We start from the raw sequence: 72,089 nt of genomic DNA on the forward strand, positions 1-72,089 counted from the left end.
TTTGAAAGCCATGGGAGTCAACAAAATGAGTATGAAAAAACTCAAGGGGGGGGCATAAGAATAACCAGAATTCAACTGGTTTCTTTGAGAAAAGGGGGTCTGCAGGGACCTCTTCTAGGCTCTTAGGAGCCCCTAATAAATATCTGGTTTAGTGGGTTGGGCCTGTGTTTGTTGTCCTCCTTGTTGATGGATTTTTTTGTGTGGAAGAGGAGCGGCAAGCAAGGCTACTCGTGTCCATGTGAAGGATTTAATTAAGCAGTTTAACCCTTCTTGTTTTGCTTTACTGGAGACTAAGATCAGTGGAGTGAAAGCAGATGAGGTGATTAATAATTTTAGAAGTTGGAAGTGTGTTAGATCAGAGGCTACTGGCCATGCTGGTGGGATCTGGCTTTTCTGGAAGCCTAATCGTATTTATTTTGATATCGTAAAGATGGATAAGCAATTTATTCATGTTAAAGTCATTCATCATGGTAATAACTCTTTCTTTGTTACTATTGTGTATGTTGATCCTATTCTTGCCAATCAGAAGCCTCTTTGGGAGGTTCTTTTTAGTATTAGTACTTGTATGGTGGAGGCTTGGTTGGTTACTGGAGATTCCAATGATATTGCTTTTATGAGCGATCAAAGAGGAGGTGGTAATCATTATATTAATCGGTGTCTTAATCATAAACAGAATATGGATTTATGTGGGTTATCAGATCTTGGTGCCGCTGGCCATAAGTTTACATGGAAACGTAATAGTACATTTGTTCGGTTGGATAAAGTTTATGCTAATATTTCGGCTCAGAGTAGATTTCCTGAAGCGACTGTGTTAAATCTCCCTTTCCGTCATTCTGACCATTGTTCTATCCTTGTCAGACTAGTGAGATCTCCTCATCCTAAAAGGGTTAGACCGTTTAGGTATCTGGTGGCTTGGGAGTCCCACCCTGAGTTTAAAAATTTTGTTCATGACAACTGGAAACCTCAGTCTAATGTGTTACAAACAGCATCTAGCTTTAGAAATAACATGGTGGGCTGGAATAAAAACATTTTTTTGTCATATTATCAGAAGGAAGCATAAAATTCTGGGTAGGATTGAAGGTATTCAACGGACCTTGGAGATCAGGTATGACCATAGTTTGAATTGTATTCTCAGAACTCTTCAGAATGAATTGGAAGCTGTTTTGAGGCAAGAAGAGTTGCTTTGGTTTCAAAAATCTAGGAAAGCTTGGATTAAGGATGGAGATCGTAATACTAGATATTTCCATCTTTCTACTGTTATTAGAGGGTAGAAGAATAGGATTGATGCTATCAAAGATCCCAATGGTGTTTGGCTCTCAGTTTCGATAAAGAGTTGTTCCAAGAGGATCTCGTAGACTTAGATAGAGCTCTATCTAGGGCTACTTTTCTTACGATTTCTGAGGATAAGATTCTTGAAGCCTTTCACCCGATTGAGCATAAAGAGATTACTCAGGCTTTCTTTAGCATTGGGGCTACTAAAGCTCCTGGTGTTGATAGGTTCCCGGCAGGTTTCTATCAGAAACATTGGGAGACTATGAAGGATGGGATTTTCAGTTTTGTTGAGCGGATTTTTAGGGGTTCTGAGGATATTAGGCTGGTGAATAAAACTCTTCTTGTTCTGATTCCTAAGGTGGAAAAGCGTTCCTATTTTTTACAAATGAGGCCTATTAGTCTTTGCAATGTGCTTTATAAGGTAGTTACCAAAATTGTGGCTAATAGACTTCGGTGTATTCTCCCGGATATTATTAGCCAGAATCAAGGTAGTTTTGTACTTGGGAGACAGATGATGGACAATATTGTTATTGCTCAGGAGATGGTTCATTCTATGAAAGTGAAAAAAGGCACATGTGGTATCGTGGCTCTTAAACTTGATCTGGAGAAAGCCTATGACCGACTTAACTGGAGTTTTCTTACTGATAGTCTGAAGAGAGCTGGGATTCCGGATAATTGGAGGAGGCTTATTGAGGTTTGTATTACGTCTCCAGTGTTTCAAGTTCTGATCAATGGAGATATGTCTGAGGAGTTTACTCCTTCTAGGGGTATCCGCCAAGGGGATCCTATGAGCCATTTCTTATTTGTTATTGCTATGGAGGGGTTGACTCACATTATTCAAGAGGCTGTGGGTACTGGGAGCTTCCATCCTGTTTGAATTAATAAATTTTATCCCCCGGTTACTCATTTGTTCTTTGCGGATGATGTTATGATCTTTGTCGAAGGAAGTGAGGAGCAAATTAGTGTGATTATGGATATCCTTGATGACTTTTGCTCTGCTTCAGGCCAAAAGCTTAATATCCAAAAATCTCGTATGTTGTGTTCTAAGAATATGGATCAAAGGGTCTGTAAAAGGCTGAGTGAGTTATCAGGTATTCCTCTAACTAATTCTTTGGGTAACTATTTGGGGATTCCTCTCCATAGTGATAGAATTTCTAAAGCTTCTTTTAAAGATATTTTGGATAAAACTAATAGTAAGTGTGCTAATTGGAAAGCTAAATCCCTTTCGCTTGCGGGCTGTCTTACCTTGATTCAATCGGTGAATTGTGCGACTTCTAATCATATTATGCAAGCTTGTCGGTTGCCTGAGCCTGTTCTTAAAGATCTTGATAAAATCAATCGACGTTTCCTATGGGGGGACTCAGGATATGGGAAAAAAATTCATCTTGCTCCTTGGAAAGAGGTTTGCCAACCTAAAAATAAAGGAGGCCTGGGGATTAGACAAGCTAGAGACAATAATAAAGTGTTGTTAATGAAGCTCCTTTGGAGGATGTGGCAATCCCTGTCCGCTCTTTGGGTTCGGTTACTTTGCGGGAAATATAGGAAGGATAGGATTTTTGGGGGTCCTAAAGAGAGAATTCATAATTGCTCCTTTTTATGGAAAGGGGTTAATGCTGTGTTTTTTGAGTTTTGTGCGGGGATTGGTTGGTCGGTGGGCAATGGTAGATCAATTAGTTTTTGGAACGATGCCTGGATTGGGGAGTGTCCTTTAATATATATTTGTTCTTATCCTCCGCCTCTTGAGATTCAAAATTGGAGTATTGCTGACGTTGTGGATTCGGAGGGGGATTGGGATTGGTCCAAGTTTGATTCTTTCCTCAGTCTAGAAACCCTCCTGAAAATCCGGGGGGTTAAAGTTAGAAGTAAAGAGGAAGATGAGGATATTCACTGTTGGAAGTTTACTAACAACGACGCTTATTCTTGTAAATCTGCTTTTGAGGCCTTTAATCAGAGTTTGGATGATCCTCCTTCAAATCTTTGGAAGATTATTTGGGACTTGAAAGTTCCTTACCGGATTAGGAGCTTCATGTGGCTTGGTGTGAAGAGTAGGCTGCTTACAAATGTTGACAGGAAAAGACGTCATTTGGTGGATTCTGATGCTTGTAGTAGATGTAGAGCTCATACGGAAACTATTTGCCATGTTCTTAGAGATTGCGCAAGGAGTAAGGAGGTGTGGAGGAGAGTTCTTCCTGTCCAATTTCTCTATGCCTTCTTTACCTATTCAGAACATGATTGGTTTAGTGAGGGGGTTAGAGGGAATATGTTGGCTGAGCTGGAGCATGGTACTATCCTTTTTGCTGTCGTCTGCCACCAGATTTGGCATTGGAGGAATGTGGATATTTTTGGAGAAGGCGCTGTTGTTAATCCTAATATGCTTGCTTTCTTTACTAAAAAAGTTAATTCAATCATTGAAAGCTTCAAGGTTGACAATTTAGCTAGTTCCATCCAGAGGACTGTTGTTCATCTCATTGGCTGGAGTAGACCAGGAGAGGGGATGGTTAAGTTGAATACTGATGGTTCGTGTCTTGAGAATGGCAGAATCGCTGCTGGAGGTGTTTTAAGAGATGCTGGTGGTGCTTGGTTGTCTGGCTTCGCTCAGAATCTGGGTTTGGGCTCTTCTTTTACTGTGGAGCTCTGGGGTATTCTTTCTAGGCTTAGGCTCGCTATAAATCCGGGTCTTAAAAGAGTGCATATGGAGTCAGACAACCTGGAGGCTGTCAAGATGATTTCTGACAAAAAGGTTATGGGTTTAGGTAGCCAGAATTTAATTAAAGAGATTAGAAGGGTTTGCTCCTCCTTCGATTCCATCAACTTATGCCATGTGTTCAGGGAGTAGAATCGGGTGGCTGACCGGCTTGCTGCTGAAGGCCATGAGAGGATGCTGGGCATCTCAACTTTCTCTTCTCCTCCAGACTTCCTGTTTTCTTTGCTCTCGGATGATAATGTGGACCAGGCTAATTCTGGGCTAGTTTGAGTTGTTGTTTTGCTTGTCTTTTCTTTCTTCCTACCAAAAAAAATAAAATAAAAGTGAAGGTTGGTGAACAGTACCAATTAAAAAAAAATTGGAATTTCTTCCAAATTTACCCTTAAGAATTAGTTCCATTTTTATCCTTCCTAATGTTTTTTTTTACAAAGTTGCCTATCTAACTAGCAGCTAAACGGTGCCGTTCTAAATTGTTTCTATATATGTAGTAAGTTTTCAGTTTACTAAGGAATAAAATTAAAATTTAACAATTGAAAAAAAAGAGTTAAAAGAATTGAAAACCCAACAAAAAAACTGTCACTGCCTACCATTCAAAAAGTCGTGTTGATATTTGAAAACCCAACCAAAAAATCGAATTTATTTTTATTATTTATTATTTATTTATAATTTATCAAGTTTTCGGTTCGAGAATCGTTAGCACCTTTTAGATGAATCCGCTTCCCATTAAAGTTTTCTACGTACGCTAGATCTTGAAATCAAAATCTAATTTAAGTAACTTAAAACTATTAACCATTCAAACCAAACTTTTTATTATTATTATAATACGCTTAAAGTTTTTGTACTGTAGTTTGTATGTTTCAAATTATTTTCTTTTTAAAATTTAGCTTATTATTTAATAAATTTATTTTGAAGGTTATTGTTTTTGATAATTGGGATAATGGTCAAATTTACTCGTAACGTTTCAAACGAAGTGTAAATTTAGTTATAACATATGAAATGTTATAAATTTAACCACAACGTTTCTAAAAAGATCAATTTTAGCTATGCGCTATCGAAATTTTGAAAAAATTGAATTAACTATTATAATTTTTTAATTTGCTTTGTTTAAATTTGGGTATGTTTGATTAATTTTACCTACTATTTGGATGAATTTTAATTTTTTAATTTTTATTAAATTATAATAATATGGGTTTCACATTTAAATATTAAATTACAATTATATGAATTAAATTTATATGTAATGCAAATTATACTAGAAAAATTAAAAATATTTGAGCAAAATAATATAAATAATACGTGAAAATTAATATAAATTATATGTGAAAATTAATATAAATAATAATAAAATATTATTTGTTAAAAAGAATATGTGTTTTTTGGAGTTATAAATAAAATAGATGGTTATATTAATTTTATATTTGAAAATTACTATATATATATATCTTGATAAAAGTATATTAATTAGCACTTTGAGTTCATAGAGATGATCATGGAATAATTCTAATTCATAACATGCTTTTATTCAACAATTTCCCAAGGAACTAACTACCCGAGACCAAATAATCGTTTCATTTTTTTAACGCCTTCTTCTTTTTTATTTCACTTAGTCCAAGTTAAACTAATAAAAGATACATTAATTTTCTCCCGAAGCGAAGCAATGGATCTTTTCTAGTATTTAATAAAGCACATTGATTAAACACAATTTCAGCAATTAATCACTTGTTTGGCAAATAATGTCTATGATGTTGGAAGGAGAAGAGTGTTCAATTTGTTGCGAGAATTACAAACCTCCATTTCTTCATCAACTTGTTTAGAGCTAATTTAGACGTTTCAACTCCACCCCTATTGACTCTAGATTCTTCGTTTCAACTCCACCCCTATTGACTCTAGATTCTTCGACGACATTGCCCCCATCCACCCTCCATTTCTTCATCAACTTGTTTAGAGCTAATTTAGACGTTTCAACTCCACCCCTATTGACTCTAGATTCTTCGTTTCAACTCCACCCCTATTGACTCTAGATTCTTCGACGACATTGCCCCCATCCACCGTCTGTGTCCACTGATGAGTTTGGATCTTGATCGACAAATTCGACGTCTCATGTCGCACTTGTAACAAAGGACAAATTATAGTGGATTTAAGAGAATTAACAATAATCCGACCAAGTAAAGTTGTGATTAGTGGTTAATATCAGAGCATAAAAGGGTTCTGAACATCCATATATAGAGGGTGAATTGAGCATGAAAAACATGGAGAAATTAGAAAACTCGGACAGAACCGGCCAGTTCAACCGGCGATTCGAGTAGTGTTGGTTTGCTGCATTTGCAACAAGCCATACTAAACTAGGATCAAATCGGAAACCGACAGTCCAACCAATAACCGATATGACTCCGGTTTAATTAAAAAAATTAAACTGAAGCAACAAATCACTGCTTGTCTTGGTCTTTATTATTACTAAAACAGACAAATTTTTTAGTTGCCTTAGAAACTTCATTTATAGCATCACCTTGGTTCCTTTGTATCATGCTTTCCCCGATGTGGGACAAGTTTTTATTTGGGACTTCAGTCAAGACCAAATTGCATACTCCTCTCTTAGTCATTTCTTAATAATATTATTATTATACTTATAATACAAAATCCTATATTATTATACTTATACACTTATATTTTATACTATATTATTATTATTATTATTATTATTATTATTATACACTTGGGGTAAATAATTTATTAGTCTTATCGTTTTTACTTAAAACATTGTTTAGTCTCTTATTTTGAGAAATACATTATAAGGTTCCTATCTATTTTCAATATTAATCATTTGTTCCTTTTATCTATTTTCTTATAGATTTTTAACAACTATATTTGGCATAAATAGGCAAGAATAAAATAACAGAATAAAATGATCATTTTGTATTATACTATGTTGACCTGAAACCTAAAATATGTTCGGTTAAAAATCTAATAAAACAGATAAAATAACCAAATAGTTAATACTAATAAAAAGATAAAGACCTTATAATACGTTTTTCAAAATAGTAAATAGTGTATTACGTAAAAAGATGGAGATTACTAAATAATTTCAAATTATATATATATATATTACGTCATCCCATCCGATCAAATGATCCATGATCCAACTACCAATCCGATTTGATATCTAGTCTAATTCTGATAACTTTGCCGAAGACAAACAGTTTCCTTTGTGCCCCTCGTATCGAAACATAACATGATAACTTATTTTCAAGGGCTAATTACAAATGTAGTCCAACTAAAAGGATTCATTTACATATCTAACCCACTTTGGACAAGAATACCCTTATTTCAATTCATCTTCTTCCTCAGACTCTCAACATCTTCTTCACCATCCCAAACCGACGAAAAGACGGTGATTTATAGAGAGAAAAGATTATGTTTCATTCAACCTTTGAAGAATTAGTGTCTGTGTGGAAGAGGATTAGGATGAAAAGCTCAAAAAATGAGAAAGCAAAAAAGAAAAAAACAATTGAACTGCTGTGATGTCGCATTTGTGACGAATTTGTCACAAATGCGACAAGAGTTGGCGTATTCGCGACAACAATTGTCGCATTTGTGACGAAATACGACAACTGTTGTTGTTGTCACATTTGTAACGAAATGCGACAAATTTTGTCACAAATGCGATAACAATGGAGGAAAATGGTGGAAAATAGAGAAAATTGAATCAATACCATTACAAATGAAGAAAGAGTCAAGACCAGCGAGAAAAGCAGACGTATAAGCTAAAAACATACAATTTTTACGGAAAATTAAATATAATACTTCAATAATCTTAAAAATCATTAACGATTGGTATCAAAAATGGAAAAAGATGAACCAAAGAAGAAGTTGAAACGAAGAAGAAGAAGAAGAAGAAGAAGAAGAAGAAGAAGAAGAAGAAGAAGAAGAAGAAGAAGAAGAAGAAGAAACAGATCGATGGATCGAACATAACTATAGATAATTTTGTCAAAAGTGGATGAAAGTGTCTAATTTAGTGAGATGGAAGTAAAGTGAGTTAGATATGTAAATGACCCTTTTAGTTGAGCTAGATTTATAATTAACCCTATTTTCAAACTCCCCATTATAATCAGACTCAACATAACATAACGCTGATAACAGTCTCTTCCTTTCCTGTAAACCCCCCACCGCCCCTCTTCCCCTTTGTCCCTGCATCCGACCCCTTTTTCATTTCCTTTTCCTTGGCAAATATCCGTTTTTGCATAAATCTAACAACAAAGTTTCAAGGTTACTTCTATATAGTTGAGGAGGAAGAAGGAAGCTTGTCTTCCTTCTTCCTCCTCCCCTGTGTTTTATTTTTTCTATAGTGTTAGTTTGTTTTCCTTTCTTGTTATTTTGAAGTCTTTATCCCTTCTTGAACTTCTTTTTCCGTCAGATCTACTCTTGTGAGCTATATTTCTTTCTTTTATTCTTTTTTCGGTCTTAGCAAGAGCGGAAAAGGTTTATCTTGTCCGTAGATCTATAGATCCGAACGTCCGGAAGAGTCTAGAGGATGGAGTATGGATTACAACGATTTTTCAACGGGATTCGACTTATGAGAAGGATATGACTTCTATGTTTGTTGTATTTGTATTTTTTCTGGTTTTTAGTGCTCTTTGTAGTCTTTTATTGCTCTTTGTAGTTTATGTATTGCTCGTTGTAGTCTTCTCTTCCCTTTATGGGTCTTTGCCTGTATGAGATGGAGGTTTTATTCCTCTTTTTTTTCGTGCTGTATTTGTATTATTAAGCTAATGAAATGATATATGACATTTTATTAAAAAAAAAAAAAACACTGATAACCTATTTTGAGACTCCAAAATTCAGTAAATTTAAATAAATTTGCACTCAACTTTTCTTTTATAAAACCAATACATCATTCACTATGACAATTACACATTTAATTGCTTGAAACTAAAAAAAGGAAAAAAAAAAAACTGATAATAATTCCTTCTGCACCACCACCGACCAAATTTCTCCGGGCGGAGCTTCAAATCGAAACGCTGTTAGGAATTCCCCGGCCAGTAAGTCCAACATCGCTGCTCGGAGCTAACAACGTATACGGCATTAAAACAGGACCAACACGGTTCTTCAATTTCTCATCCTTATTCATCTCCACAATCTTCTCCTCAATTTCCCCCAATTTCTTCCCAAACTCCTCAAACGCCTCCACCGCTTTCCCCTCCGTCGTCCACTCCGGCGTATCCCGCTGCCCTAAATACACCTCATCCGACGCATGTCTCGACAAGATCTCAATCAGCGAAATCCCGAGAACAGTCTGCAATTGAGCAGTCACCGTCTTGAAAAAAGCCTTTTCCGGATTCAATTTCAGTTCCTCATACTCAGAGCTCCCTATTTCCGGCAACAATCTCCGGCTTAAACTAGGGCGATTCGGGAGGTAGCCGCCGTATGGATATTGGCCGAAATTGATTGCGGCGTGAAGTGCAGATGCTACCCAGATTATTATAGTGCAAGATTGAATTAGGTCTTCTTTTGTGTTCATTTGAGGCCACCAGGGTTCGTCTTTCTTGTCGCCGTGGCCGACTTCTCGGAGTTCTTTCCACCATGATTGGAGTTCGGGATCGTTGGCGACGAGTTCGTCTGTGTCGTAGTAGATGGAGCAGTAGTTTTTTACCCATTCTTTGATTGCTGACCAGATTTGTAGACCGTCGACGGCGTAGGGGTAATCTTTTATTAGGAGACGGATGCCGTCCGGGGAATCTGGATCTTCAACTGCTATTCCTCTGAATGCAACAACAAATTCATTGAAATGAAATCTTGCATTTTGATTTTGAAAGTTTTCAGAAACTAAAATTATTATGTTTCTGGATTGGGCTTAATATAATTGGGCCCCTCAATTTGGCCCAAATCAACTATTCACTTTTATTATTTTCTATATATTATGATTTTACACTATAATTTAAAAATTCTACGATCCCAATTCATAAATTATAAACGCTAAAAATATTAATTTGACTAGTTTGACATGATTCAAATCATATGACATAATTGTAGATAATTTTTTAAAAGTGAGACTTTGTTTGGTAAAGTCTAAAAAGTGTTTAATTTTTTGTTTTCCAAATGGAGACTAGCGCAAAGACCTCAAAATGAGCGTTGACGATCTCAAAATTAAAAAATTCAAAGTTTTGAATGATATTCTAAGCAATTTTCAAACTTTTAAAATGGGGGTCATTTAGGTTTTGTTTGGTGAAGAGAACGAAAATGGATGTTTACAGATAAAAAAACTCCGAAAAAAATAATTTAATTCTTCGAGTTTTTCATTTTAAGGTCATTAGCCATCATTTTTATAGTTTCAAAGCTAAACGATCTTCGTTTTTAGCAAAACGAAAACCTCAGTCTCTGTTTGGACAAAAACTTTGTTACAGTTTAATAAAAAGTCAAAGCATGTGTTTTTTTTAGACTTTTTTTTTTAGAATATCGATCATTTTAAAAATTCTTCAGTAGTCTCTAATTTATTTAAAGTGATATGATTAAAATTGAATTTCTCCAAATTTCATCAAAATAAAAGTTTTTGAACAAGAGTTTTAGCTTTAAGTTTTTAGGTAAATTACACCCGATTTTGCCGTTACTAACATGATGATCGATTTTGAATCAAAATCAGACATAAAAATTTCTAAAGGTTGACATATAGTACCCTAAAAGTGCAAATACCCATTAAACGAGTAAATACCAATTGACCACGTGAATTGTCATTAAATAATACTCATTTTGTTCACAGATCATCATGCTAGTAACGTGAAAAGTGAGTGGTCATGAATGTTTATGATAGTAATGTGAAAAAGTTAGATTAGTTACCTCATTTTGAGATCTTCAGGGAGTGCTTGGTGAGTGAAATTCCAGTTTTTGTAAGCCATAGAAGTCATTTCCATGGCATATTTACCAGGAAACACTGTAAACTCGAGCAAGCCACCGGCATTGATAAGTATCTGTCTAGCAACTGCATTGATGTTCATGGTGTCACGGAAATGAGGATGAAGAAGTTTGTGGATTGGATGAATCACACTTAGATTTCTATTTGTTCCAATTATGAATGGTTCTATTGCTGCATGTGTATGCAACCTGTCACCAAAAACAACAACAACCATTGATTAGAAACAAATAAAACAAGGTTCTGAGATACCTAATTTAGGCGGATTGAGTTTCTGATCTTTTATTTCAACACAAGGGACACATTTTTAGCTGAATGCAACGGGCCTCTTTGAAGTTGTCCTAAAAAATCGACCGCCCCCATGAATTTTAGGAATACCTCGCTTGTTCTCTAAACTTGCTTAAAATGTAATCAGTAGGAAACATTATTAGCTGAATGCATCGGAGCCCCCTTTTGAAGTTGTGCTAAAAAACCGATTGACGCAATGAATTTTAAGAATGTCTTGTTAGCCCTCTAAACTTGTTTAAAGTGACATGTTATGTTGCACAGAATTAGAAATTGAAATTGAAAATGAAAAGGTCAACGTTATCTCTGAAAAAACATAGCTAGAAAATGGAAGTGGAAACAGAAACAGAAAACACAAAGAGCATAAATACTATTGAAGAGAAGTTTTTGTGCAACATAAGTGACGTGATTAACTCCTTGTTGCTATGTGCCAGTATAAGATAAGATTTGGGCAAGTTAAAGCACGCAAAACTTTAAGAAACTGCAAGGAAGAAATAGATCGTTTTAAGCAAGTTCAGAGCACCAACATGCCACTTTAAGTAATTTCAAACGGTTAATTTGTCAGTTTAAGTAAGTTTAGAAGGTTGATGAAATATCTCAAGAATTGAAGTAGTCAATCGTTTTTGGGCCAAATTCAGGGCCACCTCATGTATTTAGGTTATATTTTTCTCACATTATGGTTCTGCTTCCAAATCAATTAGTTGTAAATATCTAATTCACTTAAAAGAGCGATACACACATTTCATCTGCGTTTGAAAATGTATTTTTTTTTTACGATTCAAAATAACGTTTGTATAGTTTTTTTAAAAAAAATTGTAAATTTTGAACGATGCAAAATGGATGATGCTCCACTAACTGAAGTTTATGTTCAAATCTGAGTTTTGTAGTCATCACGGGTTTAATGTGACCAAATATAAATAAAATCAAGCCCTTAGTATATTAATATGAAAGATCAGAATCTCAATCCACCAAAATCAGAATGATGAGATAGCTACAGTTAAATGCACCATGAACTTTCATGGTTATCTCAAAATGATCACTTAATTTCAATTTGTGTTAATAAAATCATTCATCTCTGAATTTTGTCTCAAGTCACTCCGGAAAACTTCAAAAGCAAAAAAACACCGAAAATATGACATGGTTTCCATGTTAGCACTAGTCAAGTTTCACCACTGGCTGAAAAGATACGTGACTACCACCTAGCTGACCAAAACGACACACGACTACCACATGTTGTTTCAATCAGCCACATATCATTTCGGTCAGCGATGAAAGTTGACTATTGATGATGTGGTAGCCACATCATTTTTTGGTGTCTTGTTGCTCTTAAAAGTTGAATGATTTGATTGAAACACATTGAAGTTGAGTGACCATTTTGAGATGAATGCGTTTAAACCGAGATATCTATGATGATGATTTTTGCCAAATTTATATAAGAAATTCCTTACCAATGGCTAATGAGTTGATGAACACCAGAATCAATGACAGCAACATAAGCTTTAGCCAGTTGCCAAATGGAACCTTCAACCGAACCATCTTCTTTAGCAGGAGTGCATACTTTTTTAATGGCTCCAAATTCATCTCCATCAGGATGCGGCAAACTTAACTCGATTGCAACTGGTTTCAGGGTTCCATCATCTTTCAAGAAAAGCAATGTTCTTGATGCATATGTTTTTGTGGATGTAGCATTTATACTCCTCAGGTATGGCATCACTGTGTCATGGTGATCTAATATATACAGTTTGTTCTTCTCCATTGCCTGTAAAAAAGAAATGGACACGAAACGCGGAAACTTTGTAAAGAAATTCGGGCTAATTTTCGTCGCTATGGAGTACAAATTGGACACCTAAAGAGGTGATTCAAATATTGGGTAAATTCGTGGTGTATAACATTTGCCCTATTTCACACTTTGATGTACAACCTTCAATTTTGCATAGAAAACGTACAATCTTTTCGTGACTTCCCACTAAAGTGTACAGCCGGTAATCATGATCTGTCAACGCGAAGTCAACACACCACAACAGCAATTTGACCTCCCTAAAAGTCAAAAGTTGACTGGTTACTTTTAGAGAAGTCAAATTGCTGACGTTTTCATTTCAAGTTAACATGTCATAATTACCGGATGTACACTTTAGTAAAAGATCATCAAAAGACTGTACAGTTTTGTATGCAAAATTGAAGGTTAATGACAAATGTTGTATATCGGGTATGTAATTTACCCTTCAAACATTGGACTAGGCGGTTCGCTGGTTCCAATCAACTTAAACTTAAAAATCTCTCAAAATGGTTTCAAGTATATAAATGGTTAAATGTTTATGTAATTGCTCGGGGTTTGGTGGCTGTCGGGAGAGCCAACCTGGTTGGGATGTCTTGCTTCTGCTGCCCCGCTCCCAGCGTTTAATAATAATAATAAATATATGTAATCAGGGGTGGAGGGACATAGATTCATGGAGGGTCTGTCTGACACCCCAACCCCCCACCTCCACCCCAGAGTCGAGGGAAGAATGAAAAGAAATTAGAATTAACGACAAAAAATTACATCGTTAAGTGTATAATTTCCGTTAGTGATCTCATTCTGTCGGATTTGACATCAGCAAGGGAAGAAACTATTCGTCGCTGATGCTTAGTTCCAACAAAAGATTTATGATTTAACATATTTTTATCCATTGATTTTCGAGTATTTGTTTCCGATTCCACCACTATCTATAACTAGCCAACGCACATTACCTCATGAGCGGTGAGTCCGCCTAGGTTGTACTTGATGTGTTCTTCAGTTATTGAACTGTTTTGATCACCATAAAGTTTGGTATTAAGCTGGCTTTTGGGAGGAAACTCCTGCAAACAAATTTGGTATTAGACAACAAAATCAGAAAGAATGCTTAAGTTACTACATTCATCAATCTCCTTGACAATTTGTACTGCATAAAGTAAGACTAGATAGAGTACGGCTATTAATTTCTGACACGACAACGCAATTTAGAGAAACAGTTCATTTTACATGATTGTTATTTTCGTATCATTTATATCATATAAAATCATGTAGAATATATAAATCACACAACAAGATTATGACATGACAACTCATTTTGACACCACTAAGATAAAGCTTATATATACCTCGAGACGACGAATTATAACAGGATTGACACCAGCAAGCATTTCTCTTCCAAATTCTTCATCAGTCCTCCAAGCAGTCTTACTTTCTGCACCAATTGTTATTGTTATTATTGCATTACATAAGAGAGGGAAAAAGCTTAATACATCACTTATCTTTCTGTACTTATCTAGAAAAGTCAACTGTCTTTTTATACTTTGAAAACGTTCTATTTACCCATGATCTTGCTTAAATTGACATATTAACTCCTTAAAGTATTAGCCCGTTGAACTTGCTTACACTAATCAATTGTCGTCCTATATTTGCTTAAGTGATATGTATTTCAACTTATCCAGAGTCTTGTGGACTTCGGGAGGAAGTAAATAGGTCACTTTAAGCAAGCTCAAAGGGTAAATAGCATGTTCCGAAAGTATGAGAGAACAGTTGATTTTTCTGGCCCTCTGTATTTGGTCCAAAAAACCAATTGGTTCCTAATACTTTGCAGATGTCTCGTTAACCCCTTAAACTTTTTTAAAGTTGCATGATTAACCCCTCTATTGCTACGTGGCAGCTTAAGAGGACATTTGAACAAGTTGAATCCTGTACCACTTTAACCAAGTTCAGGTAGCGAAAAATAAACATACCTTTGATGACTTGAGGCATTGGAAATTTGCAAACGGGTTCTCCATCTGATCGGAAAATCTCTTTGAACATCTCGAATGGAATGTTTTTGCGAATGTTATCTAATAAAGGGCCACCGGGAAGCTTAAGTCCTCCATGATACAGTTTTAAGACATCATCAAAGCAATCAAACTCATTCGGGGTACTGTCGAATACAGCTTCTAGCTCAGGTTTAATAAACTGAGCTATTGATTTCAATGCATAACCAAGGAAATCAGCCATCTTCAAATGACCAAATCTCTCATCTCTTGGTACATATATGTTCAAACTCAGCAGTAGAGGCAGCCTCGTTTCGTAACTCGGATCTGTCAAGAAATCACATAACTTAAACGTTAAACCCATAGGTAAGATCTAAGAATAACAATAATTTTTATTATATCTTTACCGGGCTCAACTGTTTCCCGAACTTTTAAAAGTGCGTAACGGATCAAATGGGGGAGTTTGGACAAGCTAAAGTGCGTACAAATTTCCAAGAATTTCAGTTACGGAAACATAAAACACTTTAAATTCAAAGTTTCCGTGCATCATAGCATAGAAGAGACACATTTAGATTGAGGATGCAAAAAATTGGATTAACTTTCAGTAGAAAAATACCAGATTGAGGTGTTTTTCGGCCTGTTTTTCGAAAAAAATTTACCCTTCCTTAGAGGCTATTCTGCAATAGCCTCTCTAAACTCATATACACTTTGAAATACCATTCCGAAAGGTCACGTTACAAACTTTTATAAAAGAAAAAGTCACATTGCATATAGGAAGTCAACCGAAAGGCGAGTAGGCCTCACTGGTCAACACATTATGTCACTTTCATGAAGTTAGAGAGGCTAATAAGTTGTCCCTTAAGTTTGGAGGACAAAGCGACAAAAATGGACAACTTTAAGGGCTCCGTTTGGTTTAGGCGGCTTCTCTATACTTTGAAAAATGCCATATTTACCTCTGAAACTTAGTTAAAATGATCTGTTAACTTCCTAAAATCCACCTGGTGGATCAACGGGGGAGTTTGGACAGGCTAAAGTGCGCAAAAATTTCCAAGAATTTCAGTTTCCGAAATGTAAAGCACTTTAAAATCAAAATTTCCATGCATCATAGCATAGACGAGACACATTTCGATTTCGGATGCAACAAATTGGATTAAATTTCAGTAGAAAGTTACCAGATTCAGCTGGTTTTCTGCCTGTTCTTCCTCTGCGGGGATAAGGAAATTCGGAAGAACCACCAAGAACGGGGCGGATGTGCTTAGGACCTTTATCGGGATCAGCTAAATCATTGTAATAAGCATAGTCATAAACACGGTCCCATTCTTGGAGCTCTGCTTTTCCATCTCCTCTCAAACTCTCCAGTTCTTCCTCCCTGTACTTTCGCAGTGCCATTGGCGTCTCATGTGGCAGATATGTCTGTTATAATCAAAAACTCATCAGCAGTGGCGTAGTCAGAACAAAATACTCGGAAACAGATGAAAATGTCTTGAAAAGTACAAAATTTATTGGTACTAAGCATTAACGATGGTTATTTCTGTCGTAAATTCCGTCGCTGATGTCAAATCACTACAAATTCAGAATAGACTGAAATTACCATGAGAGTTATATATTTACTGACGGAAAATTTCTATTATAATTGTAATTTTTCTTTATTTCTTTCATGAGTCGATGGGTGTTTTGACAGACGCGATGATAAATCCAGGATTCACTTATATATGTAGGTTCAATCGAATTTTTCGGAGGCTTGTACCCTAAAAATTAAGACTATAAATAGTTTCAATGGACTTTTTAGACTTTTTCGATGACCAGGAGCCCCCTGACCCTTCCCAGGGGTGTTTGGTTGCTGCTTTTTTGACTTCTTGTTTGCCATTTCACTTTGAAAATGACTGTTTTAGGTGTTTGGTTAGACACCTTAGAGGCTAAACTAAGCAAAGACCTTGTGAAAAGCAGCATTTTCAAACACGAAACAGCAAACCGTAATTGAAAACAGCAACAACAAACAGCAGATACGGACCCTAAGTATATCCATGACCGCCTCCCTCCTCTTAACTTTGCTTAAAATTAGCTTTATAAAGTCATTACAATGATCTATTAGTCTCTTGAATTTATTTAAAGTGCTACACAATTTAATTTGTCTAGATCTCTCATTGTTCTGTCGTGTGAACTTAGGGGCCAACGAGCATTTTAAGCAAATTCATAGAGCTAAATAGATATATCCGGAGTTAAAGAACCAATCAGATAATCTAACAAGTACAAAGAGACTCATAGACACTGTTTGTTTGTCGAAAAATATCGGGTAACAAAAAACTGTGTTGCAAACTAAACTATTTTCCGGTCTTATATTAAAGTACCCGAAAGGGAGAAGAAGCAATGGGTGACTACTAACGTATTAAGTTTTCATAAAAACATAAAAGCTTAATATATCCATAGTACCATGCACTTGTTTAGAAAAGTCAATTATCTCCTTATACTTTGAAAAAGTTTTATTTAATCTTTAAATTTGCTTAAAGTGATATAATTTTTTTTTTAAATCCACGTGACAAAATAAGGAAAGTTTTTGAACAAGTTTATTACGGGACAATTGACTTTTTATGACTAGATATGTATTAAGCCGAACTTATAATAAGAAGATTGTTTTTTTTACCTTGTTGGTAAAGAAAACGCGGTCTTTAGTGTAGCATTTAGCAGGGTAAACCCAAGAATTGCAGACGAAATGGATTCGGCCATGGCCAGGAACGTCTTCAAGAGTGACGGTTTTCAAATAAAATTCGCTGTGATGATTATTCTTTATTATAAAAGCTCCTGGAATTGCAATATCATCCTCATCATGATCAAATGTAACTTTGAATACAGAATCTCCAGGTGTTATGGAATTGAATGTTGAACCAATCCAATCTTCCAAGTATGCTGCCTTTCCCACTTTCCCTTGCACATCATTCTCTACCAAAAAAAAAAAGTTGAAACAAAAATCAAGAAAAGAAATTGTATATAGTCTCAAAATATAATATTTTATTTTAAAAAAATAAACTCCAAGACTAATCAATTCCAAATGTTGACACTATAATTGTGCAAATTATTATTTTATGTATGATTTATCTTAATTATAAATCTTATCATATTGAATAATAAAATATATATATTAATGTTTAATTATATTTTTTATTAAAGAAATGCAGTAGCAAGGGTGACAAGTTGTCATAAAAAAAAAACAAAGAATCATTGTCTCTCGAATGCAAAACACTTTTCTAAGCACCCTACATCTCACTAAGCACTCTCTGTTAGAGATACTCTTATTCATAACTAGATGTGCAAGAGATTTATTATAAAAACCTATTCTTAACAGTTTGTTTGGTTTACATACTGTTTGTTGTTGGAAAATGTTGTTTTCCAAAAAGAAAGGATTCCCTGTAGAAAAACATGAAACCACGTAGATTTTTGACTGAATTCTTTCTTTACGAAAACATGAAACCAAGTAGATTTTTTTAAAGTTAACCCGCATAAATCCACTTTTAAAAAAATTCTTAATATTAAAAATGAAATTTTATTCTCTACAAAAATTGAAATTTTATATTTAAAAATAAAATAAAAAATATTATATTGATTATAATTATAATTATAATTATAATTATAATAATTTAAAAGTCTAATATTTTTCTTTTATTTAAACCCGGCTCATCAAGTCTGGGTTCAGACGGACTGAACGAATATCCGGACCGACAAGAGTTGTAGACTAAACTGATTAATCATACCAAAAACGTGAAGAAATGGGCAGTGGTATGGTATGATGGGTTCTGCAGCAGTAGTAGCATTGACTCGTCGGTGAAATTAATGCAATGGGAACACAGTGGACCATAACACAGCTGATAATCTTCTCACTAGAAAAAGCTAAAGCAACAAGGCTGTGACACTTATATGTTGTTACAGCTTCTGTTTTAACATTGGATTAAATAAAGTGGGTCCTATTAAAATTCTGAGTGACTGTGAGACTCACATGATTCCAACATTTCATGTCTGGCATAAATAAAAGCTCCTACTGTTCATGAAAAGGAAAAGAGACACAGATTAAAGATTAGAATGTGTTGAAGATTTATGGAATTATTCTCATTCTTCACTTCTTTTTGCACTTTTATTTAAGCATAATTCTGTTCCTCTTCAAATATAAAAATAATATGAAATTTACAAAAATTCGGTTGTGGTTCAAAAGTTTACAAATCATAGGTACGATTTTTTTTTCTTTCGCTAAAATAGTTGGTAATTTGATTCTTTTTCTACTTTCAAATGTTTTTATATGTTAAAAGGAGTACAAAAGGCAGACCGGCACTATAATCAGAGGTCTTAGCTCTCAAATTAGTCTAAAAATACACCGCGTCAAAATCAGCGCTGGTCCTGATAATTTAGAGACCCTAGGCAAAATAAGTAATAAGAGTCTTTTAATAATAAAAAATAGAGAAAATTACACAGAAATTCATTTTTTAAAAACTATTTACACCTATGTCAAATCATAATTTTGAATTATATCAAACTAATAAAATCAATACTTTTAATGTATTTTAAGCATTAGAATTTATAAATTAGAAGTTTAGAATATATTTTCTAGGGTTTATGATTTATGAATTGAAGTCTAGAATTTTTAAACTATGTTGTAAAATCATAATATATAGAGAATAATGACATATTAAGAATTAAGTTTAGTGATATGATTTAGTTGTAATTTTGTACTTAATTATGATATTCATGTATTTGACCCTAAAAAATATATACCTAACAAAATAAGTCTTTTATTTTTTTTTTATTAATGGAGATTCAGAAAAAAAAAAAATATGATCTCCTATATAATTTTATCACTATTTATATTAAAAAAATTAAATTTCATATATACATATAAAAGCTAAATTTTTTTTTTTGGACCCCCTTCAATCATGGACCCTAGGCCGGCGCACGCGCACCCCGGGTCTATACCAGGGCCGACCCTATACCCAGGGCCGGCCCTGATCAAAATCTACATATAGCCTCCCGACCCAATCCAACCTAATCCCATAAAAATTATTAAAATTTTATCCTCCATATGACATAACTTTTATTTCCCCTTTGAGGAATACAATGAGAGAAAAGATGGCTGAAATTTTTGTTCTCAATGATTATAATGTAGGTAAATTTAGATGATTTAAATTTTTTATCTTTCCAAATAAAGAAAATCTCATTCCCATATCCATAATAAACTTTTAAATCATGAAAATGTGTTTGAAAATATTTAGGTCCTGTTTGTTAAAAAGCTTTTTGGGCTAAAGTAAGGGATTTGGGCTATTTTAGAAGTTTTGGCTAGTAAAACCTTTAATAATGGTGTTTGGTGGAGAGAGGTTTGAAAAAACTTATTGGTCCAAAAAAATAATTTTGAAAAAAGCTCATTTGACTAACGGATTACATTGGCCCTGTTTGGAAATTAGCTGTTAGCTGTTAGCTGATTACATTAGCTGTTAGCTGATTACATTAGCTGATTTGACTAGCTGATTTGATTATCTGTTTGTGTAGACCTGTTTGGTAAATATTAGCTGATTGATAATAGCGGTTTGTGTAAAAATACGAATAAGGGCATTAATTTTGACGCATGAGAAGAGGGAGTCTATCTATTAGGGGTTAAAGAAGTCCATTAATTTTAATATTGCAAAACGCTAATTGAAAAAGCTCATTTTAAGAGTTTTTTCTAAATTAGCGTTTTCATCCCAAAACTCTCTCCCAGACCTCTCTCCACCAAACACTCCAATTAGCGGTTTCAGTGGTCAAACCTCTAAAGTTGGTCAAAACCGCTTTTTTTATCCCAAAACGCTCTTTACCAAACAGGGCCATTAACTGTTAGCTGATTACTTTTTTGGTTAGCTGATTTGACTAATTGATTTGACCAGCTGATTATAACTTGTTTGGTAAAACTTAGCTGATTACTCATTGTTGTTTGGGTAAATGACAAATAAAGACACGATAAAACATTTATCTGGAGTTAAAGAGTAATAATTAGGAGCAAAAATGTCATTTAAAAAAGATGGATCAACAAGCTAATGAAAAAAAGCTCCTAAAGTGAGATTTTTCAAAATTACCTTTTGGACTCAATAAGTTCTTTCAAACTTTTTTTCACCAAATACCACTATTGGAGGATTGACTAGTTAAAACCTCTAAATTAGCTCAAACCTCTAATTTTACAAAATTTATTTTAGAGCTCAATATAAAAAAAAAGTGGAAATTTAAATAAAAATAAATAAATTAAAACAAAATTAATATATCTGATATCTACTTTTCTTTTTGTTTTCTTGAAAGACAAATGTTCTGTTTTCTTGATGATCTTGAATTTCCCACTCCTAGAAAATTGCAACCATCATATCCTACCAGATCATCCGTCCGTACACACAAACCAAGCCCACCAATTTATTATGGTGGTGGAATGTTATTTAATCCATGGTCTATTCAACATTCTACCATTTGACCCCTAATTTATTATTCACTCACATATTTGACCCTATTTAAATATGAAATTTCACTCAATTTAATAGAGGCTTATCATTATCTACTTGATATATATGGGGATATTTTGATATATAACATGTAGCAAGTGTTAAATTTTATTTGCCACATCGATTTTTATTTAAATATAATTAATTAGAAAAAAAACACAAATGAGATGAATATATAATTCATGAAATATACCCGTTATAGTAATGAGACAGATACGAATAATGAAAAAATAAATGGGTAAGAATTTAAGATTGAAACTACCTATTACAATCCCTAATTCCAATTCTCCATTCAAAAAAACTCATTTCAATTAGTTTTTTTTCATCTTCTACAAATTAGCGGTTTGAACTTAATCTATTTTCTCAAATTGTGCGCCATGTTGACATGTGTGTCCTTTTATCATTCATTAGTCGTAAATCACAAACAAACATATTTGATTAAACGTGATTTTTTTAAAAAATAAAATAAAAAATATACTGCATTTTGTATGAGTTCGATAAAAAATAAGTTTCAAATATTTCACTGAATTTCAAAATATTAATCTTCAATTCTATTATTAAATTACAAAAATTATGAATTTTTTTGTAGAATCAACTTACGTGCAATTGGTGTAGAATAAGGAACTAAACATTTGTATTTTATACTAATGTTTAAAATTGACCAACTTACCAACATTATTGGCTGCGAACCTTAAAAGTAAAATTGTACAATTTTAAATATTAAGAGTAAAATTACTTTTGCTTGTAAACCTTAAGAATATTTTTGCATCTCATCCCTTTAAGGGCCCGGAAGGTGTGTCAGACCCTCCTCACCGTCGGAACGGAACTATCCTATCATGGCCTATTAGAATTTGAAGTGGTTAATTAACTCGTTGAATTTATTTTTAATTAAAAAATCCAACTTCATTAATATGTGATATGCAATGAATTTCTCTAAATTTATCCAAAACCACTCCATCTTAATCCAAATTTAACTTAATTCTAACAAGTTTTAAATTAGTACCTACAAAAACAGTTGGTTATATACTAATCAAATGAGAAGAAATTTTTCAGAGCAAGTTTTTTACGCACTCGTAAATTTACCCCAATAGAGCAATTCTATCAATTGGTTACCATCAAGAGCTGGGATCTATCAATTCAACCAAACTGAACTAAAATATTAGGATCACAAACTTTTCAGAACTCACAATACGAATCTCAGTGAACAAAATTCCCAAAAGAAAAAAAGGATTTCGGGAATGAAATCTGAAGCAGAAATTAGGGATTGAAAAAGAAAGAAAATTACCAGACTGAGAGTGAAGATTGATGAGTTGCAGAGAAACACCATGGCCACGAAGCTCACGAAATCCATCACGAAAACAAGCATGAAAATCATTGAAATCCAAAACATTCTTCTTCATCAACACAACTGATCCTATTATCTTCTTCTTTCTATCACAATCAGAGTCGGTCATGTCTGTCATTTTGCTTTAGCTCTGTGATAACAAGTTGTTTATTGTATTGTAGTGTATGTGGGGGAGAAGATGAGAGGGGAGGTGAGGGTTTTTATAGACATGGACTCATAGGATTGCGTTTGACTAGCAAAATAAAAAATAATTCGGTTGTTCATATTGGGTATTTTTGCTTTTCTTTGGTACTATTTTAGTGATGTTAGGATAAACAACTCTTGTAACCCAAAAAAGCTTCCACTCTCTTGTTTGGGTGCGTGTATTACACTTCCACTGTATTTTTTGTTATGCATAAGTATCAAAATAGCCATTTCGAAACGAAGTGCAATATGTGTTATCTTCTATAACTTCGACCTGAAAAGGAAATAACAGTAGGTTAGAGAGGGATTCGCGTCCGACGAATACGCTCTAATTTTAAAGGTAACAAAAGTTGAAGTGATGTCGAAGACAATAGAAATATTGGTAACTGTGATGTTTACATACCTCTTGTGAGTTGCTCACCTTATCAATATATAGTAGCTTCCATGAGTAACTGTCGTAATCTTGAGAATGTGTCATACTGACTCACTGGACACGTGCCGGCCTTCGGTTGCTCTGCAACTTTCAAACTATAATGATGTCAGGTGGTGTGCTTTGCCATGTTAACAAAGCTACTAAGTATCATCGTTTCATTGGACCTAAGGCCTTCGGGCTGTTATGTTGTCAGCCGAAACGCTTTATCACATACCTTATGTCCTTTGCGTAACCATTTACCATGATTCAATGGTTCCAATTCATTCGTCGCATGGATACTAGGATGGATGGTGGATGACAATCCACATGGACGGAGGATATTGCTCGCATCTTTAGGGAATACTCCATACTTCATATCAGAAGATTTCTATGAGTCTTCCTGGTCCGAAGGGTGACATTGATCCATATGTAAGGGATGCTTTCATGCTATCGTATGTCCCCTATCTATGCCCGAGCTTTTTAAGGTTCAGAAACATCATACCATTAAACTATTCTAGATAACCATGTAGCTTAAAACTTTCAATCTTTTCATACCCTTCCTTCTTGCAATACATACAAAATTATCCTCTTTATTCCTTATAACAAACTTGTCAAACATGTTTCTCCTTGTTCCATTCAAAACCCCATTCTATTTAGAACCAGAACCAAAAAACAACAACGTAAGCTATTTTATTTCCATCATTCTATCTACCAATGTTAGAAACATCATTCACAAAATCTCCCTGAACATTAACACATATATCTCTCTATATTTTTAACTCGTAGAAACATTGAATATGCTTTATTGACAGTTGGAAGTGGATCTATATGAAGATTTGATCTCTAATATGATCAAATTAAGAATTCAATCTAGAAAAAAATTGCATTAATTGTTCCTCCTTACTATTTTCTTTTGTTAAGATTATAGATTCACCACAGATACAAGAAGTTGTTGGTTAATGTCAACAATTCATTCCGTAAGCGTTTTATTTTGTCAAAATAATCCACCACAAACAAACTGCCTTGACTAAGACAATTAATCTCTCGGACGCAAATGAAATACTATGGGACCATTACTGTCACCATCTTTGCTCAATTCCTCTCAAAAAATCTCTCAAATTAGAAGCATACGGAAACACATAAGCTAATTCCTTAATAAGAGAGTTTATAATCTAAGAAAACACCAAACTATCTCCTTATACCCAATGCTAATATTCTACTGAGTTAACATCTTCTGTGGCATCATCTTCCACGATAAACTTATTTTACATTTTGCTTTAAGTGCTAGTAACATGGATCGCTTCCAATAAATGAAATTTTTGTCATTAAGGGGTGGATCCAGCCTAGGACTCGGAGGGGAGGGGAGGGGGCTCCGGCCTCCTGGCCATCGCATTCACCCTTGAGTACTATTGATTCAGTACTCACTCGATAGTCCCCTTAATTTTAGTTTATCTTGTGTGTTTGTAGTATAATTTCAATATTTTAAAATGGTTAAGTAGCTTAAGAGACATGTTTTATTATCAAAGATCTTAAGTTCAAATTCTTTAAATATCATTTTTTTAAAAGCTTTTATTTATTTACCTATTTGATTTTTTTTTTCTAACTAACCTTGTTATTTTTATTAATCACTTTCTGTATCTTCTTAACTTTTTGTAATATATTTTTTTTCAAATCAATTTTTACATTTTTGAGACTAAAAAAAGCTTAATTTTTAAATTAAATTATACTTTATGAAAATTATATGAATATTATAAGAAATTTATAATTAAAAATAAAAAGATAAAAATTGTATAACTTTTAAATTAGTGTTGGATTTATAAAATATTAAATATATCTACTTCTTTTAGTCCGACCACTTTTAATTTTTTACTATTCAACGAATCGAAACGAAAAAATTTAGAGTGTTGAAAAAATTTACTCAGCTATAACAGGTTGCAGTTTAGAAATTTCATCCATCTCCATAAATTTAACTCCGACACTAGCCACAAGACTAAAATTAGCCCCCCTATGTATAAAATCCTGGATCCACCACTGAGTAGAAGTAACACGAATTGAACCTGGATTGTCATGTGATTCTTGATTTTGTTGTCGATTTCTTTGACATGACGATTCTAGATCTTCTTGATTTCGATTGTTGTTACTTATCTTATTTGTTGAGCTAGATTCTTCTATATGCGTTTGCAAAGCTTTCAGATAGCTTCTCGATGGCATGATTGAACTTTAAATTTGAAGTGATTGAGAATAAAATTTCCGAATGATCACTATGTTCTTTGATACCATGAAAGCTTCTTAGAAAAAAGAAGCATATATTATTTCTCATTAAAATGAAGAATGTTCATATAATCCCTTAAATACTAAACTGGATTCGAAACATAAACAAAATATGTAATCTAATTTAAGTTTACAAGTCATAACAAACAATGCGAATCGGTTAGTTATTTCCATAATACAATTAATTAACATAATAAATACGTAAATTAAAATTAAAATTTGCAGTGTACTAATTAAATTCATATAATATAAAGAAATTTTATGAGCAATACAAGTTATACCAAGTATGGAATTGTCTTGTAAATGAGATCACTGGTGAAATTGAATAAATTGAGAAATTCGAATGCATCAGAAAGAGATTTGCTTGAAGCAAAATTTTAATACCAATTATTCCAAGTTTCTATTTCATTTTGGACTTTCAATCTGTGCACATATACATATATTCCACATATATTGATGGATTTTCTTGTTAAATATGGGATTAATTTTGGAATTATTCTATATTTGTTATATACTCCAGTAAAATCTGGATAAATGCATATATTTATTATTTTATAGATAATTTTTCATTGTAAAATACATACATTGTATAAAAGGGCGGCCCGGTCGCACTACGAGTCCCCGCTGAGCGAGGGTCCGGGGAGGGGTCCCACCACAAGGGTGTACTGGGGGCAAGTCTTCCCCTTCCAATTTATTTGGCAAGAGGCCGCTCCTAAGACTCGAACCCGTGACCTCTTGGTCACACGACAACAACGTTTACCGTTGCGCCTATAAAATACATACATTGTATGCGGTAAGAAAAATCAAAAGACATCAATTAAAGTACCACTTGTTACAATATGAACAAAATATACCAGAAGTTGTATTTGCACTACAAAAAGTTAATGATAGTGTTCATTTTGGTTTAAGTGGAAAGAAAAAACAATCAACCATAGATGCATTTTTTCAAAAGAAATGACTTCTAGTTGATTGATTGAAAGGTTTTGGTCTTTCTATATAGTAGCTTCTTAAAAACTTAACCATTAAGTCAATTAATTAATTAATGTGATATGAGATTTTTTTAGTTTGTCCAATTTCTCGGTTCGAGAATCGTCAGATACCTTTTAGGTGGATTCTCTCCCAATTAAAATTTTCGGCGTACACCAGGGACTTGAGTTCGGGATCTAGCCCAAACGAATTGAGGCCTTTAATCGAGCCAACTTTGGTCTGTTCAGGCTTAGCTCATTAGAAAATTGACGAGCTCGAGCTTAACCTTATGTTCATGAGATGCTCACGAGCTTGTTAACGAGCTTTGCTCGCGAGCATCTCATTAATTCAGTTTAGAAACTTCACTCGCGAACAACTCGTTAATTATATTCATTATGAGTCATCACACGCGTGTTATCATCCAATTGGTCATGAAGTTCTCAAACCGTTATGACGTTGGGTGGCACATCCTACCATATGTCAAGCATCATTTATGTAACTGTCTCACGTGATCCAGAGGATTTCTTTCCTTGTCGTACTGATTCAGGACCGAACAATTGATATTAATCCACGTGGCCCTGCCATATGGTAGACGTCCTTTGTGTAACCGCCTCACATGATCCAAAGACCCTCTTCCCTTCGTCATATTGATTATGGGATGAACGGTGAATATTGATCTACGTAACCGAATAGTACTATAAGCATTTTCACTAGAAATTCTTTAGCTTAGATTGGACGGTCTCTATAAATTATTTAAATCGTGAAAAGCGTGTTCGACGTATAAATGATGCTTTCTAGAAATATAGAAGAACCTATCCCTTAATTCCTAAAGATAAATTTTAAGCCTTTATCATATAAATTCTAAACCTTTCAATATAACTATTTTGGAGTGGAACAAATCGCTCTCTCTTTAAATTACTCGGATATCTGATATTTATATTTTAATTAATCGGAAAAAATCCTACCATACATGAATTTCGAATAAATTATTGTGATTCTTCATTTATCACGTGGAATCTGGTTACCTCAGAAGCCTCGTGGAATTTCATTTATTTAATGTTTTTTTGGTCTTTTGAGAGATAATTCTTATTTTGAAAAGTGTTCACATTTGTGATTTTATTAAATAAAATATGCAAAAAATTTAACTTTTGGAAGAATCACAATGCATTTGGCAAGAAATAAAGAGAGCACTAACAAATGTTCCCCAAGGCCAAGATCACGAATCCTCCACACACACCAAACTTTTATAATATAGTTATAAGACACAAATTTAAGTTTAGCATTTCAAGTAAGGTACCGATTTAACATTAACGTATAAATTTAATTTAATACTTTTAAATAAAATCAATTTTAGTTACATATTATATAAAAAATTAATTATTATTATTTAATTATCACATCAGCTGTCTTTATAGATAAATTTATTGATAAATCGAAACAATTTTTGTATGTTTTTTAATTACATTAATAAATAATAAATATATAGATAGTTTGATGATAGTAAGCGTCTTGCCGATTTATAAAGCTGGATGGAGTCTATAAGAATTTCTGTAGGTGGGATGTTAAGAGATTCATTAGGTTGTTGGCTGGCGGGTTTTGTTCATGATATTTGTTTGGGTTTATTATTCGGTGGTGAAATTTAGGGTATATATACTAGTATTTTTTGGTTTCTAGTTTAATCATTTCGAATTTGATTATTGAATCAGATAACATGTATGTTATAAATTGTGTACTACAAATCAATACTAGAACTACCTCCCTCACACTAGTTTCGTGTATTTGGAGATATGCTTTAAGTTTTCACCAAGTTCAGTTTCATCATATTTCTGGGGAGGAGAATAAAGTGGAAGAGATGCTTGTTAAAAAAGCTCATGACGCTTCTTTCGGTGTTTCCAACTTTTTTGGCTTAAATTGAGAAGATCATATTATAAGGTTAAATAAAAAAAATGTGATTTGTACGATTTGCGAAACTCAGGTTTTATGGTTTATGCAGTTCACAAATCTAAATATATTTTTTAAATTGTTGTCCTAACTATTTATTTTAAAAAGAAGCGATTTAGAATAAGTATAAGGACCGTTTTTACAAATTATAAATTTTCAATTTAACTAAAACACAAGTAATTTTTAACCAATGACACATATTCTTTATCTACAAAATACACAAATTACAAATCTTTTTTTTTTTTTTACCAAGAAATTACAAATCTTAGTTGGTATACTTTTAAACATAAATGCGTGTAAAAAAATAGACCAAATTAACCCTATATATTGTTTTCTACTTTATCCTATATTATATATTTAACTAGTGACCAATAAAACATGAGAAAATTACAAAACTAAGTCAAATGGGAGGTCCATTTACATATTTAACCCATTTACTCAACTTACTACATATCTAAACTGATTTTGTGTGACTTTTCCATAATACCCTTAACCTTCCCACTTCCCACCACATCACGAACGACTTGGTTACGCAAAAAGTTGGCTCATGCATTAATGATTTCAAGACTTTTGATTTTCCTTTATTCCTTTAAATTGCACGAAATCTGCACCATTTCGCCAAATCACAATGAATTTCTCTTTTTCCTCTCTTCATCTCTTGATTCTGTAACTTCCTAACCCTAGAAAACGAAGCGATGGTTCTTCATCTTCCTGTTTGTTACTTGGTTTCTTTCTTCTTGTTACCATGTTAGAAATAGTTATTCTACGTTATTTCCTTCGTTTTTCCCATGTTATCATATTGTTATTGTCGCTTTTAAGGGTGAAAGGGATAAAAAATGTAAGTATCTGTTGTTTTTTCTGCGTTTTTTCATGAATACATTTCGTGAATCGACGGTTTCGCAAAGATTTGCGAAGAGAAAGAGTCTGGAAAGTGATGATCTACTTCGTGAATCGATAATTTTGTGAAGATCTGTGAAGAGAAAGAGTCTGAAACGTGTGGATCTAGCTCGCGAATCGATTAGTTCGTGAAGTCTGCGAATAGATCGTCACGTTTCAGACCTCGCATACCTCGCGAAAAAGTAAAATCACCTCTTTCCCTGCACATTTACATTCGCATACTTCGCTAATCTTCATTTCGCGAAGCCAAAATCATCTTTTTCTTTGCCTAACACGATTAATTTTTTCTGAAGGTGGTTGAATACGTAACATCCCTTTTTGGAAGGCGGCGTACTAGGCTGCAGGGGAGATAACTTTCCTTCCTGTATAGGGATGCACTTCCCTCAAGATTGACACATTCACTCCTAAAATGGTTGGTTAGGAGAGATTGTGCCAATAATCCGGTACCAATTTTGAATCGGATGAGTAATCTTGGTGTGCACCGTGGGACACGTCCATCCCAAAAGGTCTGGACTTCCATTTCTCATCCCAAAAGGTCTGGACGGTGCACACCAAGATTACTCATCCGATTCAAAATTGGTACCAGATTATTGGCACAATCTCTCCTAACCAACCACTTTAGGAGTGAATGTGCTTTGTTAGGAGTTTATTGTGGCAATCTTGTTGTAAATTTTGATGTTGTTGTGATTTTAATGTTGTTATTGCGGCAATCTTGTTGTAAATTTTGATAATGTTATGATTTTAATGTTAGAATCCGTTGTTGTTTGCCATTTTTTGTTATATACCACTTCGCACATTATAGCTTCAAAACATATCCAGGCTTCGCATATGCGAACTAAATTCATCAAGTAAACCAAACTTTAGCTTCGCATATGCTAACAAAATTCATCAAGTAAACCAAACTTTAACTTCGCAGGCTTCGCATGCTTCGTATATAAACCCAAACATTAGCTTCACAGGCTTCGCATAATATGGAATCTGCGAAGTCAGACGGGAGGGGGGCGAGACGCGCGTAAATATTGAGGGTATTATGAGAAAATCACACAAAATCAGTTTATATATGTAGTAGGTTGAGTAAATGGGTTAAATATGTAAATGGACCTCCAATTTGACCCAGTTTTGTAATTTTCCCATAAAACATTGGTTTGAGTGGTTAAACCCTCTTAACCTATATTATATATTGTTTTCTACTTTACCCTATATTATATATTTAAATGATGAACAATATTAAATTGATTTGAGTGGTTAAAGCCCTCAAATCACTTAGCTTAGAGATCTCGAGTTTTAATAGTGTATATTGAACACTTTAATTGAAAGAAAATCCCTTTAAAAAGTATATGATAAGCCTCAAACTGAATAATAAGATAATTATATATAAAAGAAAATTATGTTCAAGGAAAAAACCACTCAAATCTATCAAAATGAAAATGAATTCATACTGAAATGAAGTAATTTTGTTAAAATTATTTTTTTGACGTATAAGGAAATATATTACAATTGAACAAATTTTAGGGAGATTTAGTTAAAACCAAAAGAAAAAAAAGGTATTCATATGGATAAGGTCCCCTCAAGTTTACAGCTAGGAGCAATTTTACTCCTAACATTTAAAATAGTGCAATTTTACTTTTAACGTTGCGAGACAGCTGATGAGTTGGGTCAATTTGAGAAATAATTCATCAAACTGCATTCTCAGCCATAAATCTTGCTATCTACATTTCACATGTGCGTCATTTTATCACTAATTAGTTTCATATCATAAACGTATGATTAGACGTGAAAAAAAATAAAAATATTAAAAAAATATACTGTATTCTGTACGAGTTGGATAAAACAATTCAAATATTTTGCCAGATTTAATTATTAAATCATAAAAAAATGTATCAATTTTTTTTAAGCCAACTGATATGTAATTGACGCAGAATAATAAACAAAATATATATGTGATCCAACTTGTCAATGTTAGAGGTACAATTGTTCTAAGCTATCAAACGTTAGAGGTAAAATTGTATAATTTTAAATGTTAAAAGTAAAATTATTCTATACGTTAGAGATATTTTTACCCCTATCCTTATTTATATTGGTATTTTAAATAAGGAAAAACTGAAAAATGAAAATAACTACCTTCTAGCAAATGCATGAATGTTTAAATTGAGTGACATTTTATCATGATAAGTATATATATATATATATATATATATATACTTTTTTCAGTCCATTTGCTACTTCTGAATTTTCAAAGATAACCTTCAAAGTTCATGGCCCATGCAATCACTTTTTCTCATATTGTGAATTTTGAAAGTTGTTGGACCTAAAATTAAAATTTGCAATTTTGACCACATAAATCCTATAGATATATATGTTTTTTAAGATATTGAAATGATATGCATATTAGTCCAATCTTATTGATTAATATTTATGTGACTTGTTTAGAAATGAAATGATCTGCCTATATATATATATATAATAATAATAATAATAATAATAATAAAACAAGAAAAATATATAGTTAGGTGAAAAACACTCCTGTAATCCTATCTTAAAATGTCACTACACTTCCTAAAGAATGAAGAATCAAATCCTAATATAGAAAAAACAACTTTGAAAAATCAACATGTATAGTAGCTTGAGCATTAGCTCGCGGAGCTACATGTCTACACGTGGATAATTTTTTTTATTATATTTATGGAGTAATACACTAAACTGATTAGAAGAGTAATTGATGCATACCACTTATTAGGAGATGATTTAATAATAGAAATATGCAAATAACAACAATTGATTGGTAGAATATGTACTTTGAAAGTATAATATAATTTCTCCTACAATAAAATAACAAGTTGATTATAAGTTTGAGCTCAACGAGGTATCCAAAAGAATTTCACATTAGCTCATCCAATTGAGGCTAGCTCGGTGAGCTAATGGCTAACATTCCATTGATTTTCGTCTTCCTTCAATTCCACTCTAATAAGATTTTACTTTAAGATCAAAAAGCTCTTAAAAAGTATCTAAACAATAAAGAATCAACAAATAAGTAGTAAAAATGACTAAAACAAATAAAATAAATTAATATAATAAGATCTAAAAGAATGAAGAAAAATAAGTTTAGGGACTTTATTGTAATTTGGTTTCTGTTTAAGATACACAAAAATAAAAATCTATGAATACCCAATGCATCTGTTATGCGCACCAGCTTGCCGAGCTGCGTGTCTACATGTGGATAAATTATCTACTATATTTATAGAGTAATACACTCAATTAATTAGAAGAGGAATTGATGCATACCGTCTCATCAGGAGATAATTTAATAATAGAAGTGTACAAATAACAATAATTGATTGGTAGAATATGTATTATGAAAGTATAATATAATTTTTCCTACAGTGAAATAACAAGTTAATTATATGTTGAGCTCGACGAAGTATCCGTAAGCCTTTCAAGATTTTCTACTCGAAAATCATTGATCCCTTTTATTTCAGATTAGCTCATCGAGTTGAGGTATAGCTCGATGAGCTAATGGTAACATTCCATTTATTTTCATTTTTCCTTTAGTTCCATTCTAATATAAGATTTTAATTTAAGACCAAAGCTCTTAAAAAGTATCTAAATAATAAAAAAATCAACTAATAAGTAGTAAATTATTAATAAGATGTAACATAACGAAGAAGAATAAGCTTAGGGATTTTATTATAATTTGGTTTCTGTTTAAGATACACGTGATTAACATATGTGTTAGTTAAGTGTATAAATACCCAATGCATCTGTTATACGCAATATATGAAATACAACGGTTCTCTCTTTCTCCATCAACCTTTATTCTTTGTTCAGTTTACATGGTATCAGAGCGTAACATATTAATCCATTGATGTTTGAAGCATCATGATTGGAAATGGCAAAGAAATAGAGGTCATATGCATAAACCTTCAACAAAGCTGAAAGAGAAGAAGATGAAGAAGTTGAATATGAGAATCGTGAGTTAGAAAAATAGAGTCTGAATGGCAATAAAAATTTAGAAAGTGAATTAGAATCAACAGATGGAGAATCAATAACGAATTCGAATCAGAACTCGAATCCATCTGATCGAGTTAATAATAATCCAAGTCTGGCACTTGTTAGTACAATTTTGATTGGAAAGAATTACATACCTTTGTATAGATCTATGATGTTAGCACTCAGCGCATAGCAAAAATCAATGATGCTCCAAAAGATATGAGTTCACATGATTATATGAAATGGAAGGAAATTCACAATCTCGTTTTTTTCCTGGATCATTAATACTTTGGCGAGAGATTTGGAGGAGGTGTTTCTATTTGCACCAATGTCAAGAGCATTATGGCAAAAAACCGAGGAATGATATGGCGAAAGCAATTGCCTATTGATATTTCATCTGAAAATGGAGATTTGTGGATTAACTCAACGAGGTATGTCCTTAGTTGAGTTTTTCAATCAAATGATGAGAATGTGGGATACGTACGTGATTATTAAACCTACTACATCATGTACTTGTAGAGAGTCAAGGAAAATTGCTCATGATCTAATGCAAGAAGATAAGTATTTATGCAATTCTTGTCTGGATTGAATCCAAAATTTGATCAAGCACCCATTTGATCTCCTCCTGCAAACCATATGATACATTTGTGCTAAAAAATATCTCAGACTTCCCCAGATTAACCGATTGCCTTGACAACTCCGCAGTACTCTCCTCCATAAATGTACGGAAGAAGAAGCTATATCGTTAGTAAAAAAACAGATAGGAGACCCTAAGGGCCTTTAAGCTCACTTTACAGCCATGGATTCTCTCATGTCTCTCCCCTTGCCGGATAAGTGCCAATAGGCCCTTCAAATACATAATAAAGTGGTAAGTAGAGAGAGGACTCCCTTGGCAGAGACCCTTCTCAGGGACAATGGGATTGACCTCTCCTTCATTGAACAACACATGATATCATACCGAGGTGACAGAAAGCATTATCCAATCCACAAAGCGAGATTGAAAACCGAGTCATAGTATAATAGATCTGAGATCAGACCATTTAATATAGTTATAGGCTTTGCTTATGTCGATTTTAAAAGTCATATCCCCTGTTTGTCTCTGACTTTCCTTTTCATGGAGTGAATCAATTCAAAAACGACAATAATCTGTTCAGTTATGGAGCGGCCTGACACAAAAACGGACTGTTCTTCAGAAATAACCGAGGCTAATGTGAGTTTCAGTCTATTCGCAAGCACTTTCGTAATAATTTTATAAAGAACACTAGATCCTTCGTATTCGATGGTGAGTCCACTTATAAAGAATTATTGAAAATTGTGTTTATTACGAGAAACCGGAATAATTCAAAACTCATTTATATTCTTTCTTTTTTTTTACTAAAAAAAAGTAAACCTTTTTTTGGTAGAATAGGAAGGCTAAAAAGCCCAACAACATAACAAAAACAAAACAAGACAAAACTAACTGATAGCTATCCTTAACGACGCGCGCCCACACCGATCTAGAAAAAGGATATCCTGGATATGAAAAATTACTTGTCTTCTTTCATGTAGTTAACTCCATGAGAGCCACATCATCAACATAAATAAGGTAGAAATATTATCAAATTAATTAATTAATTAATATAAATAAATTATGTTGCCTTGCGGTACTACTTTGTTTAAAAAATCAAATGTAGAATCCTTTAGCTACTTGCTGGTTTGGAAAATGTTGTTTTTCTAAAAAGCAGAGTTTTCAACTGTAAAAGACAAATAGAAAATGTCTAACCAAACACCAATAACTCTATCTTTACTCCTTTTAAAATGAAAAGGCAAATAAAATATAAAAAGTAGGTAAACAAACATCCCAATAGATTGAAGTACTCTCACACACTGTTATAAAACCCAAACCGGACCGACCAGTTCAACCAGTTCGACCAAAAACCAGCCAAATCTCCGATCTGAGTGAGACTGATTCATTGAACCTTCAATGAACCGGACTGAACCAGAAACCGACGGTCCAGCCGGAAACCGGTGCAACTCCAGTTTTTTGATTATTTAAAAAAAAAATAACTAAAACCAAAAGCAAGCCCGTCATATATTGGTTCAACCGCCAATTATCATAGCACAGTGCAAATATGCTTCTCAAGCAAGTGGGTTTACATATTTATAACCACACAGTCCCTGCTTCAAATATATACTAGCGATGTGGGATACAGTTTTTAACTAATTAATTAAAAACAACAGCGAGAAACAGCTTAAATACGTTTAAAAAAACAAAAACATCAACACAAATGATAAATATACATTTAATTATCACAAAATCATTAAAAGCAATAAGAAAGAAATTAAGAGAGTAAAAACAAGGGAGATGTATGATTAAAAAAAACAAGGGAAATTGTATATATTTTTATATGCTATAAAATCGGATCGATAGTTTTCACTTGGTCAGTCACCGTTAAATCTAAACTTATTTGTCTAAACTTTAAGATGATAGGATTCTAATGAACCTAGATCTAACGGAGACTAGTCAAATTCATTTGGTGTGTCACTAACAAGATGAAAACCGCCTAGAACCAGACAGAGTATCAAACCGGATTTATATTTGAGTAAAAAAATTAGTACAAACAATATATATAAGTTTTTGTTTATAAATATCTATATTATAAAAATAATTTTAAATTAATTATATATGTAATATATATAAATATTATTTATTTATTTATTACGTCATCCGGTTAAACCAATCCGAATCATCCGATCCGACCAAGTGATCCTTGACCCAGTTATAAATCCGGTTTGGTGTCCGGTCCGGTTCTGATAACATTGCTCTCACATTCACATTGGTATCTAAATATTTTTATTAGTTTATTTAGTATATAGTTTGAATAATATCAATAGTCTAATTTACTTAAAATGCATGGGTTCATACAAACATTTAAGTAAATTAGACTATTGATATTTCAAAATATATGTAGTTCTTGTACTTTATTTATATATATTATGATTGATAAATATATGGTAATTCTTCTATATGCCCCAAAATTAAAAGTCATTGACATTGACCAGAAAGAAGAAAAGGACAGATTTTGATTAAATGGACGAGATTAAATGATAATCAATTAATATAGTAATTATATATGAACAATTCGGAACCCTCCTTGTCTTGATTCCTAAGGTTGCCAAGCCTTCTTCCTTTCTCCAGATGAGACCCATCAGTCTTTGTAATGTCTTGTATAAAGCTATTACTAAGATTGTGGCTAATAGAATCCGGAAGATCCTTCCGGATATTATCAGCCAAAATCAAGGGAGCTTTGTTCCTGGAAGACAATTGATGGATAACGTTGTTATTGCCCAGGAGGTTGTCCATTCTATGAAGATTAAGAAAGGCAAGAAAGGGATCGTGGCTCTCAAGCTGGATCTGGAGAAAGCCTATGATAGGTTGAACTGGAGCTTTCTTCTGGATAGTTTAGCCAAAGCTGGTATCCCGGAAAACTGGAGGAATTTGATTGGAAAGTGTATCTCCTCTCCTGTTTTCCAGGTTATGATCAATGGGGATATGTCGGATGAGTTCTCTCCATCCAGGGGTATTCGTCAAGGGGATCCTATGAGCTCTTTCATTTTTGTTATTGCCATGGAAAGATTGTCTCACCTGATCCAAGAGGCGGTGAGCAAAGGGACTCTCCACCCTGTTTCCATCAACAGACATTGCCCCCCTGTTACCCATTTACTCTTTGCTGATGATGTCATGCTTTTTGTGGAGGGTAATGAGGAACAAATTAAGGCTGTGATGGATATCCTTGTTATCGTCGTAATTTATAGCATTTTTAGTATTTAATTACTAGTTGTTTTGTACCATTTTAATAAATTTTAATAATGATTTTTGTATATTTTCTTCATTTTATGTATCTAAGCCAATTTGTGTGTTTTCTAGGCACTTTCACAAGGTTTTCGGCACAAATAACCAAGTTGGGGCTTAAGGCGGCAACTCGGGAGTAAAAAGGACCAGAAAAAGGAGTTTTAGTGACACCCAGCGTGCACTTCGTCGCGGATAGGTGCTGTAAAATAAAGTCCAATTGTTCACACTAGGACAGATTTGACACATTTTCGTATTTTCAACTTATCTCCCTCATACGGACTCGGATTGAGGCGATTCAAAATGCATTTAAGAGAAAGATGAACAAATGTCTAATAATAATCATCTCCAAATTCGAAGTGAATCAGGCCCAGAAAATTATCCAAAGTTGATGAATATGTTGAAGCCTAAGATTCCTTTGACATTTCAACTCCTAAATTATTAAAATCTTCCCCCATGCTCTCTTAAATGCTAAATTCAGATGATAAGGAGTGGGAGGCCATAAGGATGACTTGGTCTTTGAAATTTTGTGTGCCATTTTACTATAAAAGGAGGCCTTGCTTGGGTGCCATTTGAAGACACACCAAGCTTAGGCTTAATTCCTCCCTCTATAATGTTATTTTGTTGATTCTTCTCCTTAAGAATCAGTTATTTGTGTTGTTGTTATTGTTGTTAGAGTGTTGTTTGTGCAAAAGTTCATCTAATAAAAGTAAGTTTCAAGTTACCGAAGAAGTTCGTTCGGTAATCGTCATTACGGTTTCTTCTAAACTTTAATCTCTTTTATTAATATGAACTCTATTATCTATCTTTCTAAAGTGTGTTTTAATCTAATGATGGGCTAAACCCCTCTTAACTAAGGCTAAAAGTGGATCTTAACCTTAATTATGTGGTAATTACGTTTAACCTATTTAAGTTATCTTTATCCTTTTTTGAGAACTAACTTATGATTCTTAATGCTTGTAGGAGATGGGCCAACTCTCTACTTGGATATAATTAATCGTTTATATTGACCGTGATTAAATTGATTAATCGAAATTCATAAGTTGGACCTAATGACCATTTAGTGTGGCTTATTGGTTTTCCAAGGTTTTTCATGAATCTTATTACAAATCTTTAATTTATTACTTGAGCCGGACCAAGGGAAAGTAATAAATTGAAGGTTTGGAAATAAGAAAACTTAATGCTTCTTTGGATTAATTACTTGAGCCGGACCAAGGGAAAGTAATTAATCGAAAGTTTAGAACTAATTACTTGAGCGGTTTTTCTTGAATCTTAAGTAATCACTTTAGCCGGACCAAGGTAAAGTAGGTTAAAAAGGTTTAGATTAAATCTTATTACAAATCTTAGATTTATTACTTGAGCCGGACCAAGGGAAAGTAATAAATCGAAGGTTTGGAACTAAGAAGACTTAATGCTTCTCTTGATTAATTACTTGAGCCGGACCAAGGGAAAGTAATTAGTCAAGAGTTTAGAACCAATCTCGAGAACTAATAGTTAATAAGAAAAATCACCATCTTAAGAAAGATAAAACAACTAAAAAGGGGTTAAGTGTTATTACCAAGCAGAGAGGTTAAGTGAAGCTAAAAGCCTTAGTTTCTTTTATTATAAGTAATCTCTCACGTAATTTGTGTAATTTTCATTTCATTTCTTGCTTAAAGTCTTAGCTTGGTTGTCCAACAAACTGTACATTTCGGTTGTTTAAATAATAGATAGGGAGCAAAAAGATTAATACTTATAATCACCATCCTCGTGGGAACGATACTCTACTTACACTTTATTACTTGATACACGACTAAGGTACACTTGCCTTCACATGCACGTATACATAAAACGCGCATCAAGTTTTTGGCGCCGTTGCCAGGGATAGTGGAATTATAATATTAATCTAGTCAAACTTCTATTAATTTAGACGTTTTATTTTATTTCATTTTATTTTGTTTTGTTTTATGAACACAAGAAGTTTAAGTTGGCCTTTATTGTTGCCCGATCCTGAAATTGAGCGTACTTTCCACAGGAACTTGGCTAATCGAAGAGCAAACATGGCACAAGAGGAACGTTCCATCATGGATCTACTCACTCCAAACTGTTTGGACATGAATTCAAGTATCGTGGAACCTACCATTGGAGCAAACAACTTCGAGATCAAGCCGGTAATGATCCAACTTATACAAAACTCCGGTCAATTTGGCAGAGATCCGAGAGAAGATCCAAACTCCCATTTAAATAAATTTGTTAAACATTGTTCTATGCTTAAGCAAAATGGGGTACCACCAGAAGCTATTAAACTAAAATTGTTTTCTTTTTCTTTAAGGGATGATGCAGCTGACTGGTTGGATTCTCTCGAGGCCGGATCCATTGGGACATGGGATGAGTTAGTTAAGAAATTCTTAGCTAAGTACTTCCCTCCATCTAAAACGGCGATGTACAAAAACGAGATAAGTTCTTTTCGCCAAACCGAGAGAGAGACATTATATGATGCGTGGGAGCGATTCCGTCGACTATTGAAGAAATGCCCACATCATGGATTTGAGAAGTGGCAACAGGTTAGTATTTTCTATAATGGTTTATCTTCTGCTAACTGTGCCACAATTGATTCCGCCGCAGGTGGAAACATCCTTAAGAAGACCCAAACGGAGGCTTATGATTTAATCCAAGAATTGGCGGAAAGGTGCTCTCATTGGCAAGCGGAGAAAAACCTCGAAACAAGAGCGGGAACATATTTGGTTGATTCGTCATCAAGATCCGACATTGATGAGTTAAATAAAAAATTGGATCTATTAATGGCTAATTTGAACCAAAATAATTTGTGTGATTTATGTGGTTTAAATGGACATAAGAGTGAGGATTGTCAAGCGGCAAACCCATTCCTTGGAGATACCGCTAGTGCAAACTTTGTGGGTAATTTTAAGCAATCTAATCCTTATTCCAACACATACAATAATGGTTGGAGAAATCACCCTAATTTCTCATGGACTAATAATCAAAATCTGCAAAATCCGCAAAGACCTCCACCCAGATTTAATCCTAATGAAAAGAGAAATGTTGGTGATGAAGCTTCGGCTATTGTAACAATTCTTGCAAAAATGGAATCTCGTCTTGCAGGTATGGAGGAGTGGAAGAGAAATCAAGAGACGTTTACAAAAGGGCTTGAAACGAGCATAAGCCAATTAGCAAAAGCCATATCCGAACGTCCTATGGGATCCCTTCCAAGCAACACGGAAACAAACCCAAGGGAGCATGTGAAAGCCATCACATTGAGAAACAACAAAGAGTTACATTCGGCTCCGAGCAAACAGGTAAAAGATACCACGAATGAGGTAAGTACTTCTCAACCTCAAGTTTCATCTCCTCCTAAGCTTTTTACGGATCCACTTGTTCAACCTTACAAAACAAAAATTCCATTTCCCCAAAGGTTAAACAAAGAGAAACAAGAAAAACAATTCTCCAAATTTCTCGACATTTTCAAGAAATTACATATAAATATTTCGTTCGCGGAAGCCTTGGAAAATATGCCCATGTATGCTAAATTTTTAAAAGATATACTTTCCAAAAAGAGAAAATTGGAGGATAATGAAACAATGAAATTAACGGAAGGATGTTCGGCTATCCTACTCAATAAATTACCACCCAAATTGAAGGACCCGGGAAGTTTCTCTATCCCGTGTACTATCGGTGGTATGTATTTCGAAAGAGCTCTATGTGATCTTGGAGCAAGCATAAATCTCATGCCATTAAGTATCTTTCGAAAATTGGGTTTAGGAGAGTCGAAACCCACTAAGGTTTCCTTACAATTAGCCGACTGTTCTCTTGCATACCCCAAAGGGTTTGTAGAAGATGTGTTGGTTAAAGTGGATAAATTCATCTTTCCGGCTGATTTTATTGTTCTTGATATGGAGGAGGATGATCGAGTCCCGATAATTTTGGGTCGTCCTTTTCTAGCAACCGGGAGAACACTTATAGATGTGCAACAAGGAAAATTAATTCTCCGGTTACAAGATGAGGAAGTGATTTTCAATGTTTTCAATTCTTTAAAATATCCTTCCGACAATATTGACCATTGTAACTTTCTTGATATAACAGACGAAGTTGTTAAAGATGTTTTTCAGAATGACATGTGTGAAGACCCATTGGAAAAAGTAATGTTAAATGATCTCGGGTTAAATCAAGAGGAGGTCGTGATAGATCGAGAAGTTGCCAACTTGACTTATGACCCCGAGGATTGCATGTGGATCCGTGACCAGTATGAGAAAATCGTTCGAGGGGACAAACCGAGGCCCAAATCATCATTGGAAGAGCCACCCAAATTAGACCTTAAACCCCTACCATCTCATTTGAAATATGCATTTTTAAGTGAAAACTCAAACTTACCTGTTATAATTTCTTCTTCTTTGACAGGTGAAATGAAAGAAAAGTTGATTAATGTGCTCAAAGATCATAAGAAAGCTTTCGGATGGACATTGGCGGACATCAAAGGAATAAGTCCTTCTATTTGCACACACAAAATTTTCATGGAAGAACAAGTTAAACCGACGGCCCAACCTCAAAGACGCCTAAACCCAAGCATGAAGGAGGTGGTGAAAACTGAAATTCTAAAACTCCTTGATGCAGGTATCATCTATCCAATCTCGGTTAGTAGTTGGGTAAGTCCAGTACAAGTTGTACCTAAAAAGGGAGGCATAACTGTTCAAGCTAATGAAAAAAATGAACTAATTCCGGTAAGAAAGGTAACCGGGTGGCGCATGTGTATTGATTACCGAAAATTGAATGATGCCACTCGGAAAGACCATTTTCCTTTACCTTTCATCGATCAAATGCTTGAAAGATTGTCGGGACATGCTTATATGTGTAATTTAGATGGCTATTCCGGATACATGCAAATCCCGGTTGCTCCAAGCGACCAAGAGAAAACAACTTTTACATGCCCATATGGAACTTTTGCCTATCGTAGAATGCCTTTCGGATTATGTAATGCCCCGGCTACCTTTCAAAGGTGCATGATGGCAATTTTTGATGACATGATTGAAAACTTCATGGAGGTTTTCATGGATGATTTTTCCGTGTTTGGAAAAACATTTGATAGTTGCTTGCATAATTTGGAACTAGTGCTTAAAAGATGTGAAGATACTAATTTGATTCTAAATTGGGAAAAATGTCAGTTTATGGTTAATGAATCGATTGTTCTAGGCCATAAAGTATCATGTCAAGGCATAGAAGTAGATCCGGCAAAGGTGGAGGTGATTGCAAAATTGCCACCGCCTAATTCTGTTAAGGCTATCCGAAGCTTTCTAGGACATGTAGGATTCTATAGGCGTTTCATAAAAGATTTCTCGAAAATTTCAAAGCCATTGACCCAACTATTGATGAAAGATGTTGAGTTTAACTTTTCCAATGAATGTTTATCCGCTTTTGAACTATTGAAGGAAAAGTTAATTGATGCACCAATAATGATTAGTCCCGATTGGAGTTTACCTTTTGAACTAATGTGTGACGCTAGTGATTTGGCAGTTGGAGCATGTTTGGGACAACGGAAAGATAAGAATTTTCAACCGATATACTTTGCTAGTAGGACGTTGAATGAAGCACAACAAAATTATACAACAACCGAAAAGGAGCTACTAGCAATTGTTTTCGCTTTTGATAAATTCTGTTCTTATCTTGTGCTCTCTAAAGTTATTGTTTACACTGATCATTCCGCACTAAAATATCTCTTATCTAAACAGGATGCAAAACCAAGATTGATAAGATGGGTTCTCCTACTCCAGGAATTTGATTTGGAGATACGAGACACGAAAGGGGTAGCTAATGTGGTTGCCGATCACCTTTCACGATTGGAGTCTGAACCACATAAAACCGACGTGCAAAGAGAGATCAAGGAGTTCTTTCCAGATGAATCACTTTTTAGCGTATCAACCTTACCATGGTTCGCCGACTTCGCAAACTTTCAAGCAGGTAATATACTTCCTCACGGGCTCACATACCAACAAAGACGTAAGTTCTTCGCCGATGCAAAACACTATCTATGGGATGAGCCTTTCCTTTTTAGGGTTTGTGGAGACAATGTAATTCGTAGGTGTATTCCAGAAGAAGAGGTAAGATCTATACTTGAGTTTTGTCACTCACGTGAACCCGGTGGCCACCACGCTCCAAACCGTACGGCTGCCAAAGTCTTACAATGTGGGTTTTATTGGCCTACGATCTTTAAAGATGCATATGCGTTCGTAAAATCTTGCGATAAGTGCCAACGAACGGGTAACATATCACGTAGACACGAAATGCCCCTATCGAGTATATTGGTTTGTGAAATTTTTGATGTGTGGGGCATTGATTTTATGGGTCCTTTTCCGAATTCATTTGGTAACCAATTTGTGCTTGTTGCAGTTGATTACGTATCCAAATGGGTAGAGGCGATTGCTTCACCTACTAATGATGCTCGGGTGGTTACGAAGTTCCTAAAGAAAAACATCTTCACTAGATTCGGAACACCCCGAGCAATCATTAGTGATGGTGGCACGCACTTTTGCAACAAGCAATTTGACCAATTGTTGGCGAAATACGGAGTCACCCATCGGGTAGCCACCCCGTATCATCCCCAAACAAGTGGTCAAGTTGAAATATCAAACCGGGAATTAAAGAGCATTTTAGAATAAACGGTAAATTCATCCCGAAAGGATTGGTCGATTAAGTTAGACGATGCGTTGTGGGCCTATAGGACGGCTTTTAAAACCCCTATAGGTGCCTCACCATATCGTCTAGTTTTCGGAAAAGCATGCCATCTACCCGTAGAGCTAGAACACAAGTCGTTTTGGGCTCTAAAGTTTTTAAATTTTGATACGTGTTCTGCAGGAGAAAAACGTTTGATGCAGCTCAACGAACTCGATGAATTCCGCCTTTCATCATATGAAAACGCGAAATTATATAAAGAACGGACTAAACGTTGGCATGACAAGCATATCATTCCACGAACATTCAAACCGGGGGATAAAGTTCTTCTATACAACTCTCGATTACGACTTTTTCCCGGTAAGTTGAAGTCGAGATGGCACAGGCCGTATGAAGTAACCGAAACATTCCCTTCGGGAGTGGTCGCGGTTCAACGAGAAGGTGTGACACCATTCAAAGTAAACGGACAACGAGTGAAACTATACGAGGCCGGAGACACAAGCATGAACGATTCTGTCGTATACCTCAATGCCCCGACCATGAGCAACTAGCCACTCAATAACGTCGAGCTGACCGACGTTAAACTTAGCGCTTGTCGGGAGGCAACCCGATATTTCTAACCTCTTTATCTCAACTTTCACTCTTACTTTTATAATATATATTTATTTCAATTTTATTTTCGTTTTGTTTTTCGTCTTAAAAAAAAAAGGCTACAGGTACACCTCGTCGAAGTATAAAGTTCCAGAGACTTTGCAAGTCTCTGGAACTTCCCAGCTCAACGAGGTGAACATCACCTCGTCGAAGTGTAAAGTTCCAGAGACTTTGCAAGTCTCTGGAACTCATCACCTCGACGAGGTGCATCCCGACCTCGACGAGGTGCATCCCAACCTCGACGCGGTTGGGCTCAACCTCGACGAGGTGAGTGATTAGGAGGGCTTAATGCCCCACTTTTGTTCTCCTCCTTATTTCTAACTTCTTTTGCAGCGCATCCGTCCATCCCTCCATCCATCTTCGGCGACTTTTCCAGCGATAACCTCCATTAAGCATTTAATTTCTACCTCCGATCAACCCCACACACTATAATCCTCACAGTTACCTTCGACAGGGAGTCCTTCTATCCTTTACTTTCTACTTTAGTATTAGTTTTATTTCGCATTTCGGGACTAAATGCTACACTAATGGGGGATGGTAGTAAAGGATAGAACGTTATTTTTATTTTCTCTTTTATTGTTATTTTCGTACTTTTGTTTCAGTCGTGTGACGTACCTCTAATTTTAATGTTGTTTTACACTTTATTTTTACTTTGGTGTTATTTTGCACCTTATTTTCACAACCTTTATTTTTCTCTTTATTTTTACTATCTTTATTTAGCTTTTAAATAAATATTTTTGTTAAATAATTTTGAATAAAAACCTCACTCTAAAGTTTTGCTTTAATCGAACAAGAAAATCAAACAAAATTTTGTCTAAAATAAATGTTAAATTTTGATAGGATGAAACTTTATTTGAAAATCTTAAATTTTGTAAACGAATTTTGGACTATTTTGAATACGTAAATTTTTTTGATTTCACTCAGTATTTAACAAATCGACATTTACATTTTGAGGAATAAAATTGAGTTAATTGGCACACATTACCTTTCCAAAGTGAGTTTTTGAGCCTAATTTAAAAAGCATTCACTAATGCTTCATTTTTTTTCTCACGAGTGTTCCATAATTACACGAAACTTGAGTATTTGCATCAAATATCGTTCAAAACCTCACGCGTCTAGCTCAAAACACGACATGATTAAGGCCTTCCTTGTTTCACCCCCACATTTCATACTCAAAATGATAGCCCACCTTAAACATATTTTCCGTCGTTCACCCCTTCGAGCCTAGACATTCCATTCATTTCACCACGTTACAAGCCGCATTCCCTTCATAAATACCATTTTTGTTCCCCCTAAATTTATGGGTAATTAGTAACCAATATGCTTGAGATGATGATTCACAATAAATACGAAATTCAGACAAACACTTCTACCGATATATAACGGTTATACCTCTCTATTTTCGTATATTTCATACTTTCTATATATATATATATATACATATAAATAAAATTCATATTGATATTTATATAAATAAAGTCAAAAAAAAAGAGAAAAAAAAATATAGATATAAAAATAAAAATATATAGTATCATATATATAAATAAAAATAAAAGAGAGATTCCGGTTACAAAATTTTGAATTTCTGAAAGAGAAAATCTCTGTTGAGAATCTATCAAATAATTACCCGTGAATTTATTTACCCACAAATTTTCTTTTCTCCATACCTTTACCCTCAACCAACGTTACAACCCGTTAAAGACCTTTTGATCGTGTTTATAGTCAGTCGTGTTTGGTAAAGATTTGGATGACCATGCAAATTTTTAATAGTTAGTGTTTTTATCGGATTTGAGCGAAAATTTAATGCCCTAAACACTTGAGCGTAAGAGTGACTTCCATGCGAGGTGTTTAAATTGGTTCAATTTTATTCAACATAATGAAAAATGTCGGTTTGGAAAATAAGAGTGTAAAAACAAATCATTTTATCCAAAGAAATAGTCCGAGATTTGAATATAGAATTTTTGCTCATTTTCGATTGAAATAATTCCTGTCTTTACGTTAGCTTATTCGACGATAAATTTTGTTTTCAGCTTTTCTTTGCTTGAGGACAAGCAAAGCTTAAGTTTGGGGGTGTTGTTATCGTCGTAATTTATAGCATTTTTAGTATTTAATTACTAGTTGTTTTGTACCATTTTAATAAATTTTAATAATGGTTTTTGTATATTTTCTTCATTTTATGTATCTAAGCCAATTTGTGTGTTTTCTAGGCACTTTCACAAGGTTTTCGGCACAAATAACCAAGTCGGGGCTTCAGGCGGCAACTCGGGAGTAAAAGGGACCAGAAATAGGAGTTTTAGTGACACCCATCGTGCACTTCGTCGCGGATAGGTGCTGTAAAATAAAGTCCAATTGTTCACACTAGGACAGATTTGACACATTTTCGTATTTTCAACTTATCTCCCTCATACGGACTCGGATTGAGGCGATTCAAAATGCGTTGGAAAGCTAAGAGAAAGATGAACAAATGTCTAATAATAATCATCTCCAAATTCGAAGTGAATCAGGCCCAGAAAATTATCCAAAGTTGATGAATATGTTGAAGCCTAAGATTCCTTTGACATTTCAACTCCTAAATTATTAAAATCTTCCCCCATGCTCTCTTAAATGCTAAATTCAGATGATAAGGAGTGGGAGGCCATAAGGATGACTTGGTCTTTGGAATTTTGTGTGCCATTTTACTATAAAAGGAGGCCTTGGGTGCCATTTGAAGACACACCAAGCTTAGGCTTAATTCCTCCCTCTATAATGTTATTTTGTTGATTCTTCTCCTTAAGAATCATTTATTTGTGTTGTTGTTATTGTTGTTAGAGTGTTGTTTGTGCAAAAGTTCATCTAATAAAAGTAAGTTTCAAGTTACCGAAGAAGTTCGTTCGGTAATCGTCATTACGGTTTCTTCTAAACTTTAATCTCTTTTATTAATATGAACTCTATTATCTATCTTTCTAAAGTGTGTTTTAATCTAATGATGGGCTAAACCCCTCTTAACTAAGGCTAAAAGTGGATCTTAACCTTAATTATGTGGTAATTACGTTTAACCTATTTAAGTTATCTTTATCCTTTTTTGAGAACTAAATTATGATTCTTAATGCTTGTAGGAGATGGGCCAACTCTCTACTTGGATATAATTAATCGTTTATATTGACCGTGATTAAATTGATTAATCGAAATTCATAAGTTGGACCTAATGACCATTTAGTGTGGCTTATTGGTTTTCCAAGGTTTTTCATGAATCTTATTACAAATCTTTAATTTATTACTTGAGCCGGACCAAGGGAAAGTAATAAATCGAAGGTTTGGAAATAAGAAAACTTAATGCTTCTTTGGATTAATTACTTGAGCCGGACCAAGGGAAAGTAATTAATCGAAAGTTTAGAACTAATTACTTGAGCGGTTTTTCTTGAATCTTAAGTAATCACTTTAGTCGGACCAAGGTAAAGTAGGTTAAAAAGGTTTAGATTAAATCTTATTACAAATCTTAGATTTATTACTTGAGCCGGACCAAGGGAAAGTAATAAATCGAAGGTTTGGAACTAAGAAGACTTAATGCTTCTCTTGATTAATTACTTGAGACGGACCAAGGGAACGTAATTAGTCAAGAGTTTAGAACCAATCTCGAGAACTAATAGTTAATAAGAAAAATCACCATCTTAAGAAGGATAAAACAACTAAAAAGGGGTTAAGTGTTATTACCAAGCAGAGAGGTTAAGTGAAGCTAAAAGCCTTAGTTTCTTTTATTATAAGTAATCTCTCACGTAATTTGTGTAATTTTCATTTCATTTCTTGCTTAAAGTCTTAGCTTGGTTGTCCAACAAACTCTACATTTCGGTTGTTTAAATAATAGATAGGGAGCAAAAAGATTAATACTTATAATCACCATCCTCGTGGGAACGATACTCTACTTACACTTTATTACTTGATACACGACTAAGGTACACTTGCCTTCACATGCACGTATACATAAAACGCGCATCAATCCTCGACTGCTTTTGTGAGGCTTCTGGCCAGAAGATTAACATCCATAAATCCCGTATGCTTTGTTCCAAGAATATGGATAATAGCTTGTGTAGAAGACTGAGTGAGATGTCTGGCATTCCCCTGACTCAATCATTTGGGAAATACCTTGGGGTCCCTCTTCATAGTGACAGGGTGTCCAAAGCCTCTTTTAAAGACATTTTGGACAAATCTAACGGTTTATGTGCTAGCTGGAAAGCTAATTCTCTTTCCCTTGCAGGTCGCCTTACTTTAATCCAGTCTATCAATTGCGCTGCTCCAAATCACATCATGCAAGCTTGTAAGCTCCCTGAGCCGGTCCTCAACGACCTTGATAAAATTAATCGGCGTTTTCTGTGGGGAGAGTCTGGGGATGGGAGGAAGATTCACCTGGTCCCTTGGAAGGAAGCCTGCCAGCCTAAAAGCATGGGGGGTCTTGGTATAAAGCAAGCTAAGGACAATAATAAAGTCCTGTTAATGAAGCTTCTTTGGAGAATGTGGCAATCCCCCTCCTCACTTTGGGTTCGTCTTCTGTGCGGAAAGTATAGGAAAGATAGAATCTTTGGTGGCCCGAAGAAGAGGGTTGTCAGCTGTTCCTTCCTCTGGAAAGGGCTTAGTGCTGTTTTTGCTGAGTTCTGTACGGGGATTGGCTTGGAGGTGGGTAATGGGAGATCCATTAGTTTCTGGTATGACACCTGGATTGGTGACAAACCGTTGATTGAGGTGTGCATCGCCCCTCCGTCGAATGATCTCCTCTCCTGGAGAATTGCTGATGTGGTGGACTCGGAGGGAGACTGGATCTGGTCTAAGTTCGACTCCTTTCTTAGCCTGGAGACCCTCCTTAATATTAGAGGTGTGAAGATTAGTAATCAGGAGGAGGATAAGGACAGACACTGCTGGGCCTTGACTAATAATGGTTCTTATTCTTGCAAATCGGCCTATGAAGCTTTTACCCCTAATAGGGCTGATCCTCCCTTGGAAATTTGGAAGTCCATTTGGGCCCTCAAAGTCCCCTACCGCATTAGGAGTTTCCTATGGCTGGGAGTCAAAGACAGGCTCCTCACGAATGCAGATAGACACAGAAGGCACTTGGCTGTATCTGGTGCCTGTAGCAGATGCAGCGGCCATGTGGAAACCTTATGCCATACTTTGAGGGATTGCCCGAATAGTAGAAAGGTTTGGGAAGGGGTCCTTCCTCACCACATCCTTCCTTCCTTTATGGGGTTCTCTGATATTGACTGGTTCTCTGAAGGCGTTAATGGGAATTTGTTGGCCAGTATGGAGCACGGGGCTATTCTCTTCGCTATTATTTGTCACCAAATGTGGAAATGGAGGAATGAAGAGTTATTTGCTGAGAAGACTGTCTTTATTCCTGACCTCCGGTTTTACTTCTCGAAAAAACTCTCTGTTATCACAAAGAGTTTTGAAGGAGAGCCCCTGGTTCACCCCTCCCCGGTTAAAGAGGTCCAGTTAGTTGGTTGGAGGAAGCCCAGGGAAGGGGTTGTCAAGTTGAATACGGATGGCTCTTGCCTTAGTAATGGCAGAATTGCTGCTGGTGGAGTTCTTCGGGATGCTGGTGGCGCCTGGCTGGCTGGGTTTACCCATAACTTAGGTACGGGCTCCTTCTTTACTGCGGAGCTCTGAGGGATCTTGTCTGGCATTAAACTCGCCATTCGCATGGGTGTTAAAAAACTTTCGGTGGAGTCTGACAATTTGGAGGCTATCAACAGGATTTCGGATAGACAGGCTGTTTGTCTTAAGAGTCAGAATCTCATTAAAGCCATCTTGAGGCTTCGTCCTGCCTTCGATTCTCTTACCTTCTCCCATATTTATAGGGAGCAAAACCGCGTGGCGGATCGCTTGACAGCTGCTGGGCATGGGGGGATGTTAGGTGTTTCTACCCTTTCCGTTCCTCCTTCTTTTCTGTTACCTTCTCTTCTTGAGGATAAGATTGGGGTCAGTCTTCCTAGACTGATCCCGGGTTAGGTTTTTGTTTGTTTGTTTTTTTCTTCCCTTCTTAAAAAAAAAAAATATATGAACAATTCGTACATTGATAGTATAAAAAAAGGTAGCCATAAATATAAGAATAAAAAGAAATATTGGTATTTCTAATTAAAAAAGCATTTATTGACTAAGTCTCTTGTCAACATGGCATTACAATACAAAGACTTTTACTCTAATCCTCCATGGTACGTGCTTCCGGGTTTCCACTAGTCAACTCACATCCCATGGTTTTCAAGTCAAATGTTGATGGCACCCTGTTTCGGGGAGAGGCGTCGAGTGGTGTGGGTGTTGTACTAAGGAGTTCGGTCGGTACGTTTATGGGCTATTATAGTGCGTTATTTCTTGTCAATACTGAGCACCGCATCATGGAGATGATGGCGTTACGTGGGGCTTTGGGTTCAATTGTGTCAACGTTATGTTTGAGTGTGATCCTAAGGAAGTTGTAATCGGAATAAATTCCCTTGAGATAAGATTGGTCGGACTTTGGTTCTGTTATTCGAGACTATAAGACTATTTTAAGTACCAGACACGATTTTCAAGTGTCTTTTTCACCCAGACTAGTAAACGGGGCAACATATGTCGTTGCACGATACGCTCGTACCAATGCTAGCAATTTTTGTTTTTTTCTACTCAGTGGTCGCTCGATTCAGTCTATAAGGATACACAGGAGATTGTTTTATTCCAAAAGTATATAATTCAAAATATTTATAAGTTCAATGGTAGAGTTGCAAATGAAACAAGGATTATCTTTTGATTTCCGAGATCTCCATTTATTTTCTCCATGAGGTGGGGATGAGAGAAAAAAAAGTTCTAAGAGTTGGGGATGAAAAGGCCCACTTAGTAAATAAATACAAGTAAAAAATAAAGTAAAAATATAAATTATGTAATAGTTTATTTCGCATTAAAATCTGAGTTGTCCATACAAAACATTATCTACGAGCATTTCTAGATGTACAATCACTAAAAAAAATAGTGTTTACATTAATATTCTCTAATATATTTATCTTAATACATAAAATTATTAAACCATTTAATATTTCTTGAGACGTTGATGATCTCAAATAGTTCTTCAATAATTTTAACTACGAAAAAAATTCTTTCAGCAGATGCAACGGTCACATTCGAAACACAATTGAAATATTTGAATCACAATACGTTGATTTGACAAACTCAAAAATTTTAAACTCACATCAACAATTTTATGAAATAATATCATTTGCATCAAAACGAAAAAACTTATTATAAAAAATTGTAATGAGAAGTTTACAATACTATTTAGATATATGAATTATATTTATTGTTATATCGTTCGAAGACTTAAATTTCTATATTGTTTTTTTATAAATTTTATAAAAAAATTCCTTTGTCTTCTTTGAGGTAGTTAACTCGATGGTAGCGACATCAATAAAAAAATTAAGGTAGAAATATAATCAAATTAATTAATTGGCAAAAATTACATTACCTTGCACTCTCGCATTAGTATTTAAATATTCTTATTAATTTATATATATATAGAATTACATAGTTTGAATTCAATAGTCTAATTTACTTAAATGCATGGGTTCATACTTTCAATTCAACTTAATATAAATATACCCAGGGAATTATAATTTCATATCTATATATGAATCCATGCATTTAACTAAATTAGACTATTCTTTTTTTTAAACCAAAATTAGACTATTCTTCTTAAACAAAATAAAATAAATTAGACTATATATATATAAAACTATCTTGGTTACATTTTTTATCAATTGCGGTTAGGAAATAACTAGAGTTTTTCGCTTTGCTAAAAATAATGTTTTTTTAGATTAATCAAGGCGAAAAACATATGCCCTCTCATGATAAAAAAAAAAAAAAAGCTAAAAACATATGTCCTCTTCTGAAAAAAAAAACCCCACAAACATACAGTTGATAAAAAAATATAACCATATGTTTTTTTTTTAACTTACCATCTAAGTTAATTTATCTAAAAGCTTTGACCTAAATTGATTATATATTTCCAATATATCACCGCATGCAAATGCAAATGTCTGTTGAATTTAAAACGCTTATAACATAAAAAAAATCTATTTTACTGTATGTTAAGTTTCAAGAATACACGAAATTCAGATCCTCGTTGTCAACCACTAAGTCTAAAAACTCAGATAATTAATGTTAGAGATTATAAAAATTTGGATAATATTTTTAAAAAGTCACAAAAATTTAATTTATTTCAATAAAATCAGTTAAGTTTGTTTTTATCTCAATAAAGTCATTCTGAATGTTTTCCGATCATCTTCTCGTAAAAATTGCTGGCGTTGCATCAAATCATCCACTAATGTGAAAATGTGCACCATATTTACCATTAAAAAACAATATTCATCTATAAACAATCTATTTGAAAGAATAATGTAAAATGACAAGAAGTTGAAACTTTAAACATGAATATCCAAATGTTCAACTTCTACTTCAGGAATTAATATTTGAATAATATTTTAAAATAAAATGTAAATAATAGTAGCTGTTATCATCAAAACTATAAGCATTATAATTTTTTTTAAAGCAATTCTAGTGAGAAGATGATCGAAAAACGTTCTGCCATATATTGATATAAAAATTATTATTAGGCTTTTAATACAAATCGAAAATGAAATGATAGTTTTAATGGTAAATTAACAAATAGTCAAACTCTTCTCAATTCAAGCTAGGAGGAAATAATCCACTCTAACTCTTAAGGAGTGTTTATTATTATTATTATTAACTAGTTTTTGACCCGTGCGATGCACAGATTCATCTTAATATATAAATATTAACAAAAATATAATTAATAATTACAATTAATGATATAAAAAAGGAGGAAGTGACCTCAGCTCCATCGTTACTGTTTTATATTATATATAGATATGCAAAGAAATAGAGAGATTTTAAGGACTAATTTAAATTATGTATAACTTTTAGATATAGATATGCAGAGAATTAGAGAGATTTTAGAGATTAATTTAAATTCTGTAGAACTCTTAGATATAGTACGGATAAAATAATCTTTTTATAAATAAATATAATAATATAACTAAAGTTAATATATTATATTTTTTATTAGTAAAAAAGGAGGAAGTGACACATCAGCTCCATCGTTACTGTTTTATATTATATATAGAATATAGATATGCAGAGAATTAGAGGGATTTTAGGGTTAATTTAAATTATGCAGAACTTTTAGATATAGATATACAGAGAATTAGAGAGATTTTAGGGATTAATTTAAATTATGTAGAACTTTTAGATATAGATATGCAGAGAATTAGAGAGATTTTAGAGATTAATTTAAATTCTGTAGAACTCTTAGATATAGTACAGATAAAATAATCTTTTTATAAATAAATATAATAATATAACTAAAGTTAATATATTATATTTTATATTATATTTTTTATCAGTAAAAAAGGAGGAAGTGACACGTCAGCTCCATCGTTACTGTTTTATATTATATATAGATATATAGAAAATTAGAGACATTTTAGGGATTAATTTAAATTCTGTAGTACTCTTAAATATATGGGATAAAATAATCTTTTTATAGATAAATATACATAATAAAATTAAAATTAATATATTAAATTTTTTATCACTAAAAAAGGAGGAAGTGACACGTCAGTTCCATCGTTACTGTTTTATATTATATATAGATGTGTAGAGAATTAGAGAGATTTTAGGGATTAATTTAAATTCTGTAGAACTCTTAGATATTGTACGGATAAAATAATCTTTTTATAGATAAATATATATAATAAAATTAAAATTAATATATTAAATTTTTTATCACTAAAAAAGGAGGAAGTGACACCTCAGTTCCATCGTTACTGTTTTATATTATATATAGATGTGTAGAGAATTAGAGAGATTTTAGGGATTAATTTAAATTCTGTAGAACTCTTAGATATAGTACGGATACAATAATCTTTTTATAGATAAATATATATAATAAAATTAAAATTAATATATTAAACTTTTTATCAGTAAAAAAGGAGGAAGTGACACCTCAGTTCCATCGTTACTGTTTTATATTATATATAGATATGCATAAGTTTACAAAAAGAAAAGTTTTATATATCTTCCAAGTCCTAGGTTGAAAAAGACATAAATGCCCCTAAGACGCAACCAACATAATTTAAGCCAATAGGGGTAAAAAGATTACAAGATGAATTAACAGCAATCTAATAAATAGGCTAATGGCATAACTTGTAAATAGATAGTGGCAGACACTTTTTTTTTTTTTTTTTTTGAATAAAACCGAACTCTTTATTAGCTAGAATCAGCAAGAAGAATCGAAACCAAAAATGGGGGAGTGTCAAACCACTCACTACGAACAGACGAAGAACTAACTGCTCTAGCAAGACTATGAGCCGCAAAGTTCGCTGAACGTTTTACAAACGAGACGGTAACATTACCTATCTCATGAATTAAATCTAAAAATTCACTAACAATATCAGACATATAGGAACAATTTTGAGACTTGTGATTAATGTCTTGTACTACCACCAAACAGTCAGATTGAATATCAATATTCCTAAATCTGCTTCCCTTCAACCAGGACAATGCCTCCTTAATCGTCATTGCTTCCGCCACAGCAGGCTCAAAATACCCTTCAAGTTTTCCATGACTAGCATAGACGCAATCCCCCTAATTATTACGAACACCAAAAGATGAAGAATTTGATGATGAAGTCAGGTCACGCGATGTGTAAACTGAAAATTTGATAATCCACACATCGTGTGAATTAAAGAAAAAAAAAGCAAAACTTTCTTTTCTGGCCACACGTCGTGTGGCTATCTCACATGTCGTGTGGATGCCTTTCTTGCATTTCTCCATTGCTCCTCTTGGGGCCACACGACGTGTTGCTGTTTGACACTCCATATGAGCCATAAATCATTGATTTCCTCTTCTCTAAAGTGATGCACTCATTAGCTTTAACTATAAATTTAAAGTTTTAGTTCAATTTGTTCATTGACATGGTATCAGAACCTCTTAGACCGATTCTGATAATCTCATTATTTGGTGGAATTAAAAACACATAGTGATATAAGCTTGTGTTGTGCATGCTTCAAGTCTGATAAGCATTCGCGTGAGACAGTATGTTAAATATTAATATAAAAACTATATTGAACCTCAACTATAAATTTAAACTGTTAATTCAATTGGTTCATAATACGTTTAAAGAAACAAAATAACTTTATTAAAAAAAAAAAAAGAAGCAAACTCTGAACTAAATATCCCTCAAAACTCTGGTTTCAATCTAATTTTGTTGCTTACATTTCATTTGGTAAATATGTCCAAAAGTACTATTAATCATATATCTCTCACCTATACAAGCTTAATTTGTTTTTCATATATATTATTTTATGATTAATAAATATATGTGCCAATTCTTCAATATGCTCCAAAACTAAAAGTCATTGACATTGACCAGAAAAAAAAGACAGATTTTGATTAAATGATAGTCAATTCATATAGTAACTATATGAAGAATATCTCTCAATTTTTTTTTTGAAGAATTCAATATAGAAATGTGAAAGCTTATTAAATATAAATGTGTTTGTTTATTCAAATAATTCCAATCGAAAATATTTCGGAGATTCACCAAAGCACGAAAGCTATGATCCCGGGTTCTTATAAAAAAAATAGTGAAAGAGAATCATTTTTTTAATACCCACTTTTTTTTTATATATATGTTACTATAGACTAAAAGCAAATGCAAGATAAAATTATAGAGGCTAAAATTTTAAAAGGGATTGTTTGCTGGATTTAAAAAGTAGCCGAAAATTTTAATAGGTCAAAATCCTTTTGTCATTATACTAAAATAAATAGTAGTACTCACTTGGACCTAAATGATCAAATGAATTTGGTTATTCACCGTTAGATCCAAGCTTACTAGAATCATGTGGTGGGGATTCAAACCATCATAAGACTTAGATTTAATAAGTCTGATTCTAACGGTAAATGACCAAATTTTGGTCATTTAGGGTCCAGGTGAGCACTACTGATAAAATATATCTTTAGATTGAGTTGGGGCGATAGCTTCCTAGCCATAATGTTGGTCTGTCTCTGATATAGACTTATTTATTTATTTATTTATTTACTTACTGATATAGACATTCTTAATCCAACTAACAATAAATACTAAGGCTTATTAAATCTTAGGGTAAAGATTCAAAATATTCTAAGGCTTATATTTAATAAGTTCAGATCCAACCGCGAATGATCAAATTTACTTGATCATTACTGTAATAAATAAATTGAAATTTAAGATAAATATGATTAAGAATCAGTTTTTTTTTTGTTTTGTTTTTTTTCCTCAATGTGAAATGAGAAAATAAGCCATTTGCCATTTATTAAAGACAACTAGCAAACGACCAAATCTATTACACTTTATTTATTAGATAATCTTCATGAATGTATGTACATTGATTTTTCAAATCATTGTTTAGTGATTTTAATTTTTAAATACAACTATTCTATTCTATAGGGAGAAATGTCAAAATTTAATTAGAATTATGAAAGAAATTGACTTGTTCAATAGTCAATATAATTTCTTGGTAATTTGATTTTCGACATTCCAAAAATATCAAGTAGACACTTTTATATTTTAGTCTATGTACCGTACGGTCTATAAATTCTTTTCAAATAATTAAAAAGATATATATTAGTTGTGTCCACACTAACATTGATTTCCATAGCGCTTACAAATAGTGGAGCTAAAACAAAAATTAAATGAATTATTATATAATTATTTGAATATTCTAATGATAAGAGTCTAATTAGTGAACATAAATATTTTTACTTAAATTTTCTGCAATTGTGAAGCAACTTCCTTTTGTTGAAAATTATACGGTTTAACCTTCAGATTTTAAACTTGAAATAACTATACCACTCAACAAAAGCAACAAAAAAATCCCATGGTTTGTTCTGTTTGCAAATAAATACCGATAGTTTAAAAGTTTGCAAATAAAAATATGTGATTTATTTTTTTTATAAATGTAGTATTTAAAATTATACTATTAAATTCTGATAACAAGCAAGAGCCTTTGTACTTTTTTTAAAATTATATTTATATATTGATAAAAATACAGATTTCAAAAGCGAATTACAGTTGTGTAAAATGAATTTAATTATCAGTTTAGTTCCTAAACTGTCAAATTAATAAAAAACGTAAAATATCCACCATATGATTTATGGTTTCGATTTAGGGAGCTGTATTTGGGGACTATATTTTATCGATATGTAAGAATAATTTTTTAAGCTAAAAATGTCATTGGTGTAAAAGGACGGTCCGATGCACTACGCGTCCCCGCTTAAGCGAGGGTCCGGAGAGAGGTCCCATCACAATGGTGTACATGAGGGCGAGCCTTGGCGCAACGATAAGCGTTGTTGTCGTCTGACTGAAATGACGTTGGTGTAATCAGAATAGTTTATAATAGGCTTAATGCTTCTCCAGCCCCCTTAACTTGTCCAAATTGGTTCTTTTACCCCTCCAACTCATCGAATGTTCTATTTATCCTCTCAACTCCATAAAAATGGTATTTCTCACCCCCTCAACTTGTCCAAATTTATCATTTTACCCCTTCTCAACTCATCGAATATCCTATTTACCCACTTAACTCCATAAAAGTGGTATTTCTCACCACTTATGATCATATTTACCCTCTTAACTCTATAAAAATGGTATTTCTTATCCCTTTATAGTTGTCAAAAAAGTTGAAAAGAGAAAGAACGAATAAAAAATACAAATAACAAGAACATTAATAGAAACAAGTTAAATACATTATATGTAGGGATAATGTACCAAAATAGGCCTATGATTTTTGAGGAAGTATCAACTTAGGTTCCACTTACAAAATAACATAAATATAGGCTTAACGTTTAAAAAAAGTTATCAATTTACCTTCGATAACGGATTGTAACGGGTGAAAAATACCACTTTTATGGAGTTAAGGGGGTAAATAGAACATTCTATGAGTTGGGGGGATAAATGAACAAGTTGAGGGGGTGAGAAATACCACTTTTATGGAGTTAAGGGGGGGTAAATAGGACATTCGATGAATTGAGGGGGTAAAATGACCAATTTGAACAAGTTAAGGGGGATGAGGAAGCATTAGGTCTTTATAATACTTTATTTGTAAATAAAACATACCACAAGTTTCTATTTGCAAACTTTTAAACTACATACCTTTGTTTGTAAATTGAAAAAATCACAGTCTTTTTTCATACTTTTCCCTATACTTAATTTTGATGATATATATAATTAATTATTTTTCGAAGAGTAGCCTTGGGGTAAATAATTAATAGGATAAGGTACCCTTAACATTAACAGTAACTTTCCTTCTAATATCTAAAATAATACGATTTTATCTCTAATGATATTGGAATATCCTCTAATTCCGGACAACAAACTTCTGATCACCTGAGAAGGAAGAAAACCGTCAGACATGGGACCAGAGACCGACAAACCCTCTCTGATGCCTAAATTAGTATATAGAATACGTAATCTAGAAAGGATTTAGGAATGTAGTAATTAAGAGAATTGTGTACATGCCTTCTATATTTACGTGCTATTTATAGATATTAGACTTTGTACCTTCGTACACGTGTCAACTTCTTATTGGTTTGGAACCTATCTTTCCGCAATGTAGTCAGTTGAGCGTGACGTTTGGAGTCCGAAGCTTCCTCCTTATGCTTAATTCCAGAAAGACCCTTTAGAGCTTTTTGGGCTAGCCAAATATATGAAATTATGAAATAGGTGGTCTGGACTTATATGTCTAGACTCATTCTACTATTTCGTACCATATCATCTAATATTGATAAATTGAGTCGATTTCAAACATCAGTCTACATTACTCGTCATAGGGCTAGTACACACCAAATCTAGGTAGTCCCACTTGACAAGGCACCTCTAATCTCATCTTTACACGTTTCCATAATATCGGCTATGGCAAAGAAATCACATTTCCTCAAAACGCCCCCAAATTTTATAAATAAGAAACAATTTGGCGCAACCAAGATATCTTATCTTCGCATTCTTAGAATTATAGTTCTTTTTATTCATGATCTTCTTTATAAACTTCTACTAACTTGAACATTAGAGTGCAGACCTAGAATTCATCTCGACTTTTAACCACATTACATTGCAGTGGCGAATACATAATTGTTCTGCTGAGGGCCAATTTTACACCTATGTGCATAATTTTTTTTTTGCTAAATCGAACTCGTTCCAAAAAAAAGTTTCCCCGTATATATATATAGAGAGGGATTTTCTTACTTTTTATTCTAAGGGAAGAATAGAATTACTCTAACTATCAAACATCATCTAATTACCTAAACAATTCACATATCTCTTTCCTTATTTTCATTATCTCTCTAGTTACCAAACATCATCATATCTCTCTCCTAAATTAATTAAACAAAATTTAGAATAAGAAAAATCTTAAAAAATTCTCATCTCTCTCTCCTTATTCTCATTCTCTCTAATTACCTAACATCATCCTAATTTAATTAATTAAAATCCTAAATAATTCTCATATCTCTCTCCTAATTTAATTAAACAAAATTTAGAAGAATTAAAATCCTAAACAGTTCTCATCTCTCTCTCTCATTCTTCTCATGCCTTTCTCTTTCTAATTACCAAACATCATCCTAATTTAATTAATTAAAAGGGTAAACAATTTATAAGTCCCTACGGTTTTACATATTATACTAGTTAGTCCCTATGTTTTTTAAAATAATTATATAGTCCATAAGTTTTGTTTCTATCAACCCTTTAGTCCTTTTTTAGAGTCCATGGTCAAATTAAACTAAATAATGACCAAACTACCCTTTCTTATATTTTGTAATGATAAAACCTTTATTTTTTTCTATGACTTGGCCTGCCAATTGCATGATGGAGGAAAAATATAACAAAAGTGAAAAATGAACTTGCGCACACATGTGATAGCTAACACCAAATATAATAGCAATAACATAAATCTGATACATGAGTAATTATATGTCATTGTTTTGGTAATTAGAAAGAGAAAGGTGTGAGAAGAATGAGAGAGAGATGAGAACTGTTTAGGATTTTAATTCTTCTAAATTTTGTTTAATTAAATTAGGAGAGAGATATGAGAATTATTTAGAATTTTAATTAATTAAATTAGGATGATGTTTGATAATTAGAGAGAGACGTGAGAAGAAGGAGAGAGAAATGAGAATTGTTTAGGATTCTAACTCATTTGAATTTTGTTTAATTAATTTAGGAGTGAGATATGATGATGTTAGGTAATTAGAGAGAGAATGAGAATAAGGAGAGAGATATGAGAATTTTTTAGGATTTTTCTTATTCTAAATTTTGTTTAATTAATTTAGGAGAGAGATATGATGATGTTTGGTAACTAGAGAGATAACGAGAATAAGGAAAGAGATATGTGAATTGTTTAGGTAATTAGATGATGTTTGGTAGTTAGAGTAATTCTATTCTTCCCTTAGAATAACAAGTAAGGGAATCCCTCTCTATAGCCTGACTATATATATATATATATATATAGGGTAATTAATTTATTAGTCCCTATATTTTGACAAAACACATTGTTTAGTCCCTGTATTTTCAAAAACACATGATAAAGTCCCTAACCTTTTTTTTTGATGAATTGTTTAGTCCCTAACGTTTTTCTCAGTGAACTGTTTAGTCCCTGCCGTTAGACTCTTATGAAGATTTTGTTAGTCAATTTGGATTTGCGTTCTTCTTTTCCTTTATTTTCATTTCCTTTAAACTCTAATGCTTCTGAAATCAATTTTGAGTGTTCTTCTTCTTGATTTTCTCCTTAATCGTTCAAATTCTTAAGCATTGGGTCTATTCTTTTTCTTGTTCTCCATACAAATAACTTCTTCTTCTAAATTGGATTTCCTCTTCTAAAGTTTGAAGGTAAATAGTAAAGTGTAATTTAATCATTTCCGAAGTCATAAACGGTAAAAAATCTAACAAACAGACGGAAGGACTAAATAGTTCACTGAGAAAAAGGTTAGGGACCTTACCATGTGTTTTTAAAAATATAGGGACTAAACAGTGTGTTTTGTCAAACTATAGGGACTAATAAATTAATTACCCATATATATATATATATGTTAACCTCTAAATGGCGTAGAACAAATTTTACCATATCACTATAAAACTTCTCAAAATTAAGCTAAATTTGGATTATAAAAGTAAAATTGGATCGTTTTGAACAAATTTAGGAAATTTTATCTTTTATCATATATTAATCAAGTTGGATTTTATAACTAAATACAAACTCAATGAGATAATTAGCCACCTCGATCTTAATTTATCGAAAACAGGTAACCAAAACTATTTATAGTGTGGTTTTTTCAGTAGACGAGAGACCAAAACCATACATAATATGGATGGTGCCGGCGGCCGGAGGGGCTTGTCTCCACCCCTATCACATTGTAATTTGGAACTTAGATTCCATTTACCTTTATAACATATTCATTTTAGAAAATATTTTTCGTATTTGCTACATATTCATGATACAAAAGGAAGTTAACAGAAATAATTTTTAAACAAAAGAAAATGGTATTGGCAAATTAGGTAAAAGTAATTTTATCTTTAACCTTATAACACTATACAATTAAAATACAATTAAAGGTTTAATATTGATAAATTGAATCAATTTTAAATATTATTAAAAAAATATCTAGATATTTTATTCTTATTTTACACTAATTAAATTTTAGTTTATTCCAAAAAAACATTTTGCATTTCTTTTCCATTTCAGAATAAATTTAGAAATGAAATGCAATGTCTTTATGTTCAACGAAATATTTGGATTTTAATTAATATTTTTTTTATCTAATACGTGCAAAGCACTGAAATTATTTTTTTCCGATCTTTGATTTGTAATTGATGATATAAATCTACAGTGAAAATATAAGTAGAACACCATTAATAAAGTTTGCAATTGGCAAAAGGGAAAATTACACAGAAATTCATCTTTTAAAAACTATTTATAACTATATCAAGTCATAATTTTGGATTATGTCAAACTAGTAAAATTAGTACTTTTAATATATTTTAAAGATTAGAATTTATAAATTAGAAGTCTAGAATATATTTTCTAGAGTTTATGAATTATAAATTGGAGTCTAGAATTTTTAATTTATGATATAAAATAATAATATATATGAAATAATGATATATTAAGAATTAAATTTGGTGATATGATTTAGTTGTAATTTTGTACTTAATTGCAAAAGTTACCAACTTTAAGGCCCATTTTGGGTAAACCATCTCCCAACATGGATAAAAGGCCCACTCAAATATAAATGACAAACATAAAGGGAAATTTATATATCACTTTTGAAAAACTATTTACAATTATGTCAAGTCATAATTTTAAATTATATCAAACTAATAAAAATTATTATTTTTAAATATTAAACTTTATAAATTAGGGGTTTATAATATATTATAAGAGTTTGTGATTTATGAATTAGAGTTTAAACTTTTTAAATTAGGTGTAAAAGTATATTTTATTTGATATATATTGAAAAAAAATGATATTAAGAATTAAGTTTGGTGATATGATTTTGTTGTAATTTTGTAATCAAATATGGTATTCATGTAAAAGCCCAAACATAAATGGATCAAGCCCACAAAATGATAATGGATCACAGCCTTCTAAACGGATTCTGGCCTCAGTGTAATTTTCTTAGAACTTTTTACATGGAAGTCAATTATTTGTAATTGGATTCAATTTTTTTTTGGGAAAATTACAAAACTGGGTCAAATGGGAAGCCCATTTACATATTTAACCCATTTACTCATCCTACTATATATCTAGACTGATTTTGTGTGACTTTCCCATAATACCCTCAATATTTACACGCGGCTCGCCCCATCCCGTCTGACTTCGCATATTCGACCATATGCGAAGCTAATGTTTGGATTTACTTAATGAATTTAGTTCGCATATGCGAATGCTGGATATGATTTGAAGCTAATTCGCGAAGTGGTATATAACAAAAAATGCCAAACAACAACGGGTTCTAACATTAAAATCATAATATTATCAAAATTTACAACAAGATTGCCACAATGAACTCTACTAACGAATCATTTCAAAGTGATCCTAACTAATCCGGTACCAATCTTGAAACGGATGAGTAATCTTGGTGTGCACCATGTGACACATCTATCCTAAAAGGTCTGGACTTCCATTTCTCATCCCAGAAGGTCTGGACTTCCAGACCTTTTGGGATGAACGTGTCCCACGGTGCACACCAAGATTACTCATCCGATTTAAAATTGTTACCGGATTAGTTAGGTTCACTTTGAAGATTGGCACCATGGGATGGACGTGTCCCATGGTGCACCCCAAGATTGACACAACCTCTCCTAACCAACACTTTAGGAGTGAAATGTGTCAATCTTGGGGAAGTTCATCCCTATACATGAAGGAAAATCATCTCCCCTGCATCCCAATACGTCGCCTTCCAGAAACGGATGTTACGTATTCAACCATCTACAGAAAAAATTAATCGTGTTAGGAAGGGAAAAAGACGATTTGGGCTTCGCGAAATGAAGATTAGCGAAGCATGCGAATGTAAAGGTGCAGGGAAAGAGGTGATTTTACTTCGCATATCGATGCTTTCGCGAAGTCTGCGAGGTCTGAAACGTGAGGATCTATTCGCAGACTTCGCGAACTAATCGATTCACGAGGTAGATCCATACGTTTCAGACTCTTTCTCTTCGCAGATCTTTGCGAAATCATCGATTCACGAAGTAGATCATCACTTTCCTAGGCTCGTTCTCTTCGCAAAGCTTCACGAAACCATAGATTGCGAAGTGAATTCATGAAAAAACGCAGAAAAAAAACAGATACTTACATTTTTCGCCGCTTTCACCCCCAAAAGCGACAATAACAATATGATAACATGGGAAGAACGAAGGAAATAACGTAGTAAAACCATTTCTTTGATGATAACAAGAAGAAAGAAACCAAGCAATAAACAGGAAGATGAAAAACCATGGCTTCGTTTTCTAGGGTTGGGAAGTTGCAGAATGAAGAGATGAAGAGAGGAAAAAGAGAAATTCATTGTGATTTTGACTAAATGGTGCAGATTTCGTGCAATTTAAAGGAAGAAAGGAAGATCAAAAGTCTTGAAATCATTAATGCAGGAGCAACTTTTCGCATAACCAAGGAGATAGGGAGAGCGGCGGTTCGCGAGTGGTGGAAGTGGGAAGGTTAGGGGTATTATGGGAAAGTCACACAAAATCAGTCTAGATATGTAGTATGATGAGTAAATGGGTTAAATATGTAAGTGGGCCTCCCATTTGACCCAGTTTTGTAATTTTCCCTTTTTTTTCTATTCTTTTCGAGCAATTTGGCATGGTTAGTTCAGATTAAACTATCTTCCTCAAGGGGTTTACTTACTGGGCAACCTTGGGTAAATTATTTTTCCGACCTACTAAAACTTTGCTGGAATTAAAGGTGGACTTAGAATTGATATCCGCCGGTGAGTGAAACGGATTGGCTAATACCAAATTACGAATCGGGTAAAATTTGAGGTATTTTAGTAAAAGATCAAAATATCTCTCACCAACCCTTACGCAATCTAATCTCTAACTAAATCTTCATTAGCCAAATGGATTAAGAATATCATCTACAACTTTTACAGTGAAAAGAAGTATATAAGAACTGACAGTTGAAAAACAAAGAAATAACAGAAATTTTAGAACAAGGAGAAAAGTCGCATGCTGCATATACTGGCGGTGATGATGAAATAGATGCCTTCATAGTTATTTATAGGAGAAGAAGAGACAAAAGGTTCAAACCGAATACTTACATGTTCTTTTCACATGTGTTCCAAGAAAGAGATATTATCAAGCTTTAGCCTCATTGGAGGTGAAATTGTGTTTGTGACCCATGCATTATCTCTCGGTGAAGATAGTGATGTTTGACTAAGTGGTGAGAACACTAATGAATGTTCGGTATGTACCAGATTTGAAGGAAAACCAACTGATTATTCCCTCTAAAGAGCATGAGGAAAAGATGAGTTATTTGAAATTAATAGTGAAGGAAAATATTGTTGTTGAGAAAACATTAGAGGGAGTTTCGGGAAACCATGCATTTGGGTAGGATTTTAAAGAAATTCTATGGAGTTTATAGATTTAATTAATTCTCTTTTAATTATTGTTGCTTCAATAAAATATTCCTAAATCTCCTATAGATGTAGGTACTATTAACCGAACCACGTAAATATTATGTTCTGAGTTAGGCTAATAATTTCCTTTCCGCATATCAAATTTGTTTAATCAATACCTAACCCGAATTGCATTCCTAACACTATGTAATTAGTGCATAAGTAAACAAGCCTATTCTGTCAAAGAAAAAACGCCTCACTTTGCTATCTAATTTCAAATGAAAAAACCTTCTAATTTGTAAATGTGTCTATTTCTGAGTGCTCCCCATTTTTAACACGAAAATATGATTTATAGGGTTTTTTTTTTTGAAACTAATGATTTATAGGGTTGATCTTTTGATACTACTATCATTTATATCATATATTATCACGCGGATTATAATACAATATCTATTTTGACACCTTTATTTGTGACTCCTTGGTTAGCCATCTTTATTCAATTTGACATTAATCAAACACCTTCTTAAATCGTTTTTCTTATAATTAAAGATTATAAAGTTTTTTCTTGTGTACACTAAATACTACCTTTTAGTGTTGAACGCAACCTTAATTATTTCCTAGCTCTCTAAATTTGGCTTTCAACAATACCTCTCTTTTAATTGTTGACTCACCCGATCTTCACTTCAGAAAATCTAAAGCTTGAAATAATTTTCAATTAAAGTTCAGTCGAACTGAAGATACATACAGGCCCGGTCCTGATAATTCATGGGCCTTTGACGGAATAATAAATAAGGGCCCCTTTAATAAAAATATTTTACGTCAAAAATATTTAACATATATTTCAGTACATGATAAACAAAAAAAACATTTCATTAATTCCTTATTTATCTATATATTAAATCTATTTGGTAAAAAATTAAATCAGTTGCCACATATATATATCACATGTCAAAAATTATATCATTTGACAAAAAATAAATTAACAAACCGATTAATTTTTCATCCAAGTTAAATGTCACTTATTGAAATACTTTAAGGGGAAAATGTTATAAAATGGTATGGATATCACAATTGGTTATAAAATTACAATTAAATCATATCATCAACATTACTTTTCAATATATTATTATTATTATTCATATATAAGAAATAAAATATGATTTTAAACTCAAATTAAAAAAATTTAGACTCCAATTTATAAATTCTAAACCTTAATAAATATATTATATACCCTTAATTTATAAGCTATAATTTTTAAAATATATTAAAAGTAATGATTTTATTTTGACCTTTAAATTATTTGATATAATTGTCTATAAGTTTTAAAAAGTAATTTCTATATAAATTTCTTAATATTAATATTAATATATATATATATATATATATATATATATATATATATGAAGAAAGCCAAGTATTGGGAAAAAAATTGCAGTCAATGGGTCCAACCTAGGCCCCCTTGGACGGAGTTCATGGTCTTAACCACTAGGATAATTGGTAGTTTTGGATTAAATTTTCTACAGCTTAAATATACATACATCTAAAAGATATTTTGGGGCCCTAGGCCAATGGCCTAAGCCCAGGACCGGCTCTGGATACATGATTTATGTTCTACTTTATAGTTATTTTTTGGTTCGTAAATCTATTCACCGATGACAATAGTGACTATTCACTTTCGCAAATGATTTGTAGTATCTCTATGGGTGTGACTGCTGGCCACGGATTTTTTTTTTTTAAGTTTTTCTTATGCAGAGAGAGAGAGAGAGAGAGAGAGAGAGGGGGGGGGGGATTAGGGCTAATTTTAGATTTGCAGAGAGAGGAGTGAAAGAGAAATGGTAGAGAGAGAAGACGTAGAGAGAGAAATGGGAGAGAGGGGGTGAAGGAAGAAGATGATGATATTATAGTAGTTTTATAAGTAATAAGGCTATATTAGTCATTTCACAAAGAGTGAGTCCTACTTTTTTTAATTCTACAATGAAAAATGATGACGTGGTAAAGTTGACCAGAGTTGACCGGTCACAAAAACCGGTTATACACTTTAGTGGGAGGTCACCTGAAGCTTGTACAGTTTAATGTGACAAATTTTTTGTTGTACACCAAAGTGTGAAAATGGATAAAGATTGTACACCACGTATGTAATTTACCTCTAATTTCAAATGAAAGAAACCTTCTAATTTGCAAATATGTCCATTTCCTAAGGGTGCCAATTTTTAACATGACAATACGATTTATAGGTATAATCCGTTTAATATAACTATCATTTTTATGTCACTTATACTATATATTATCACGTAGAATATGAAAATGCACATCAAATACCTTTTAGTGTTGAAGGCAACCTTAATTATTTCTTCGTTCTCTAATTTTTTTAACAATGTTTTTCTTTTAATTGTTGAATCGACCCGATTTTTACGAATCTAAAGCTTGAAATAATTTTAAATTAAAGTTCAGTCTAACTGAAGATACATGATTTATGTTCTACCCTAAATTAAAATCAAATAACATCTATTGCCTATCAGCAACAGCAAACCGTTAATAACAAACAGGAACAGATAAATCAAACGAGCTCGAAGTCTAGTTTCTTAGACCAAAAGAGCAGTGATGACGCACTGACATAAATAAACTTAATCTAATATGAATATTAGGATTCAATATTGTACAATGCTACCACTTAAATCTCTCTAATACTTAACAATTTCCATTAGTCCATAGTGTAATCTTTCTTCGGACAATCAATTAGAAAACTTGACTAACAAATACTTATATATTTAATAATGCTAAGTGCGATTTTGTTGCATACTAAACCAACTCAAATCTACCTTAATCAAAAACACTAATTAACAATTTCTACTTCCATTCCAAACATTCTCAAAATGAAGTTGTATTATCCAACTTCATTTCCATTTGCTCATGTTTCTCATTTGCATTTATCAATCCTTTTCTTCTCTATGATCACCTCACAATTGCAGCAATCACATGCTGCGGGAAACAAGACCGATCGCCTTGCGTTGCTCGAATTCAAACAACGGATTACGAGTGATTCTCATGGCGTATTCAACTCATGGAATGATTCTTCCCACTTCTGCAACTGGTTCGGTGTTTCAAAGTCCTCCTATACAGTCAGCGATGTAGCGTGAGTGGGAGCCTTGGATCAAGATGCCCGCCTTGGAGAGTCGTTTTCCTGAGAATCAATCGAGAAGGAAACCGCCCATCGCTAAGAACTATCCGGGCCAGAAATACAGAAGTGGAAGAAAGGGCGACCAGCTCGACATCGACATGAAAGGATTTAAATTCTTTTTCTTCAAAGAAAGGACCCTGCCAGTCTACCGTGGGGAACACTCGTTCTTCGTGACGATCAGTCTTAAGTCATAGCTTTTGGATAGCAAGATTCTCTTAGTCAAGTCCTCCGGCTGCGCGATCGAAGGATCTATCTCCATCATATCATGTTTTTACGTAAAGCTCCGAAGACTATAGCTAGTCCATTTCGCTAAGAAGCGGGCCACCTTCAAACGGAGAGCTCATATCAAATGTAATAGATATGGGCGAGAGTCTCTGGTGAAGAAGATTTCTTTACATCGCCGTTGGAATAGGAAGGTTCACTCTGCGCTCCCTATTATTCATACTCATTAATAGACTGACTCTACTTCTTGCAACTACTTCCTAACAATAAGATTGAGTCTTTAACCTGATAACCGCTTTAGCTCACGCTTTCCATCTTCGCTGCAAGCGATGGAAGGATATTACGAGGAGTTACGATATCGTGCTCCCAGGCAACCAAACTAGCAGAACATCACATCGTACGGAACCTAAGGAAGGACCGGACCACAGAGGGGGATATAACCTAGTCTTATTTGTCCTAGCTTTTAGAAACCTAAGAAAGAAGGAAATACCATTCTATTAGCTAGCTAGGGATGGAAAAGGTACCTGGGAAGCTGCTCTCGGGCTAATATAGGACCAGCTGGTCAGAGGGAGTAAGGCAGCTAAAAGACAAGTAATCCTATGTGATGACTCTAGGTCGTCGCCATCAACGAGTTGTGTCTTTGGTCTTAAACGGCCATAATTTGAAGGGATCCGTATCGCCTTATATCGGTAACCTGAGTTTCCTTCGAACTCTTGATCTGCAGAACAACAGTTTCCATGGCCGAATTCCATCAGAAATCGGTAATCTGTTTCGACTCCAACTATTCCTGCTCAACAATAACTCATTCAACGGAGAAATTCCTTCGAACTTGAGCTATTGTTTTAAGCTCCGGAAGATCAGTCTACGACTTAATAATCTATCAGGAAAAATCCCAGGAGAGCTTGGCAGTTTGAGAAATCTGGAGTCATTGTCGATTCTACGAAACAATCTGACAGGAAAAATTCCAGTTTCACTTGGAAATCTTTCATCTCTTGTTTCATTCAATGTTGAAGAGAATAATTTATCAGGAAATATTCCTGATGAATTCGGCAGATTAACGAAACTATACTTACTCGCCGTCGGACTCAATCATCTATCAGGTTTTATTCCTCCGTCTGTTTATTGTTGGGAAATTAACTATTAATTTAAAACAATTAAATAAAAAAGAAATTAGTGTAAAGTCCTAATTAGTAAGGAACTATATTTGAAATTTGTAAATGATTGATTTTGTAATTATAATTAAAAAAAAATATATAAATAAATAAATTGATGGAAGTTGACCACCGAATTTGGTGGTCAACTGAACAATTAATTGTGCCAGCAACTAGTGCTGACACAATTAATGAGAGAAGGTGATCCTTGGCTTTATAAAAGCCAAGGATACTTAAATTCATATAACACAATTGAGAATTGGGAAAAAAGAAAATGTAAGGAGAGTTGAGATTGTGAGAGGAGGCACAATTGTGCCTTTGTGAGTTTTGAGAGTTTATTTTAGAGGGTAGTCTAATTATTTTGGAGAGAGATAAAAATAGTACAGATAATTATTTTGGGTAGTTTTGGGAAACACTCGAGTGCTATTATTTTTGTTTTATCTCATTGTAACACTAGAAAGTTTCTAGAGAACACCCTCTTGTAAACCTCATAATTCAATAAAATTATTTTATCGTTTCCGCTAAATTATCGCAATCGTGAAAAATTCCCAACAGTGGTATCAGAGCCAGGTTCAATGGCACAAGGGGAAGCCTAAATGTTTCAAGTGTAAGAAGTTTAGGCACGTGCCACAAAATTGCAGGTACAAGAGAAAAGAAAGTGTCAATGTGGCAAATCATGTTGACGAAAAAGAATTTGTTTAATTTGGAGAAAAGTGCTCCAATAGTTGAAGGTTGATGAGAAGTGCATCAACAAATCGATTCGGCGTGAAATGCTCCGAGAAGTTGTTTGTGGAGAGAAGTGCTCCGTTTACGAGGAAGTGCTCCAACAGTTGAAGGTTGATGAGAAGTGCATCAACAAATCGATTCGGTGAGAAATGCCCCGAGAAGTTGTTTGCGGAGAGAAGTGCTCCGGTGATGATGGGAAAGTACATCATTGATTCGGTGAGAAGTGCACCGAGAAGTCGTTTGCGAAGAGAAGTGCTCCGTTTTACAAGGTGATGATGGGAAAGTACATCATATATATCAAAAAAAATGAAGGTTTTAAATTAATAGTTAAGGGGAAGATTGTTGGGAAATTAACTATTAATTTAAAACAATTAAATAAAAAAGGAATTAGTGTAAAATCCTAATTAGTAAGGAACTATATTTGAAATTTGTAAATGATTGATTTTGTAATTATAATTAAAAAAAATATAAATAAATAAATTGATGGAAGTTGACCACCGAATTTGGTGGTCAACTGAACAATTAATTGTGCCAGCAACTAGTGCTGGCACAATTAATGAGAGAAGGTGATCCTTGGCTTTATAAAAGCCAAGGATACTTAAATTCATATAACACAATTGAGAATTGGAAAAAAAGAAAATGTAAGGAGAGTTGAGATTGTGAGAGGAGGCACAATTGTGCCTTTGTGAGTTTTGAGAGTTTATTTTAGAGGGTAGTCTAATTATTTTGAAGAGAGATAAAAATAGTACAGATAATTATTTTGGGTAGTTTTGGGAAACACCCGAGTGCTATCATTTTTGTTTTATCTCATTGTAACTCTAGAAAGTTTCTAGAGAACACCCTCTTGTAAACCTCATAATTCAATAAAATTATTTTATCGTTTCCGCTAAATTATCGCAATCGTGAAAAATTCCCAACATTTATAACATTTCATCTCTTGAGTACATTTCATTGGTATCAAACCAATTAGAAGGAAATCTTCCACACAACATTAGCCTCCCGAATATCATAGAGATTACGATAGGCGAAAATCATTTCTCGGGTTTGATTCCTAGTTCATTATTATCCAATGCTCCTCAGCTCGAAGTACTTGACATTTCGGAGAATAATT

At 33.6% G+C, this 72,089-nt stretch overlaps 1 protein-coding gene, 1 non-coding gene and 1 pseudogene across 2 annotated transcripts; 1 reads left to right on the forward strand and 2 right to left on the reverse strand.

Annotated features, from left to right (window-relative positions):
• Positions 1 to 8,810: 8,810 nt before the first annotated feature.
• On the reverse strand, positions 8,811 to 23,031 carry LOC136205529 (probable linoleate 9S-lipoxygenase 5). Its single transcript, XM_065996167.1, has 9 exons — positions 22,698 to 23,031; positions 17,557 to 17,852; positions 16,088 to 16,328; positions 14,901 to 15,242; positions 14,280 to 14,365; positions 13,890 to 13,997; positions 12,611 to 12,921; positions 10,805 to 11,068; positions 8,811 to 9,732 (listed from the first exon to the last, which is right to left on the reverse strand). The coding sequence occupies exons 1-9, from the start codon at positions 22,873 to 22,875 to the stop codon at positions 8,979 to 8,981; spliced, it is 2,580 nt and encodes an 859-aa protein (XP_065852239.1). The 5' UTR covers positions 22,876 to 23,031; the 3' UTR covers positions 8,811 to 8,978.
• Positions 23,032 to 39,663: 16,632 nt separating this feature from the next.
• On the reverse strand, positions 39,664 to 39,770 carry LOC136207774 (small nucleolar RNA R71). Its single transcript, XR_010676901.1, has one exon. It is a non-coding gene; the product is annotated as a small nucleolar RNA R71 (small nucleolar RNA).
• A 30,579-nt stretch (positions 39,771 to 70,349) lies between these two features.
• Positions 70,350 to 72,089, forward strand: part of LOC136207482 (LRR receptor-like serine/threonine-protein kinase EFR) — a 9,142-nt pseudogene continuing 7,402 nt past the window's right edge.

Source organism: Euphorbia lathyris, chromosome 9 (genome assembly GCF_963576675.1).
Source record: "Euphorbia lathyris chromosome 9, ddEupLath1.1, whole genome shotgun sequence".
NCBI classification, from domain to species: Eukaryota; Viridiplantae; Streptophyta; class Magnoliopsida; order Malpighiales; family Euphorbiaceae; genus Euphorbia; species Euphorbia lathyris.

Excerpts from the sequence above, each read along its gene's own strand:
- LOC136205529 (XM_065996167.1), bottom strand. The coding sequence starts at position 22,875 with ATGACAGACATGACCGACTCTGATTGTGATAGAAAGAAGAAGATAATA. Across the intron at positions 12,922-13,889 it reads GCGGACTCACCGCTCATGAG|GCAATGGAGAAGAACAAACT; the intron begins GTAATGTGCGTT and ends TCTTTTTTACAG. Across the intron at positions 11,069-12,610 it reads CATCAACTCATTAGCCATTG|GTTGCATACACATGCAGCAA; the intron begins GTAAGGAATTTC and ends TTTTGGTGACAG.